Here is a 62,534-nt window from a genome sequence, read left to right on the forward strand (position 1 = left end):
TCATTCTTTCCCCATCCTGTTTAATCTTTGCTGTCAAGTCTTCGAGCATCCTAATCACCAAAGCCTTCAACTGTGTATCTGTTAGATTTGCTATCTCCCTGTCTGTTAGGTGTGCTATCTGCTCATTGCTTAGTTGTGTCACTGGAACCTTGACTTGTTCCCACTTCTGGGTCATACTTCTCTGTCTCCTCATTTTTCTGTGTTTGCCTCTATGATTTGGGCAAAGGCTGTTGCACCTCTTACATTATAGAGGGCAGAGCCTTAGGTATTCATTAGTGCTGGCGACCGGTTTGCCGCGTTTTGGCACTGTATGTGGGGGAGAGGTCTGAGAGGGAAAAGTGCCAGTTAACACCACTTTTCCAGGTACTTCTTCCCCTTTCCATACTAAGCAAGCTGTCTCCTTTTCAAGACTGGCAGCTTCTTCCTCTGCCCCAGCCCCCACTTGTTTTCACAGTCAGAAGTAATGCAAGTCTATTTTCCCAGGCTCTGGAACTGCGAGCTGTGTGGTCTAGTTTGGGGCTGGGATCATTTCTCGGGTTTAAATGGTATGATTGTTTTTCATCAGGGCTGCTACTAGCCATGCCCGTCCACCACTCTCCTGCGAGCCACACTGCCTCTAGCCATGCTGCTGCCAAGCACAGCTCCTCAGCTGCTCCTCCACTCCTCTTTCTCTCCGTCATGGTTCCACCCCAGCTCCACCCCTCCTACCTGTCTGGTTGATTATTTCTTCTTTATTTCTTGCTGAACTTCCCTGTAGTTTTAATTTTTTGGATTTTCTGGGGTTTTTTTAGTTTTGAAGTGGTTGTAAATTTCTTCTTAGTTGTGAGGAGCAGTGCATGTATTTATGCCTCCATCTTGGCTGGAAGTGAATCATCATTTTTCAGAGTAAGAAGTAAATAACGTGGTGTTTTTCTTGTTATCTTTGGTTTTCTCTTTTCTGGGTATTATTTTATAGATTTACAGTTTTTCTGTATTCAGAGTGTTTCATTCCACTGCAGTCATCCTTTTTGAAGCTCAAATTCTCCCATCTTTGGCCAATACGAGTCCCTTCAAACCGGCTGTTTTTCAAGCATAGCAAGAAGTCTCAGGCTCACCTTGTACCCTCACTCACCTAGACCCTGAATCAACAATTCTCTAAAGTGCCCTGGCTCCTTCAGTGGAAATAGTACTTAGAGACCAAAATCTGGTGCTAGGGATACTAATTGCTACTGTTCTTCCAATGGACAGAGTTGGTAAGAAATATACATGTATATATTTTTAAATCAGATACTGATGTTGAAATTTCCAATTCAAATCTAACAATACAAAGCTTTTACTTTAACATTTTTGATTTTTATACTTCTGTTGCTTTTCTCTTACACTAAAAACTTAGTTGCTAAGAACACTAACATATCATTTGTTTTATCTTGCAATGTACAAGGGTGGGCATAGTGGGTTTGCATTTGTTTGTTATGGGAAAAAAACATGCAGTTTACAACTGTAAACCTAATTTTGCCCCATCCCTGTATACCAGTTTCAAAATAAAAATATCCATATTATAACTTGCTTTAAACTCCTAAATTAAATTTGAAATTTCTTTTATCTTGAGAACATATTCCATTAAGCATGTTAAAATATCTTCTAAAGCCTTTGAAGCAATTACTTTTTTGGTATATTTGTTACCAATTTGGTATATAATTACATTTATTTGTTTTCAATTTTAAGAACTCTCTTTCTAAATACTAAAATATTTACTTGTCAAAAAAATTAAGATTATATAAAAGAGTTCAGGAGTTAAAAATGTTTGTGTTTCTACTTTTTTCACCTTCTTCCTTCCTCCCTTGCCTTTTTGAACTGTTCAGTCATAAAGCTCTTAAGTAGGTTAGAGTAAAAACAAGTGACTACGGCAGAAGGTAGGGGTTGCTGCGGTGGTCCAAAGTAGGGAGTCAGAGCCCAAGCCTGGTCAGAAGGGCACCCACAAGTGGCAGCAGCCTGGCATGGGTAGTCAGAGCCTGAGAAGGGTGAGGAGGGAGTTCACCTGGGAGTGCTACCAGCGGCCCCAGCAGGATTAGGACTGACGCAAGCATCAGATGAAGAGAGGAGAGCATCTGCTGGAGGAGCACAGCACTGGCCGTCATGCGAGGTTTGAAAGATACAGGAGGATTGAACAAATTAGTGACTGTGTTAAGAAAAATAGGAGCCAGGTTTCTCAGTGTCAGAGAAAGGGATTACAAAAGATGGAAAGGAGAAAAATTAGAATCAATCTTGTGATGCTAGATAGAAATTGGAGATATCAAGGTGAACTCAGTTTTTGAAATGTATACTAGACACAGAAGTAAACAGAGATGTAAACTTATACACGCACAAACATACATATATTCATCTATCCACTGAGACCTCCTGAGAGCAGCGACACTCCAATAGTAGTGCGCACAGCAAGCACATAACTCTCAGTGTCTAAGCACCATTCTCCACTCAAATGCATCCTTGGAGAATGGTTGATCCCAGGGCCGAAGCAGGGAAAGTCCAGCATTAGAACATCTTGTGCCAGGAGGCAAGGAAGTACTCAAGGAATAATGAAGCCATTTCAAAAGGGTACAGAAACCAACCTGAAAACACTCCTACCAATTCAATCTGGGACAATTTGGGTCTCCAAATAATGATAGTAACAAATTATAATCCAGAATAAAATAGGAAATCATGTTATTAATTAATAAAAAATTTGTTGAGAACCAATATATTTACATAGTTTCAACATCCCTTTCCACAAATACTTATTAATTACAAAGGAAAAAAGAGTAGCTACAGTTGACCACCTTACTCAAATCAACATCATCAGTAATGAAACCATTCAGAATTATGCGTCACCTGATAAGATGTAATGAGAACACTCATCATTTTTATATTTCTGCCCAAACTGCACAGTCTTGAATGTAATCATGAGGTAACAAACCCAAATCAAGGGACATTCTTCAACATAACAAGCCTGCAATATTTAAAATCTTCAAAAGGTCATGAAATGAGAAGGGGAAAAAGAAAAAAAATCAGAATATATTCAAGGGGCATCTTACATATCAGTTCAGACTATGTAGCTTAATGGATATAATTCTGTTTATCACCCTTCAAGTGCTATAAACAGATACATATTCACTTCTTCGCTTTACTCCACACCCCAGCACATTACTTCAGGGAAAAAATAATTATTGGAGCAATTAAACCAACCAAATGTTAAAAATGACACAAAGCATCAACAAGGAGATTGTATTATAAAAACTTTGGAATAGACAGACTTGGTAAAGGAAACACCAGAGAGAAGTACTGAAAGAGAGAAAAAAAGGGAGCAGCTTAGATTAACCTGCAGCCCAAGCTAGGGAGGGCTCAGGGGCCGTGGGGAGGGGGCTGGGAGGAAGGCAGGGCTGCTGCCTGCACAGTCCGATGGCTCACTCCCTTGCTTATCACTCACTTTTCCATTCGTCTCTGAAGTCCCTGAAAAAGTCAACACTGGCAGTATATAAGATACAGTTAAATAAATATTCGTGTTTTGGGAACAAGCTCAAAAAAATTTTTTTAATTGATGCTGCTGCCACTAACATCCAGCTTCTATTTCTACCTTTCTGTACGGTTACATCTTAATGTTTTTCTGTATTAAAAGGAATCACAGCCTCCCCTGAAACTCCCCTGATGGGGCTCTGCTAGATTAGTTCTTTTTTTTCCTCCCTTTGTGCTCAGGGAGCTAAAGAAATCCAGAGAGGCCAGCTCACTATTCACTAATCCTGTGACCCAGATCAGGTCTGTTTTATTTAATAAGCAGGAAGAGTTTCGGCCTCAGGCCAGCGATACATCTAAGGCTGCAGTGAACCACCCGCCCGTTTGTTTTTGAGGGATGTTTTTGCCTGGGGTAAAATGTAGGCATCAGCTATCAAGTTCTTCTGAATTTGTAGAATGCACAGAGATTCAGGAAAAATTTTTAGCATTTTTGAAAATGCTCATAAAGGTGTTATCTCTCTGAACATACTCAAGAAAATTTGTAGTCCTTCTCCAGATAAACTTGGCAATTTCTGTCCTCTACTGATAATCAATGGAGAAGATATGGCCCATCTGCCCTGAGTATAGAGATAGCACTCAGTGACCTATCCTTGGTTCGATGACTCATTTCCAAGTCTCCTCAATCCACTTTAGTAATGTTAGGTCATATCTGCATAACTGCAGTAGTGTATTTACTGAGCACTTTTAATGTACCATACAGGGCTAAGCTCTTTACATTCATTAATTCATTTAAGCCTCATGAGTATGCTACAAGGTAGATACCATTATTATGGATATTCAAGAACACACATCGATTAAGCAGAAGAGTGAAACCTGAGTTTGCCTTTCTTAACTATTATGGAACTATTCTAGGAGTGCATAGGACCAATGATTCTAAATCATTTCAACCACTGTAATGATGGGGCTCAGGACATACTATCCCAATATATGGTACCTTGGCATATTGAGTATTTTAAGCTCAAGGAGTTTGAGAAAACCAAAGATGCAACAAGGTCACTTTAACCTTCTTCCTTGAAATAAGTCATAAAACCCTCATGTGAAAGGTGCCCTCTCTATAACCTAGGAGAAAGGAGCATCTATCTCAAAGACAAAGGGACACAGAGAAGAGTCCTGACAAGCAGGCCTTGTTCAGTTTCCCCCAGTGCATACACTTAACCTCAGACTCCTTACCTATCGCATTCCTTCACGACAGTCCACTCTTCAACAAACCCAGCATAAAAATACTCAGATCTGCCCTGGCTGGTGTGGCTCAGTGAATTGAGCACCAGCCTGTGAACTGAAAGGTCGCTAGTTCAATTCCCAGTCAGGGCACCTGCCTGGGTTGTGGGCCGGGTGCCCAGTTGGGGGCATGCAAGAGCCAACCTATCGATGTTTCTCATATTGATGTTTCTCTCCTTCCATTCCCCTCTCACTAAAAATAAGTAAATAAAATCTTTTTTAAAAAAAGCCTCAGATTAGTTTCCTCGGGTCTTCATTTCCTTCTGAAGGCTCCCATGTCATGTAAAATTTATACTGCATAAATGTGTCTGTCTTTCCAATGAGGAAATTGAAGTTCCAAGAGTTTAAATAACTTACTCAAAGTGGAGTTGCCAGACTTAGAGAAGGCTACAGGAATCCTAGTTAAATTCAAATTTCAGATAAGTAACAAATAATGTTTTAGAGTAAGGATGTCCCAAATAGTATTTAACTGAAGTTCGAATTTACCTGGGTGTCCTGGGTTTATATGGCAACCTTGGCTCAGTCACTACGCTGGTGTGAGGCAGTGCGGGACTGTAAGTTAGGGCTTCCCCAAGCCCAGGCCTCTTTCCATCGCCCGGGGTAAGGGACCTAAATTCCCAAGCCAGATTTGCAAAAGGACAGTTACATAAAACTGTTTCTATCTGATACTCAAAGAGCCGTGTACACTAAAATTTTTCACTATTGCTAAATTAACCTTGTAGCAGGTATAAATCTCAATCCATATGCCCTGGTATCAAAAATTATACCTTTATATTTTATAACTCAGCCTATTTCTATTTTAATTCCTCCTTCTGCTAGGAGAGTGTAAACACTACTTCTCAGTCCTCTTCCTGGGATGAGCCACTGTGAGATAATAGAAAATACATATGTTGGTCTCTGCCCCTGGTTCCTAGCACAGAGTTCCTAAAACCTTTGGAATTTCCTGAACGACAGAGGTGTCTTTTGTACTAATGAATGACTCTGGGTTGCTCCTAATGAAGGCTGGTCATCATGACTAGAACTTTGGAATTTTCAGCCCCATTCCTCCATTCTCCAGAAAGGGGAGAGGGGCCAGAAATGGAGGTGATGCTTGATCATGCCTATGTGAGGAAGCCTCCACAGAAATCACAATTGTAGAGGGCTCAGGGAACTTCTAGGTAAGTGAACATATCCACACTGGGTAAGTGATGTGCCCACACTTCATAGGGGCAGAATCTCCTGCACTCGGGACCCTCCCAGACCCTTATGTATGTCTTCATCTGACTATTCATCTGTACCCTGTATTATATCCTGTATTATAATTAACCAGATAAACATGTTTCCCTGAGTTCTGTGGGCTGCTCTAGCACATAATTGAATTCAATGAGGAGGAGGTCATGGGAGCTTCTGATTTGTAGCTACGTGAAACAGAAGTATCAACAATCTGAGGACTTACTAATTGTGATTGGCGTCTGCAGAGGGGACAGTCTCTTGGGACTAAACCCTTAATCTGTGGAATCTGACACTATCTCCAGGTAGATAGTGTCATTCCTCTAATGGAAAATTCCACTTTTCTTTTCAAACCATCACATAATCTGTGGAGTAGTTCTTCAGCAGCAACAGAGAATCCAATTCTTCATTATCTAACAGCTTTATCATCTTCTAACTATTCTTGCCTCAATCAATTATTTCATTAGGGGTTTAAAAATGATGACTTTTCTATTTCTATTATTCATTCTATAGTTAGTAACTGACAGTCTCTATAAGAGAGAGAGCAAGATTATAATTAAATTGCCAAAGGTTAAGGATAAAGAGACAATCTTAAAAGAAGCAAAAGAAAAGCAGAGCATTACCTACAAAGGAGCTCCCATAAGACTATCAGAAGATTTCTCAAAAGAAAACTGCAGGCAAGAAGGGACAGGCAAGAAGTATTCAAAGTGATGAAAAGCAAGGACCTACAACTTAGATTACTCTATCCAGCAAAGCTATCATCTAGAATGGAAAGGCAGATCAAGTGCTTCCCAGACAAGGTAAAGCTAAAAGAGTTCATCATCACCAACCCGTTATTATATGAAATGTTAAAGAGACCTAAGTAAGAAAAAGAAGTACAAAACTATGAACATTAAAATGACAACAAACTCACAGCTAACAACTGAATCTAAAACACAAAAACAAACTAAGCAAAAAAATAAAACAGGAACGGAATTATAGATATGGAGGGTTATCATCTGGGAGGGGGAAGGGTGAGAATGGGGAAAGGTGCAGGGATTAAGAAGCATAATTGGTAGGTATGAAATAGACAGGGGGGTGTTAAGAATTGTATAGGAAAGGGAGAAACCAAAGAACTTATAGGGATGACCCATGGACATGAACTAAGGTGAGGGAATGCTGGAGGGAAGGGAGGTACCAGGTGGAGGGGAGCAAAGGGAAAAAATATTGGGACAATTGTAATAGCATAATCAATAAAATATATTTTAAAAAATTAATTTGCCCCATTGGAGCACCATTTATTAGGAAACTCCTCTACAAAGCTTTGTGGGAAGTTCTCAAATGAATGTTCATTATTGTTTTACCCTTGGATACATTATAGGACAAAACCGCTTTCTCTAAGCAGAGAAAGGATTTCACCTGAAATGCACCATCTTTTTGGGTGCCTGGCAAAAGGTTTACTTTTAAATCAGCATCTAAAACTGAGTGGGAAATCCCTAAGTGAGAGGCAGAATTAGCATTTGGTCTTAGCCTTGGCTTGACCTTGAAGAACTGAAAGCATTAGGGAAACCAAGTGCTTACATCTGGGAAACCAGATTCTGACATCAGGGAAGAGAGAAGGTGTCCTCCACCTGGAGCTGAGATAGGGGACACAAGACACAGCAGAGTGGCGGAGACCACCCAGGGTGACATAAGGGACCTGGACTGTGTGAGTTAAATTTATTATGCCTCTAGGTTTGTCTTCATTTATAGCCTATGTTTTTGTTTGGAGTTTAATAAAATCCTCTTGAAAATGCCAGTTTGTCCAAGTTCTGCTGAGAGGAACCGAAGAAATGGGTTTGTATCTGTTTGTGGGCCTCAGTTTTCAAGTTTAATCCTCCCACCCTGGGAGCCAGGCCCAGAGGGAGTAGTGGCCATTCTAGGGTAAGTGCTTCAAGGGAAACAAACGCAAGCATAGCCCCTTGGTCCACCACACTTCCCCATCTGCCAGGTCCCTCAGCCCTGTAAGAGAGACCTCCACACAGCTGGCTCACAGGAGCACCCTCAGTTACCCATATGCCCACCCCCGAGCTCTACCCACAGGTGTCACTGAAAATAGCAACAGGGCCCAGGACTGTTAACAGCCGGCTTTTGGCAACATTCTCAATCCAGTATAGAAATCTGAGCTTCCAGGTTCACTTCTTTCCACTGCAGATCTCTAGCTTGCTGTTACATGCCATTTCTTCTTGGGAGTCTATCTACTCATCCACAAGAGAGCTGGACGAGCATGAGAGGCAGAACCTCAATACTGTCCTAGGGACTCTCACTTCAGAGTCTGCAAGAGACATCCTGGAATTAGTGGTAGGCAAAGGCTTCACTTCAAGATACCACTGGTGTCACTGGCTGAACAGGTTCCCATGGCAGGAAAAAAAAAGAAACACTAATCTCTAGAGCCACTGAGGTCTGTCTGAGTATACAGAGCAGTCAGTGGGAGCCCAGGCCAGAGCAGGAGCCCTGGGGCTTCCCGTTTTTGGAGATCCAAGTCTTAACTACTTTTCCAAAAATATGAGCCAATAACCAAAGGGCTCCCCAGGGAAACAGAGATTTAATTCAGATAGAACATGCAGAAGGAAGCATGAAATCAGAACAGACAACAGATACAGGGCTAGTATGTTTCTTCCAATACGTGATCCAGAATCTACTGCAAACGAGAGAAAGTGATCTCAAACACACCCAACTAATAGTCACTCATCGGCATCCCTGACCACAGAGGGCTCACGCTGGATGGCTGCTGCCTTCGCTGGGATGAAGAGCCTGATTCTGGGCTGCAGCTGAGTGGACAAGAGCAACCAAGGGCCAAGGAAAAGCTGGGTGTGATGCTCCCAGTACTAGGATGCCCGTGAGAACCCTCATCAAATGGTTTATTGATTTGGGTCATGGGCATAATGGCTGAATATGGCTCCTCAATGAAAGCTTCATCTGAGGCTGACTGCCCTCCACCTACTCTCTCATTCCATTTATGACACTTTATGACAGGCTTTTACATTTTATTTTGGTCTGGTTAGATTCGCTCCCAGTACATAAAACACAACATTTATTGTCACTATGTTGCAAATCCAATGCCATGCACTTTAGATGAATTTCCTCATTTAGTCCTCACACCAACTCTGTGAAGTTAGGTGTTTTATTACTATAGCCTTTTTGAAGATAGAGAAGCAGAAGTTCAGGGATTTGGGATCACTGGCCCCAGAGCTGGGATTCAAACCCCTGGCCACCTGACTCCTGAATTTAAGTTCTGATGCAATACCACCTCTCTAAGATTGCAAGTACAAAGGCAAGAACAGTGCCATTCATTCATCCATTCATGCAACAAAATGTATTGAACAACTACTACAGACTCTCCTGAGCTATCCAAGTGCCAGGAGTATAGTGAACAGGAAAGCTTCCTGTTTGCAAGAAGCTAACATTCTAGAACAAACAAGAAACAAGTAACCAATAAATTTAAGAAGATAAATCAGGTAGTGATAAAAGGTAAGATTGCAATAAAAGAAGCAGACATGCTGGCTAGAGAAGGACCAGTGTGTGGTCCACAGAGAGAGTGTAGCTTCAGTCTGGGAGGCTGGGGAGGACCTCACTTAAGAGGTAACTTTCGAGCTGAGATCTGCAAGATGCGGAGGGAAGACAGTCCCAGGAAATGGCCCCAGGCACGTTCAAGAAATAGAAAGGAATGGAGCTGGAGTGAAATAATGAGGAGAGTCTCCCTGATGCTGGAGGTGAGTTTTATTTTCATTGTAATAAATAGGCAACATTATCTCATTTACCACTGAATCCACAGAACTTAGTGATTGTTCAAGGTACATGTAATAGTCACTGAATTAAATGCTTGTCACCTAAAGGAGTGAACAATATTCAGCTTCCAGCTCTAAGAAAGAAGGTACACGGTGTATCCTGCAGGGGACTGAGACCCTGACATTGACCCAATGTGTATACAGAGAGCCTGGCTTGGTGGCTAGAAATTGCAGAGTGGAGAACTGCAAATTGAAGGCCTTTTGTATTTCATTGCATGTCTATAATACAGAGTAGGAGATGGGCGGCCTATTGCTCTGTGTGTGCGGGGGAGTGGCAGGGGGTGCCCCTACTCACAACTTACACAATAACTTTCTTGTTTGGCTGTGTGTACAATCATCTTTAATCTCTGGAGGACAAAGTTCACAAGGCATACAGAGGTCATTTCCCTGGGGACTGTAGTCTTCATTTCTGGGTGACAGATTCTTAAGAGTCATGTTTGCTGCTTCCAAGGCACCTGAATATAAGCAGGAAGGGAACTTGGCAAAGAGTCACACCAGCCTTCCCAAGGATGGGAGGACGATGGGCTTAAGCCAGTCTGTACCTGACATGGTTTGCTGACTTGTCTCAGACATGCCATCTGATGAAAGAGTTTTCTGATTATCTCCAAGCCACAGACTCACCATAGGAAGTAAGCACACAGGCCAACTTAAAATACTTGCTGGGCACTTCTTTTTTTGCCAAGAAATTTACCAGCCACTCCATATAAATGCTTCTATCCCTCCAAATGCTCAAAAGGTAACACACTGATAATGTCAGAGACGAAAACTGGACTAGAGACAGTACTCTAGGGTCAACCCAAAGTGTGACATAAACTGAGTGAACTTTGACCTCCATGCTCTACATCCTTACCATTTTTCCCTGCCATGCTCACTGCCGCCGCCACCCCACGTGACCCATGTTACTGCAAGACACAGTGTCATTTGGAAGCAGACCTGATTTTGAATTTCAATTTTACTACTGTTAGCAGAGTGACCTCAGTCCAGCTACTCAGCCTCTATGTGCCTCAGTGAGCCAGTCTGTACATTTAAGAGAATAGCCTTGAGTATATTAAAATGCAAGAAGCACCAGAGCTCCTAGCTCCGTATCTGGCATACATGTGATACTCATCCTTGTTCCTCTTGTCACTCCCCCACAACCAAAAGCCCATTCTCTTGCCCCTAAGGACACTGGCTAGCGCAGAGGGAGGATGCTCACCAATTCGTTCTGCTGAAGATTTTAACATCCAATAACATTTTTATGTGTTTCTCTTCCCAATGCTATTTGTGTTCCAGTCAGCAAAGCTCCTAGCTCAGGGATTTCATGCCATGTGGCCACACTGGCAGGGACTAAGGGAGCCTCCCCTAATCCAGCTCATCAGCCTGTGCATGAACGAGCAAACCGGGCTGCCTGTGAGCTTACCACGCTCTTATCCCCACTTCTACATGGTGCAACCAGAGTTCATGCAAATAGAAGAGGCTAATTGAGGAAAAACCACATAAAACTTTGAAAAAAATTACACAAAGAAAACTTTTATTGACTCTAGGAAACAGATCAAAAAGTCATTAACTCGGAAAAGAATGAGCCTATTCATAGAGTTTTTCGGCCTTTCATGTTAATGCGGACTTGAATACGTGTGAAAAGTCCAGCTTGCTTTCAAATAGCTAACAAGCTGGGACGTGCGCTCTTGAAGCCTCTCTGCTTTCACATCTCTTCTTCCCTCCACCTGGAAAGCTCTTATCACCCCTTCTGCACCTGGCAAAGCCCTACTCATCTCTGAAGGCTGAGCTCAAATGCCATCTTCTCTAAAGCTTTTCAAAATCTGCATCCAACCATCCCACAAAATTAATCACACAATCCTATATCTCTTAGTGTTTTGTTCCTAGCTTTGGAATAAGGTTTACCACCGCTAATGCACACGACACATTGTAGTACTATGAGAGGTCTGTGCTCTGTCTCCCACCCCCGCCTGAGCAAGTAGAGGGCAAGAGCCCTGCTTTATACCCCTTTGTATTCCTGGAATCATGCACCATGCCTGGTATGTAGTGTGGGCCCTCAGTAAATGTTGGTGGAACTGAATTCATTAACACTGGGTAAGTACTGAATCTCCTCAAGCCTCAGTTTTCTCCTTTATAAACGGTGACAAAGATATCTGTAACAAAAGGTCAGTGTTCAGATACAGTGATATGTCAGATATAAAATACTGTCTTGCACCCAACATAGACCCGTATACATAATTAGCTCAATAGGAGTTGATTCAATTCATTTTTCAGTAAAAATTGTTTAGATCCTGTGTCCCCCGTGCATCTCAGTACAGGCTAGGCAATGACCCTGATCTCAAGAAGTTTATATCTCAGAGGGAAAAGATGGCTAATGGCTATTAAGCAAATAAATAGACCAGGAATATTAGTGATAAACACTGTAGACAATTAAGCAGGTGTTGATACGGAAAGTGATTTGGGTGCGTCGTGTTTAAGCTGGAATTCGCGGGAGCAAAAGGAACTCTGTGAAGATCTGGGAGAAGAGCACTCTGGGCTCCGCGGTAGCAAGTGCAAAGGCCCTGAGGCAGGTATAAGATAGAGGAACTTAGGGGAGAAAAATGAGGTAAGTACAATGGCAGCATTTTGATTTAAGGGAGAAAGGGAAGCGATACGGTTGGAGATATAGGCAAAGGGTAAATATTTGGGGACTTAATAGACTAAGTGTAATGAAAAACCTTTTAGAGGTTCTTAATCTGTGTTGTGACATAAAGTAGTTTGTTTTTAAAAGTTTACTCTTAACAATTGTGTAGAGAATGAGTTGTAGGAGCAAGAGTGGAAGTAGGGAAACCAGTTACTCCTAACTATAGCAGTCTAGAAAGGAGATGCTGACTTGACCTTGGCTGATGGAAGACAGAGAGGAGAGGATCTGAATATGTTTCAGAGATAGAGCCAAGAGGACTTACTGAAGGAAAATGAGGACAAGTGAGGGACCAAGCATGATGCGCACATTTTGATTTAATTTTCTGGGTGAGATTAAGTTTGGAAGTACATAAATATTTTAAAACCATTAGCGTACTTTTCCATATTTTTTCTGCTAAGTAAAATTAAAAACTCTGGACATTATTTATAAACCAAATATAAAAAGACTGAAAAGCAGAGAGAAAGAGGAAGATTGACTAGGGACTTTGGGACCCAGAGAATACAGGGGTGAATACTCTGGGTCTTTTTGCCTCATATATTCCAAATGTGTTGCTGCAGAGGCAAATACCAGTGGGCACATACCAAAAAAGCCCGCAAGTCTGTTTGCTCTAGCCAAAGGATCAACAATGGAGCAAGACGTAAACTTTTAGATAGTGGCTGTTCTACTCCAGACAAACATCACAGAGGACTCTGTAGCTCCACTCTTACTCACACTAGCAAAGGCCAGTTAGGAAGCCTAGGCTGCCACACGCATGCGGCTCTAATGAGGAGCTCCAACACCCAAAAAGGCGGATGTAAGTGAAGCTTAGTAGGGAGCCAGGAATTTTATCCCCACTGGCCAGTAACTAGCATGCCAACCACTCATGGTATCAATGGAGACCACATGGGGCTGCCTGACTTCTACCCCCACCCAGCAGTAATGAGATGCCCATCCCCCTCCCCAATGCGGTGGTGTCAAAGGAGGCCTAATGGAGTCAGGACTTTATAACATTTTCTGATATGGGTCTAAATTTATGTAGAGAAAATGTTTAAGACTTATAAATAGGGGAGGGTAAAGGGACATAAAGATAGTTTCTATACTTCACTCAAACTGGTAAAATGACACCACCAATAGACTGTGATAAGTTATGTATACATATGTAATGTAAAACTAAGAGCAACCAATAAAAAATCTATATTGAAAGATACTTTTTTAAAAAAAGATAGATGAATCAAAATGGAATTTTACAATATGTTCCAGTTAACACAAAAAAGGCAAGAAAAAGAAAACAGAAGTGAAAAACAATAAGAACAAACAGAAAACAAAAAACAAAATGGCAGACATATCCTATCAATAATTAAATATAAATAGTCTAAATAAACAAATTACATATACAGGGATTAGCAGGTTGGATTACAAAACGTGACCTAACTATATGCTGTCTACAAGAAATTCAGTTTGAATATAGTGATACAAGAAAGTTGAAAGTAAAATGATGGAGAAAGGCACATCATGCAAAAATTAATCAAAGGAAATGAGGAGTTGCTATATTAGTATTAAGTAAAGTAGACTTCAGAACAAAGAAAATTACTAGAAACAAGAAGGGACATTACATAATGACAAAGGGATCAAGGCACCAAGAAGACATAGCAATCCTAAATGTGTATGTATCAAAGAGCAGAGCTGCAAAGTATGTGAAGCAAAAACTGATAGAACTGAAATAAGAAATAGACAATTATAGTTAGAGACATCAACACTTCTCTCTTAACAACTGATAGAACAACTAGACAAAAAAAGTCAGCAAACATACAGAAAAACTCAACACCATCAACCAATGGGTTGGCATTTATAAAACATTGCTACTCTGCCCACATCAGCAGAATGCATAGTTTTTCAAGTGCACACAAAATCATATACCTTATCCTGGACCATGAAACTAATCTCAACAAATTTAAAACAATTGCAATTATGATTTCAATGATAAGAAAATATCACAAACAAATCTGTACATACACATCTGACAACTTAGAAGAAATGGATCAATACCTCAAAAAACACAAGCTACCATTATCATTCAATATGAAATAATTTTATAATATTTAAATGTTTTAATTTGTAATTTAAAACTGTACCCCCACTCCCATAAAAAATCTCCAGGCTCAGATTGTTTCACTGAAGAACTTGCTAATGTTTGAAGAAGAAGTAGTACCAACTGTATACAATCTCTTCTAGAAAATAAAAGATAATATTTCCCAATTCATTTTATGAAGCCAATATTGGCATCAAAACCAGACAAAGACAATACAAAAAAAAACAAACCCATAAACCAGTATCTCTCATAAATATAGATGTAAAAAATCCTTAACAAAATATTAGCAAACATAATTCAGTATTATATTAAAAACTCTATACCCTAACCCAACAAGGTTTATTCCAGAGATCCAAGCCTAATATTTGAATATCAATCAATGTAACCCACCAGATTAAAAAGCTAATGGGAAAAAAATCACACGATCGTATTATGTGCAGAAAAAGCTTTTGAAGAAATTTAACATTCATCCTTAACTTTTTAAAAAATTCTCAGAAAAATAAAAATAGAAGGAACTTTCCTCAATTTGATAAAGAGCATTTACAAAACAAAACCTACAACGAGCATTAAACTTCATGGCTGAAAGGCTCTTCCCCCCTAAAATCAGGGACAAGGCAAGGATGTTCCCTCTCGCCACTCTCATTCTGCATGATACTGAGGATCTGGCCAGTGCAATTTTCACAAAAATTAACTCAAAATGAATCATAGGTCTAAATGAAGAACATAAAACTTCCCAAACTGAAATGCAAAGAGAAAAAAGAAAAAGACAGAATAGAATATTGAAGAACTATGTGACAATTTCAGAAAGTGTAGCATACATGTGGTAGGAATACCAGAAGAAAGAAAAGAATGGAAGAAATATTTAAAGCAATAATACTGAGAACTTCAAAAAATTAATGACAGACACCTACCTATTGTACCTGGTTTCCCTTAGTCCAGAGCCCCTCAAGGGTCCTGGTACGTAAATTACCTCTGTATTAGCTTGCTAGGGCTGCCATAGCCAAGTACCACAAACTATGTGGCTTAAACAAGAAAAATTTATTTTCTCACAATTCTAGAGGCTAGAAGTTTGAGATAAGGGTTCAGCAGCGTTGGTTTCTTCTGGACTCCTTAGCTTAGAGAGGGCTCTTCTCCTTGTACTCCTGTGGTCTTACCTCTGTTTGTGTCCTAACCTTCCTTTCCTTTCTTCTTCTTTCTCGTCTTCATCTTCTTCCTCTTCTCATCATTCTCCTTCTAGATCCAGCACTTTCCTAACTTTTTTTACAAGGACAACAATCATATTGGATTAGGGTCCACTTAATTACCTCCTTAAGGACCCTATCTCCAAATATAGTCACATGCTGAGATACTGGGGGTTAGAAATTCATGTGAATTTTGGGGTGGAGCACAACTCATGATGTAATACCTTCTTTATGCTTCTTCGTGCAGATTCTTTCTATAACTCCCTCCACCTTCATCTTTCCAAAATTTGTTGATATCTCGTTTCCTAATGCCCCATTGTCTTTTTGCTGTTTATGATTTATTCATTTTTAATCCTTTACCATTACTTTAGTAAGATCTGAGGGGGGGGAATGAATGTGTTTAATCACCCATCTTTATCCAGAAGTCCCTCCTCATCCTTTAAATTACCACCTCCCTCTGAAAAGTCCTCTTGCCAATGACAGACCATAGTATTCTCCTTTCTCTTAACTCCTGATCCATTCAATATATAGCTGTCTTCTGTTTTATTTTTATTAGCCATGTGAGTTCACATTTCTATTTCACCAACTGAATATCCAGTATAGTATTAAGTGATCACAGAGAAGGAAAACTCTGACTCCAAAAAAAAAACCTCCGCTGCCTTGCGGCATACCTCTTCAGGGGAAAGGCTAAGGGAGTAAACCCCGACAGAAAATCCGGAGCCGGAGTCCCTAAGGCGGTTTGACGTTGTAGTCAACACCGGCAACTCCTGCGGCGCACCTGAAGCCAAGCTGTATTGACTCCGTCTTTCCCTTGGACCCTTCAGCTGCGAAGAGAGGGGGGGTCTGCTGCATGGGCAACAGCGGACCCTCCATATCACCCTGCCCAGGCTCTGTAGCTTCAGCTTCACTGGAGAGGACACTCCAGCGACATCGCAAGATGTCGATTCAACACGGGAGGAGACAGATACTGTGTCACTCCCGAGTCGGACTGCACAGCCATTCTCGGCGGTGCAGATAGACTCCTAAGAAGCTACACCATCGTCTCTCGAGACGGACGGCTGCCGACGACGATTAAGTGATCACTATTTGATAAAAATAATTTTATGAATTTATAACATGTGCCCACTTCTATACTTCAAATAAAATTTTTTATTAATGTTTTAGTGTATATAGTAAACCGATGAACACATTACACCATTTCACAATGTACCACCCTATTATACATGACAGCTTATAAGATTTCACATCCAAATCCTGAAATGCAAGGCACACCGCCATCTCCTGGATCACAGCTAATATTGCAGCCCTTAACAGGGTTAATGCAGGTCTAAGCCAAAAGCCAGTCTAAGAAAATCACACAAGTGAGGCTCCTTCCTCTCCTTCTCACAAACGTTAGGGGCAATGTAATTAAAACAAATATTGATCACTATAGTAATAAAAATCCTAGAGCTGAATTTAGGGGATTTACAGAAAGTTAAGTTGGGCTGGTAGCAGGATCTTCCAAGTTCATTTAAGGAGCCTCACGTCCTTCTATGATTTTCTGAATTTCTATCAGGCCTGGATTCAAAATCCTCTGGTGGTTAATGTTTTTGCTTGATTGGTTAGTGAAACCTTTGTTCCGCTTTGCTCTATCAAATGCCATGACAATTCAAGTGTGATGAAAAACAAGACAACAAACATACAAAGCAGCCTGTTTTTGTCCCATTTCAGACTCCAGGGCTGGAGTTTACTCAGCAGACTACACACCCAGTTTGAAGACTTTTGACTGACTTACTGATTACCCAAATCAGATTTTCTTGGATGGAAAAGAAGGGGAGAGAGAGGGTGAGTAAAAAGGGCAAAGTCAAATCCCAGGTGTGGAAAGTAAGACATGAAACAAACAAAAAAATTAAAGCCAATGCTTGAAGAATCAGCATTTTCTGCATTCCTGTGTTTCTTGGACTTTTTCCTTTGGGAAGATTCTCCCATTGTCCTGGAAACATAATTTATATTTTGGTCGAAGTCCTGAAAGCAGGAGTGATCCAAGTGCAAGAGCTTCTAGCAAAGCCCATCTTCAGAGCACAGTGAACCTCTGTGGAAACTGAGGACAGTAGCTGGCTTTTGTTTCCTCTGGCTTCAGCCAGCTTATAGAGCAGAATTCTGGACTTGAGCTTAAGGACTGGAGTGTCTGTGCAAAGAAGCAGTGGCCACAAGGAGCGCAGGCGGTTTTCCTCTTCTCTGTCCTATAGTGCTCTGGTGGCATAGTTACATTGCATCAGACTGTGCCTTCTTGTATAACCTGTGACTGGGAGGCTCACAGCAGGGCATGCTTGGGCCTAAGCAGGCCCACAGAGGAACAGAAGCAAGAAGAGGCTACGAGGAGGCCATGGCAGGGAAGCCTGCAGCAGCAGCTCAAAGAGCTGACAAGGGGCAGTCAGGCTGGATTTGTGCATGTGTAAATTCCCCCTGGGCTCAGTGTTTCTGGGACCCAGGAAAAGACTTGTCCTCTAAGGGACACAGGAAGGAGGTTCAGGCTGTTTTGAACCATCAAAGGGATGAATGACCCCCTAGAGCTGGGGCCCTTGAGGAAACCTGGTGACAGTTACAAGTCCATCTGAATCTGGTGCTCTCTCTGGAGCCTGCATAATGGGGGCTTGAGATGACCTTGCTATTTGGTTTACAGAAGTGGGGCTGCCTCACAGCACCCTACCTCACTCTCCACTAGCCTCAGTCTAGTTACTGAAGTAACAGTAACCAGAGCTGTAAGTCAGGAGTGCTTGGCACTGAATCAACCCAGAACGCTCACCCTAGAGACTCACGATACTTATGTCAAGTTGTGAGCCTGGGATCTCAGCACCTGCAGGCCCCACTCAGGCAAAACTGAGCTCGTGGAAGGTGAATAGGCTTAGTTTGCCTTCCTCTTCTTTGGCTCCTCAGATCACTTCCTTTTCACCTCTGGATTACCTTGAACTCCACCTTGGCTTTGAACTCCTTCAGAATCCTCCTCTCCAAGGCATGAGGGCGGTATGAGCAGAATCAGATAAAATTGTCTTTGTTAATGGACCAATTAGCTTACATGCTACTTCTTTTGAATTATAAACATTATATTATTTAATAATACTAATTCGCCTAGGCCAAGGTAAACTGTCTGTGTCTCCAAGAGGTCTAGAATAGGTTTGCAGGCACTGCAGCATGCTGGAAAGGAGGTGTATTTGGCGCTTCTCAAAGGCTGTCAATCCAGGGCTGGAGAAGAGGACACAGTCAAGTGTATAACCAAGCAGAGCTCCCACCACAGCCAGATTCCCAGCACAATGCTGCCCTGGGCTTTGAACTGAAGGCTCTTAATGCTATAATCAGGTCAGTAGCTAGAGAACCAGACTGGCATGTCTGTTTTCTCTATTTATTGCTGAATAATAAACAGATGAATCTTTTGGTTCTCTAGCCACCCTAACAAGCTACCACTTGCCTAATGAGCAGTAACTAATCACAAAGAATTCAAAGATGTTCAGCACTCACAAAAGACTTCATACAAAGAGTAGAAAAGAGAGGGCTGAACATGGCATAATCATTGGGATATCAAACAAATGACCACAGAACTATGACAACTTCTTGGTCTCAGCATGGCCTTGTGTCATTGCAAATGAACTATTTCACCCTAATTCAGGATCTGCCCTGACTTCGTAGTTTTTGCTCTGATGTTAAATGCATATTCAATTATCCCAGAGAGAACAAATACAAAATCACCATTACTTAAATGGACTCTATATATAAAGTAAACATCAAAACAATTTATTGATGACAGAAACAGGGAGGCAGAGAAAGTAGACGGGAAACAGGTATCTCTGTATGCCAGTAGTTAAAACAGACCCAAGTTCTCTAAAACCAATAAGTAAAAAAATTAAAAGGCATTTAAAAAAAAAGGCCTAGGGGACTTCCAGCCAAGATGGAGGCGTAGACAGACACTCTGAGTCTCCCTCCACAACTAAGAAGGACTACAACTACCGCAAAACTAGAAACAACCAGAAGTTCCAGAAAATCAAAGTGCATAGAAGTCCAACAAACAAAGATATAAAGAACAAATACTCATCCAGACAGGTAGGAAGGGCGGAGCCAGGGTGGAAAGGATGCGGTGTGGTGGTGGTAGCAGCAGCAGCAGCAGCAGGTCGCTGGAAAGCACAGTTACCTGTTTTAAAAAGTCAGGAGGGACCCTTGGGGAGCATTCCCAGCTCTTCATCAGACAGCACAGCTCATGGTCCCGGCACTGAGGAAAATCAAGCTTCATTGCTTCTGACTGTGTAAACCAGTGGAGGTTGGGACACAGGCAGAAACTGCTGGTCTCTCAGCAGAGTCCGCTTGTTTAAAGGGCCCCCACGGTCCTATAACATCCTCAGACCCATCCACTCTGGGAACGATGGCCAGGGCAACAACTAGAGAGGCACCAGTCCCATACGGAAGTGGGAGAAGTGCCTGGAAAAGGGGCGAGTGCTGAGCAAGCCGAATTGTTCCCTCTCAGACTCCTCCCCCACACACAGCATCACAACGTGATGAAACAGGCTGCCCTATACTGACGAATACCTAAGGTTCCACCCCTTACAACGTAACAGTTGCGACAGCTATCCCTAAGACAAAGACGAACTAAGACCTTTAGCCACTTCCCACCCACACACATGCACACATAATTATACACCACCTTCCATGTGCCAACTCCCAATCCAACCACTACAGAGAGGGGCAGAGGAGGCCACCAGGACCTGTCTGTGGTTGACTTAACTCATGCAGAACTGCCGGCCACACTCCCTCCTCTCACCATCTTCTCTTCCTAGATTTCAATACTGGACATGATCAAAGACTACACACACCTTCATGTTTGCTAGACCTGCTGGATGATTTCTATGGATACTGAATAGCCCTGCTAAGAAATGAAAATTCACTTTCCCTTTGATTCTCATCAGCGTGCTTTCAGCCATGTATGTGCTATTTTCTAAAGATCCAGAGGGTGGCAGTAATACCAAAGCAATGCCAACTGCTGGCTTGTTTCTCCAGCTGTTCTGCTTTTGTTATCATGACTAGCTCAACACTGACTGGGGTGTAGAAGAGCTCGAGAGTCTGTCAGACAAACCTTTGCCTGACTCCTGGCTTCACAGGGCAACTTACCTCTCAGAGCCTGTTTCTAGGATTAAGTGAGATGATACATGCAAAGCCCCTGATACGGTGCCTACCACACAATAAAGTTCATACAAATGGCAGCCCTATCAATCACTAAGCCTGCCTGAACTGTTATGACCAACAAAGAGTTCCTCATGAGAAATAGAAAATGCCTATTCCCCGTAAAAGCTGTTTGGTGGAGAAAGTGGGGGAGGAACTATCAGAACACAATCCTGTAAAAGAGTTAAATTAATCCCCACTAATGATGAAAAGCTCTTCTATGTTCAGTCAAGGTGTTTGAGCCAAATTTAAAAGGCTCTTCATTTGGATAGTTCATCTCTTTCCATAAAGCTTGAATTTACTAATTCATGTACTCAGTAAATATTTATTAACTTCCTATTATGTGCCAAGTAACATGCTTTGGAAAGTCACCTCTTGAAAACCCAATGCATGTTTGTAATCCCATGATATGAAGACTAATTTTAGTTCCCATCGAATCCACTCTTCATGTCATCCATGAACACAACCTGCAGGACAGCTCACTTCTTGTAGGGCAGTGATGGTCTTTCAAACTTCCTATTAGAGCGCATGGTTTGACAAAGGTCTTTTTGACCTTTTAATTTAATTTTAAATTCAGCAGCACATATTATATGCCATGCACTGTGTGAGTTGTTACAAATACAAAAATTAAAGCTACAGCCTCTGCCTTCAAGGATCTCAGTCCAGAAGGGGATTCATACAAGAATTAGCAACTTTAGTAAAGGGTGACCAATGCAATGACAGAAGCCCACCTAATGGGATGGAGGAAGGCATCCCTAAAGAGGCATCTAGGCTCAGACATGAAGGATTAGAAAGAATAATCCAACAGCTTGGACTGGAGGGATGTGAGAACAGCACACACCAGGGACTTGCAGGCAGCAGGATGCTTGTGGGGGCCTGGCTGTTGGGAGATGAGGGCAGGAGTGGGACCCAGATCATGAAGGGACTTCTCTGCATCGACAAAGAAGCCAGTTTTCTGAAAGTGATGGGCAGCCACTCGAGGGTTTTAAGGAAAGAAGTGACCTGTGATTTGAGTTTTAAGCTCATTCTGGTAGCAATGATAAGATGATTAGTGACGGCATAGTGGGAACACAGACGGACTAGGAGACCATGGCAGGAATGTAGGAGCTAAATAATGAGCCCTTGAGCTAATAATGTGAAACAGGCTAACACTTAAAATTTTTAAATTTTTAATGTAAATTATAAAGCAAATCTTGGGATTTATAGGCTTTTCAGGCCAGTAGCTACATAAATAACACAACATGAATACTGCAACTGGAGTGGTTCAAATAGCTGTAGATTAAGTTAGAAGACAGCATATTCTGAGCCTGCTCTGCTATTTTTTAGCTCTGTAATCATGGAAACATTTATTCTGAATCTCCTTTTTTCGTGTTAAAAATGGCAATAACCCTACCTGCTCTGGCTACCTTGTAAGTTTCTTCTAAGGATCACATAAGAAAATACGAGAAGGAACTTTTTTGCTTTGGAATACTTTTCTATTCAGCTAAATCAGTGATTTCAACTCCTGTGCCACAAGAATTTTTTAAAACATGCAATACCTTACTCTTTAGTCAGGAGTACTGACCTCTTTTCTCTTACATTGTCAAATAAAAAAATGACAACAGCCAACACAATAGCCATCCAGTGTAAATGAATCAAAATTATACCATTTTTTTTGTCAGGTAAGCAAAAATGTATTTTCTTTTTGGTATGCCGCAGAATTTTTACTAATTCGTTTACATGTGCCATGAGATGAAAAAATCAGTAATTCTGATCAAAGTCAACTTACTACTAATGACTTGAGAAAATACAGATCATTCAAAATTCAATACACAAGTATAAGCTACACATAAAAGGCTAAATTTTGTTGCCTGTCATGTACCATAAAAAGACAATAGTTAGCAATGCATAACATTAATAAAGTCTATCCTAAGTGTACTGCAAAAACACTGAGACTATACAAATTACAATCATCTCAATAGTTTATATCTGGAGAAATTACCTTTACAAATAGATTATGATTATTCAAGCAACTGTAAGCATAATAATGTATGATGCAACAAAAATTATCAACAGTATAAAATAAACTTTTAAATTTGTATTGTTGATGCTGATAATGGCTATAGGATGGTGATCTAGTATTTTTTTAACAACTTGACAGCTTCTAAAATTAAGTTGATTTTGACAACATTGAAATTTGCTAGGCTGCTACTTAAAACATTTACTAAAATTGATTCTTGCTGTCAAATTAAATTCAATTGTATAAATATCAATTGAGCACCAAACCAGCTACAAAGGACTGCCAGGTACTGTAACGAACAAGGATGAGTAGAATACTAGCCCTGTTTTCAAAAGCTTATCACCACCACACTCACAGATAACATATGTATGCTATATGCTAATTACTATTTAAACATTCCTAGTTTTTAATTTTTTTATACCTTGCTTTTCTTTAGATTATGTGCCTTTAGTTAACATGATGTGGATATCATGAGGAAAAATACTGAAGCATTAAATCTAAGGATGCTGTAACTCTTTAAGGAACCGATATAAAAAGTCTAGTTAAAAGTCTCCTTTCAACATAAATACTAAAAATACATATCCTAGAACATGTAATTTTGTTAGTGAACTTGCACAATGATATTAAAGTCTTACAAAGAACCAATCTAGTTCTACATACTTAACTCCCTCTATACAAATACAACTTTACTCGTGTTACTGAAGCAACCTTATCATTGTGGCTGCAAAACTCATGAAAATATAAAATGTATCTACTGATACTGAAAAATGTATCTATATTTAACATTGAAAATGACTTATAAAACACTGATCTTTACAAGTATACTTTATATTTTTATTTTCAGAAAAAGATTTATAAATAGTTTACTTGAAAATACTTCTAATTAAATCTCAATTCACTTTATAGTAAATTAACTTATATCCAAAGAGTACTTTCCAGTATGATTTCATTTTCTTAAAAAGAAAACAACACTTTTATTTCAATAGAAAAAAATTTACATGTGAAAGTCAAAGAAAATAACTTCAGTAAAAATGAAAATCAACCCCCATATCTTTTCTTGAGTTCTTCAACAGAATTACCCTTCAATCCTGATTTCTGAATGTGATTGAATAATACATGTACAACTGAAAAAGAAGAAAGAAGTGTCCATTTTAATCTCCATTTTTAAAAACTTACTGAAACAAAAATTAAAGGGAGTAATCTGATCTGTCAAATAAAACTTTACACTTGAAAGCAATAATCATTAAGATTATTTATAAATTCTAATTCAGATACTTTAAAAAGCCAACTGAGAATAGAAAATTATACAGCAATCCAATAATGTTTCTTTATAGAATATTTTGCGTTAGCAGTAAAAAATTTCCCACAGACCTCAATGACATTAATCTTACAGATGAAACTTAACTCATTCTGAGCTTCCTAAAATTTTTACTGCATTTAACAAGTAAACTTACACTTGGTATTGTAATTAACTGTTTTTCAAACAAATCATTTTAAAAGAAAATTTTGTATCACTATTCTAAATTGAAAATTAGCAATAATATCTACAAAATCATGTTTGATGGACTATAGATTTGCATAATTATAATAAAATAAAATATATAGCTCTAAAGAGTTAAAAGATCTTCCTATAAACCATGTAAAATATTTACCTTTCTCACCACTGAATGGTCCACATGTAACACTTGGAAAATTGTTGTTATAGTTCACCTATTTCTCAACATTAAAACTAGCAAATAGTTGTTAATGATAATGGCAATAATGGAAGATAATAGCAGCTAATATTTATTGAATGTTTAGTTACATGCCAGAAGCTGTAAGTGCTTCCCCAAGTTTAACTTAGTAGACAGTGGTGACCCAACCAAGATGGAAGGCCAGTCTGAAGAGACAACTCACATTCTTTGAGTACAACTGAACTTAGCACATTATAGTGGTAAGAAATTCATTCACTCAACATACTTACACTAAAAAGTTACTATGCACTTAGCACTGTTCCATGCCTAAGGCCTAGAAAACAGGGTAGACAAAGTTCCTGCTCTCATGGACCTTTCATGAAATAATAAACACTTACATGAAATCCCATCAGCTAGTTATGTATTATGAAGAAAAATAAAGCAGGGTAAGAATATACAGGCTGGCGAGGGAGGGTAGGCGGGCAGTTATTTTAACTAGGGCTGGTGAGAAAAGGGGTCTCTGAGGTGGAAACCTAAATGAAGTGAGGAAGCAAGCAAGGTGAAGATACATGGGAAGATACTCCAGGCTGAGGAAACAGCCAAATGCAAAGCCCCTGAGGCTAAATTAAGTCTGGAATTTAGTACATTAAAAAAACACAAAGCCCTGTGGTGGGACTCAGTGACCGAAAAAAAGTGGTAAAAGATAAGGTCCAGGTAGTAATAAGTAAATACTTCTCAGGGAATTTCAAGGATTATTTTGATTAACTGAAGATAAAGCAGAAACTGCTTTTGATTTAAACTCTAAAAATCTCTTTAAATTACTTATCCAGTTCCGTAAGTACAACATAAAGTATATTTCTCTTACTAAGACTCATTCAATGTCACTGCTAGAAACATAGAGAAGAAATAAGGAGCCCAGAGTACGTTGAGCCTAGGAGATCTGAAAGTGGTACAAGTTTTTGGTATCTTTTTAAAACTTGGTATTCTAATGATTTTTCCCTTTTTCCTAAAACTACAGTATAGCCCAAAATTCTAAGTAACTGAAGTTTCTGCAGAGTTTGATGTTCCTTAAATTAGGGTTTCCCAGAATGGACACTTCCTGTCAGAGACGGAGATATAAAAATAAGTAAAGGATCTAACCCTTCAGGCTCATCACCTGCTACTCTTTACCCCCTGTGACCCTACAATCCAGCCACACTACACTTCTTTTAATTTTCTAACTCAATTGGCTCTTTCCTGCCTCAGAGCCTCAGAACACATCATTCCTCAGTCTAAAACTCTTCCTAACCACTTCACCTAATTGAATCCTACACTTCTTTCAGAATTCAGCTCAAATCAAACAAATTCAAGAAGATGAGCTCTCACAGAAGGGTTAGATTTTCGATGCACTCAGGCCCAGTTACACACCCCGTGTGACAGGGAACCTTTACATGTTCCACGATGGCAGGAGCTCAACCATTCTGTTATTACTGCACTTTCAAGTAGAACAGGCCAGGTTCTAGAGCAGGATTGCCTAAGTTTAAAGCCTCGGTCTAACTTCCTAGCTATATGACCTTGATCACATTCCTTACCTCCCTATGCCTCACATTCCTTTGTAAAAGTGAAACGATAATCATACCAACACCTCATAATGTCACTGTCAGGATTAAAATTTTACTTAATTTCATTATGATTAATTAAAATTCAATAGTAAGTACCTTGGACATAGTAAACATTCAATAAATGCTTATTATCATTTGTTTAAAAATTAAGGAATATTTGTTGAAAAGGCTATTTTTACCCCACTTTATGCTTCTGCCCCCTTTGTCAAATACTAACTGAGCACAGAGACATGGGTTTATTTCTGGGCTCTCTATTCTGTTCCATCGATCTATGTGTCTGTTCTTATGCCAGTACCAGACTGTTTTCATTACAGAGGCCTTGCAATATAGTGTGGTATCAGGTACTGTGATCTCTCCCTACTTTGTTTTTCTTTCTCAAGATTGCTGAGTTTATTCAGGGTCTTTTTGGGTTCCAAATAAATTTTTGAAATATTTGTTCTAAATCTGTGAAATATGCCACTGGTATTTTAATAGGTATTGCATTGACTTTAGTTTGCTTTAGGTGTTATGGACATTTTAATGATGTCAATTCTCCCAATCCATAAGCAGGGGGGTGGGGGTGGGGCAGGGGAGAGCAATAGGGGGGAAAATTGGGACAACTGTGAAAAAACAATTTAAAAAAAGGCAAAAATAAAAACGAATAAAAATTAAGGAACAATATGAGACTAAAGAGATATGGAAAAGCTTTCTTTACAGAACTTACTTTTCTTCTCAGGTTCTGACATAAACATCACTGCCATGTCAAACCTTTTTAGTTCAGAAAGCCTTTGTAAGATTTCCAAGATGAGTGATGGCTTTTCTTTCCTGAAATAAACCAAATATCAAACAAATGATGCATTAAAAGTAGCTCATTTAGTTCTTTACTAACACAGCATTTCTAATTATATATAAATAAGGTCTTCATTTATCTTTTTCCATGAATACTGTCTTTAAGAGCCCAAATAAAGAAATTTATCAAGCTGAAGAAATTATATTCTCAAATGTGAGGCCTATTAGCACAGATATTACTAATCAGCTATAACACTTGTCACTTCCACATTCTATTTTTCTCTTTAAAAAAAGTCATTTTTCCTCCTATTTAATCATTTCTCTTATTACCACTTGTACTTATCTCTTTACAAGTTTTGCAATAATAAAATTAACTAGAGAGCTAATTTTGCTATATAGAAGGTAGTAATATCAAAACAAATAAATTTCCCAAACCACTAGAAATACCATAGCATTACAACATGAAAGTATTAACAAAAAAATTTCAACTTACTCAATGTAAAAGTCATGCAGGATTTTAATGATTTGGTTGAATACATCTGGGTCTAGATTTTTCTGGAACAACTTGGGATACAAGGATGGTTCGATTTTCTTGGGAAAAAATTGTGTTAGAAAATTAAATTATGGCAACATTCACATATAAATTACTTACATAATACTACTACACATTAGAGCTACGGGCTGGGGAAGTCACACCAAAATGTAATTAATGACAGAAGAAAGAAGATTAGAAGAACTGTAAGATAATGACTCTGTACGAATCAGAGAAAAACCTCATGAAGAGAGAGTTGTACACCACCCTAAGAGAGATAGGAAACTTGAGAGCTCTAAAGGAGAAATAAAAATAAGAGTTTAAAAAATATAATTATATGATAATATATTTGGAAGTAACTGTATATTGCATAATTATAAGGGAGTATTACTATAATTACACTGGAAAAAACTATGTTAATCCATTATTTGGTAAATTTCATATGATTTGATTCTTTTTCTTAGAGCAAATAAAAACTCATTTTGAGGAGAATGACTGCCTAAATATTACAAGCATTACTTGCACAAGAAGGCATTCAATGTATTTTAGCTTTTATCCCATCCTAAAGGATGAAAAATTAAGTTGAAGTTCTGACATATGAAATCAGATTAAGTAAAGAAGAGAATTCAAAAGAGAATTTACTTCCAAAGGTTTCCTGGTTGTAAATATTTAAAATGGTCTGGTCAGGGTGATATATGTGTCAGGCAAGGGATAATGAGAGCATTTTCTACAATCACAGTATACAAAAAACAAACGTAACACTATTATTATACAAGGGGGGACCCCAAAAAATGGAATTTATAAAAAATTGTGTATTTATTCTTACATGTTTAAACTTCAGTCACCTTCAAAGTACTCTCCATTTGATGCAATACATCTATCAAGACATCTTATTCCACTGCTCAAAACAGTTTTTGAACTCCTCAATTTTGATGCCTTTTCATGCTTCAGACATTTTTTTATTTCACCTCTTCCACATCAGCAAAAAATTTCCCTTTAAGAACTTTTTTATCCCGGGAAACACAAAAATGTTGCTTGGGGCAAGATCAGGTGCATCGAGGGTGGGGCATGCAAGTGAGGCGATTTTTGGTCAAAAACTCAGCGCAGTGTGGGCAGATGTGCTCGTAAATCACCCATCATGAAATGGGCAAATGCACTGAAAAGTCTTTAAAAAAAAAATTACTGAAGGTGGATACAGTCACTCATAACAACACCAGCTGGGACACTGATACAGATGGGTTCCTAGAACACTCACCTAGTGGGGGAAGCCTGTACTACATGGTGCCTGCTCTCCAGAAGATAATTCTGGGTTTTTTGGGTCCCCGCCTCATATAATGACAAAGACGTCCTTTGACCTTTTATTTACAATAAAACTACTAGCTTCCTCTTTCTTACCTTCAAATACTGATATAATATATCTGGAGAACTTTTCAGTTGTCTAAAATCAGATTCAAGCTGAAATGAGTTTGCAGGAATTGGAGGAAGAACAGTTGTAATCAACTGAGCAGGTATTTTCTCTACCTTTTTAGAAATCTTCTCACTGAAAGACCGACATACATCCTGTTTCAAATTAACTTGAGGTCTGAAATATTTCAGAGACATCAAGCAATTGAAAAGAACCAAAATTAGTCAAAGTTTATATAAAACATCAATAGCGACTTACAAATTTCTGAATTTACTAATATTGTATTATCTATTTACATTCTAAAAACAGTAAATTCTTTTAGCTGATAATATATATTTTGCAAGACAGATTATGCCTCTGCAATCAGTTGGGCTATCAGCCTGGCCACCTTTTGAGCACACCATTTCTAATATAGTACTGCATTACTACATCACATATTCTTACAACTCAGCCTTTCAGAAATCTGAATAATCAGTTTCAAGAAAGATATTCTGAGAAGGAAGAAATATTTCCTCCTTTAGAGAAAAATAAATCTCCCTATTTAGTATTTTCCCACAATCTATATTATCACTTTAAATAAAACTACTACTAAAATTCAAAGTTAAAAAGTAACTTCTAATGGGATTATTGAGTGCAATGCAGAATATATGAATAAAATTTCAATACCCCAAACAAACCTAGTCTACATTTTTATATTCTCATCACTATGGAAACATGATTTTTTTTTTAATTCTAAACAAAATTTAAACAGCCCACAAATAATCTTCAGTATGAATGGCTGGAGTTATGTTAACGTCTAAATTCTACATTTTTTAAAAGCTTCCTTTTAATAATTTTTTTTGCTGAATTAAGAACTAAAATAATAGACCAAATTTCTAGAAAAAAAATAAACAAAATCAATTTGTTAAAGACAATTTCTTATGATCTCTAACTTCCCCACAATGGTAAAGGAACAGTGATCATTCTTTATGCAAAATGTCTCTGAAGAGTAAGAACAAATAAAAAAGAAAAACTAGAACATGAAGTTGGGCAGTTCAAAAAATTACAAGGATGAGTACAAACCAAAACTCTCATCAATAATATCAATTTCCTAATGGAATTATTAAAGCTTGGGTCTGGCTGTACAATTCTAAAGATTATCAAATAAAAGTATTTCTACTTACTGCTGGGCTAAAGTATCATTGATTTCTTCGATTTTCAATACTTTTGCTTTTGGAATATCACTTGTGGGCAAAGGGTCATCTTGGCTTGAATTCTTCTTACTTGCAGTGCCTGCAGTTGCTGTTGCATTTGCTAGATTACTCTCTGGAGCAGCAGCAGTAGTGTTATCTGGCACATCAACGGTCTGTATCAAATAACCAGTTTCTTCAATAATAACCTTCGTGAGTGGTTTCTAAAACAATTAAAATCAATTCCTTAAATCAGCACATACAAGTTTTCTATTTTAGTTTCATATTAAAAGGTTGCAGCATTCTTACAGACAATATCCCAATTATAAGTAATTCAATTTGATGGCTAGACACACTTAGGAGTCATAATACAAATAAAAAGATGCATAGCATCTACCATCGTCGTCGGCAGCCGTCCGTCTCGAGAGACGATGGTGTAGCTTCTTAAGAGTCTATCTGCACCGCCGAGAATGGCTGTGCAGTCCAACTCGGGAGTGACACGGTATCTGTCTCCTCCCGTGTTGAATCGACATCTTGTGATGACGCTGGAGTGTCCTCTCCAGTGAAGCTGAAGCTACAGAGCCTGGGCAGGGTGATATGGAGGGTCTGCTGTTGCCCATGCAGCAGACCCCCCCTCTCTTCGCAGCTGAAGGGTCCAAGGGAAAGATGGAGTCAATACAGCTTGGCTTCAGGTGCGCCGCAGGAGTTGCCGGTGTTGACTACAACGTCGAACCGCCTTAGGGACTCCGGCTCCAGATTTTCTGTCGGGGTTTACTCCCTTAGCCTTTCCCCTGAAGAGGTATGCCGCAAGGCAGCGGAGGTTTTTTGGAATCAGAGTTTTCCTTCTCTGATGTGCCCTGACTGGAAGATCGAACCAGCGACACTTAGCTCGCAGGCCGATGCTCAATCCACTGAGCCAAACCAGCCAGATAGCATCTACCATATGTTGGTCTAAATGAGGGAAAGAAAATGTACATGTAAATAATTACAAGGCAATGGGATTCACACCATAAAAGGCGAAAGGACAAAACTCTTAATAAGAGAACATAGAGGAAGACAGATAAGCATTGGCTGCAGCGGAGACGTCACAGAAAAAGCACACAAGAATGGCAACATGGAAGATGATTACAGGAAAAGGTGCTCAGTCCAATGGGGCTGGTGCAAGGGGAAGAGTGATGGAGACAAAGCCTGCAAGGCTCCTTTAATCAGCTTACAAGGGGACTTGTGTGCCATGTTAAGGAGTTTAGACTTTATCCTAGAAGCAATAAAGGCAAGAAAAAAATATGACCAAACTGACAGCAATACTGTGAGCTAAGTGAAGGCAAGAAGAACAAGGCCAGGCAATAATCAGCATTCTGTATAAAACAGAACAAAATTAAAACCTAAGTATATTTTCTATATAAGTAGCACCTGGATAAAACTAGCCCAGGAATTAAAGGTTTGCCAAATAATATTCACAAACTAGGGAAGTATTTGACCATAATAATCATTTTTAATTTAATAAAATAAACTGCATTCACTATTTAAATAATTAGTTTCAAATATTTTCACTTTCTTCTGAAGTTTATATATTGTACTGTACTTATTTTAACGATAAACTTTCTTCAGTACGCTATAAGTGTTCAATCCAATTGTATACGTAGTTGAATTTCAAATTAAAAAGTTGTAAGTATAAAATCTTTGCCCTGGCCAGGTGGCTCAGTTGGTTGGAGTGTCATCCCATACACCAAAAGGCTATGGGTTCAATCCCCAGTCAGGGCATATACCTAAGTTGCAGGTTCAATCCCCAGTTGGGGCGTGTATGAGAGGCAGCTGATGGAAGTTTCTCTCTCACATCAATGTTTCTCTCTCCCTCCACCTCCTCTCTCTCTAAAATCAATAAACATATCCTCAGGTGAGGTATAAAAATAATAAATATTCATTCATTCATTCATTCATTCACTCATTTTAGCAGAGACCAAGATATCAGGGAAAACTTTCATTTACTACCACCCTATCAGGGAACCTCAGGTCCACAGCTGATCTACATTATTGGGTTCCCACACTCTCTGGAGATTTGCCCAAAATACTCCCAAGCTGCCAACCCTTGAAGCACAAAGCCTTGGCCCAGCCTCTCACTTGAGTAAAGTAACCAACCCTAGAACTCACTCTCCACTTTCTAGTCTTCCTTCCTTTCCTAACCAATTTCCTCAATGACCAGGGAGACACACAAATATGTGTCTGAAAAGGAAATTAACATTTGTTTCACCTGACACTGCCTTAGTATTAATGGACATTATTCCTTTGATCTCAACTAATCTGAGTTATTCTCAACTTGAGAAAAAGGATCACACAGGCACTGGATACTTGCCTAAGATTTGAAAGTTCATAAAGAAGGGGGCTCAAATCAACTCTTTAAAAGCATTATACCAAACTGCACCTTGTTTTTAAATCATGCCCACATGTTTATTATGGAGGCCTATATAAAAATAAACAGCCTTTTCCCCCTTTCCCACTAGGATAATAATTTTGTTTGTGATGGATCATTTATAGAATGGTTAACCCCAGATCTCTCATTTCATAGAGGTTTTTTGTTTTGAAATTGTGCCACAAGAGACTTAAATTCATGTTGCATCCTCACAACTATTAACATAAACTGATTTTTAAAGTGAGGGAGAACCCCACAGATTTATAAAAGCTGCTGAAATTCCCTGGCCACAGAACAATACATACACATAACATGGCAATGCCTTTATAATTATGGACAGGAAAAATCTAACAAAGGCTTTCTTAAAGCCTGTGAATTCATTTTTTATGAAAAAGTCACAACAATGTAGAAATTTAAATCACATTTAAACATTTAATCACCTTTACTGAAAGGAATAAGATAGCAAATGAATATAATAAATGAAAATGACTATAATGTATGAAAGCAACTAGATTTATGCCTGACACATGAAACAAGTATTGTCTCAAAAATGCAAGAATAAAGTACAATAAGGACACCGCAGGGGATAAAAGAACACTGGAAAAGTATTAAACTAAGGCTTCTTCTATCTGCTACTAATATGAACTTGGCAAACAATTAATTAACCACTCTTTGCCCCTCTTTGTAAAAAAAGAGGATTAAAAATATCTGCTCTGACTTCTTAAAAAGTTGTATTTCTCTCAAAGCAACATCCATGCATAACAGTTAATTCTAGGGGGCAGGGAGAGGATCATGACTAGTGAGGGGCATGCAGGGAAATTTGGGGGGGCTGATGCCTTTCAATTTTTTTACCTAGTTGGTGGTTTCACGGGTGCTCGCTTTATAATTATTCTTTAAATCTTAATTTATCTTGTGTACTTTTCTGTATGTATTTTATCTTTCAAATACATATATACAATATATAAAATATGTCAATGATGGGAACTACCTTAGAGTCACATTATATATTTGCGTTAAATGAGTTCAATTTTAAAAGTTTAGCACCAAACACTGCTGAATTCATGCCAGTTACTCTTTTTGTTCTAATATTGCAGGAAAAAACTTGGCTTTGTTAGACTTCATGAAAAACAGGATGGTATACCAAAAAGAATGTGCAGTACATATTTTAAAATACAATCTTCCTATACAAGATTTTGCCTAAGTGCTGATTTTAGCTCTAACCCCACACAAGATGCAAACTATATTAATACAATCCCAATCTCAAATAAGAATAAAAAAATTTTTTAAGTATAAGAAAATGTAAAATTGCTTCAAATTTCTTTAATATCAGAAAACATGTAGAAATATTTAAATTTATGGTATTGAACTAAAGGCACTTTAAAGTTACCCCAGAACTCTCAATAGCTCGTTTTTTCCTCAATATTATTACATAAATAATCCTAAAAAGTAATTTTTAAATATTCTAAAAATGGTCCTAGGAAGAGATTTTAACATTTCTTTTAAGAGATTATTAATTCAACAATTTCCATCTCCTATTCATATCACGCTGATACAAAAAGTGCTTTACTTACAGTTGATTCAAGATGAGGTGGATTGTCAATGGGTTTTACCACATTTTGCCTTTGAGTAGAATCAAGAAAGACATCATCCCAGTGTCCTTTTTCAATTAATTCCTTGAAAATAAATTTGCAATCATGACTATAAAAATATTCTCAAGTTAGTTATGCAACAAATGTGTATATGTTGCAGAAAATAAAAGCATATTTTGGTGAAAAGAATGCAACAGTTACCTTTTTAATTTTGGACAGTTCAGTTACTGCTTGCTTATTTCCAGGTTCCAGGAGTAAAACAGTTTCAAAATCTAAAGCGAATTTTTAAGAAATATAATAAATTAGTGAAAACACTTTATAAAGTTCAAGACATGATACATTTAGTGAGTTTAGTAATCCCATGTTTATCTCAAGAAGTTTTACTCAGGATGCCAGGAAACAGGTGAGCAAAAACAGGGACTAACATTTACTGAGTGCTATTGTTTGTATGAATTCTCATGTATCCCTCACTAAAACCCCACTTTACAGATGATATGACTGAGGCCTAGAGGTCATCCAAAGCTCACATTGTTAATAAGTGACAAGGTAAGATAGAATCTAAGATAATTCCATATAACAGAATATTATTCAACCTCACAAAGGAATTGAGTTGATACATGCTACAACATGGATGAGCCTTGAAGACATTATGCTAAGTGAAATAAGCCAGACACAAAAGGTCAAAATACTGTATGATTCTACTTATATGAAGTATCTAGAATAGTCATATTCGGGGATAGGAAGTAGAATAGTAGCAACCAGGGGCTGGAGAAAAAGAATGGAAAGTTACTGCCTAATGAGAAGTTTTCAGAATGAAGTGATGAAAAAGTTCTGGAGATGGATAATGGTGATGGTTGCACAAGGTGAATGTACTCAATATGATTAGAACAGTAAATTGTATGTTATGTGTATTTTACCATAACGAACAAGTGCATGGGCTACAACTGAAGCCAGGCTTAAAGAGCAACTGAGATTTAAATGCACGTATCAGGAAGGAAGAAAGACTGAAAAACAATGATCTAAGTATTGATGTGAAGAAGTTAAAAAACAGCAATTACTCATAAACCTAGACAGTTGAAGAAAATAAAGAGTAAAAATAAATGAAATATATAACATACACAACAGAAACAAGCAGGTTCTTCAAAAAGACTAATAAAATACTTAAGACAAATCATGGAAAAATAAAGAATATATAACTAGTATCAAGAAAAAGGCGGCGGGGGACTCACTACAGACCTCACATTATCCTCTACCCCAGCTTCTGATTCCCTTCCTTTTCGTTCTTGCCTTATTCTTGCTTTTTTTCCTTCTCACCTATAATTCAAATCTTTCACTAATTTTGATTGGCAACTAGCCAGATTATATTATATGCTATTAAAAAATAATCAGGTCTACTAGAGAAGCTACATTCCTTCAAATCTGAAAACCTATTTATGACCTAAACTGTGAAAGAAAGTGTACTTCTCTAAGTTCTGTATCCTTGAACCACGGAAAGGCTACGCAAGTCTCTGCTTCTATAACTTGGGAATTTCATCAGGATAAGTGAGTGCCAGTTGTTATAGTAAGTCATACCTTGTTTGGCCTCGTTTAACTTTCCCAAAAATGTTCTTGCAGTTCCTCTTCTGGCAAAAGCTTTAGAATACGAGCCATCTAATAAAATAGCTTGTGTGCAGTCTTTTTCAGCCTCTTCATATCTATTAAACATGATACAATTACCAACTGGAAAAATGCAGCCTATAGAAAAACTTCATATAAACTTGAGTTTCTAATATAAAAACCATGCACATAATTTCAATTACCAACCCCCAGATCTGTGTTTGAGGGGGAAAAAACGATTGTAAAATTTTATATTCTCACCAAATCTTGTAAGCATCTGGTAAGGAGGGAGAACGTACCAGATGAGAGGAAAATCAGAAAAGGGTGGAATTAGGATGGTAAATATGAGTAGAGCAGACAAAAGAGCGGCACACCCTCAGTACGCACACACTATGTTAACAATTATAACTGGCATTAACCTTCTAATAAAACTTCATTACTATTTACCTACAGTACACATCACCCAAGGAAAAGCAACCCACATAAAACATTACATATGTGAGTGTATCATCTGACTCTTCTCTCATAAATTCTACTCAGCCATGCACCAATCAGTTCAGTCTGACAGGGTACTGCTCTATGATAACAAGCAGCTAAGAAGAGCTAAAACACAAAAACTTGATACCCTCCTATATACTAAAATGACATTAATGAATTTTGTACATTTATTTGGCATGATAACAGTATTGTGGTCATGTATGAATTATCCTTTAGGGATAAAATGTCATAATGTCTGCAACTATTTATAATAATTCATGGGGGGAAAAAGCTGAAACAAATATGACAAAAAAAGTATGCCTTTATGAAACCAGATGATTTGGTATACAGTATTCCCTCACTTATTACACGTATTACGTTCTAGACCCCTCCGCAATAGGTGAAAATCTGTGAAGTAGGAACCTTACATTTATTTTAGTATTTATATATATTTTAAGGCTTTATAAAACCCTTCCCACACTTATAAACCATTCCCAGTCCCTTATTAACCTTTCCCACTCCCTTAACCTTTTCCACACTTTTATAAACACTACTTATGTTCTTAAACATATTCTACACTCTTAAACCTACATACTTTAACAAAATATGTATACAGTACCGCAAAATCCCACGATATAGTGAAAAATCTGTGATAAATAATTAAATATATTTTTTAAAATCCCACGATAAGTGAACCGCAATATAGAGAGACTACTGTATAGAATTTGTCATACTACTTTCACGAAAGTTTGAAAAGTTTCATAATAAAAATATTTTTTTCAAAAAAATCTCCTGTGATTACATTCTCCTCAAGGCCTAAGTGAATACTGTTCTACCCTAAAAACAAGACCTAATATGAATAAATTCAGATTTTCTAGTAAACTTAAACATCTCTGAATTCTTTAATTCATTTGTAAACGAGAGAAAGAGTAGTCTGTGTGTGTCCATGCCCGTATCAACATATTTTCTACCTGATTTACCATTCTCCCATTCACAATACTAGCATAGCCCCCCCAACACCCAAACTTTTCAGGGTAAAGTCAAGCTCCTTTGCAGAACTCAAAGTCAGGGGCCTGCCTCTCTCTCCAGCCTGATCCTTGCCATTATCCCCTGCATAATAGCCATAATATGGACCACTTGCCCTTTCCAGAAGTTACCACGAAATCTCCCACACCTAAGCCTTTGAACTTCCACTGGATCCTCGACCTGTTTTTCACCTCACTGATGCAGACAAACCCTTTAGATCTCAGTTCAGTTCAAATTCCTGTTGGAATGTTGTCCCTTTTTATATTCTTCATCTAGTCTCTAATGTCGGACAACAGTCACCATGTAGTACAGAATTAAATGTGAATCTAAAAGATACACTAGAAAAAAACCACAAATAAGTCATATTTAAATTAAAGCATACCATTAACTTGCTATAACATACTAATGTGATTACCAATTAAAACAGTAAAATAATACAATAAATCAGAGCTCTTATAAATGTAGATATATGTGGCGATTGTGGGGGGTGGGTAGAGGTTGAAGAGGGTATTGGGGAGATAAATGGTAATGGAAAAAATACAATAAAAAATGAACTATTAAAAATAAATAAATAAGTCTAGTATAATCTCTCACCTATTAGAAGGTATTATTCTTGGCATTAGTCAAATCTAAGAATCTAGGTCTTACAATTTTTAAATCATGCACAATTCTTAAACAACAGAAATACAAAATTTTCATAGCTAGCGAGACATGCAATGATATTTACTCTGACTAATCAAAACAATATATCTCTAGTTATGTCTGTCAGTTTTAATGAGGTTAAATATACAGCCAAAATTTACTTCTGTAACAGAGGTTCCTAACATGAGGCCCTTCGAGAGTCTGAAAACTTGGGTGGGAAGAATGTTACATCCTTATTTTCACTAACTTTAAAAAAAATTTTTGCTTTTCTTTTGATTATAACTGTAGATAACAAACCACAAGAGTAAAAGCAGATATCTCAAAATACTGCTTTTCAGAATTACAGTAGCAACTTAACCTGCCACTTGTTTGCATGTGATAGTAGCATGCCTGTTTCAGATGCTCCTCTGACATAGCTAGCCAACAGCTGGGCAACTCTACGCCTAGGAGTCAATCAAATGCCAAAGAATGAAGTAGTATGTTATCACACTTCTAACATAATGATCAACGTTGCTTTCTGAGTACTCTTTATCCATACTTATTAGTTAATCAACATGTGATGATGTGTCAAAGATCACCCCAAACTCTAGTGTCCTTATTCACACCTTCACATTACCATCTTTAAAATTTTTTTTTCAATGTAGTTTGTCATTATAGTGTTTTAAAAAGTATACATACCACTATATGGCAAATTTTAATATGTTTAAAACTACATTTCAATATAATTTGTTATGTTATAATCCTAAATGTATAATTACACATTTAAAAATTATTTTGAGAAAGGTTCACAATGTAGCCAAAGGGGTCCTTTGTACAAAGAAGTTTAAAATCCCTACTTATAATACAGGTTGGTGCAAAAGTAATGTCCAACATTTTTACAAGAAAGTTTTAGATAGTATTTATTAAATTTGTGCCTCTTCTTATAGTTTTTTGATGTCACAGTGACTAATGCATACCTTATTTTTTCAGATTATCGAAGTATTGTTCATAATCGTCTGCAATATTTGCACCCATGTTCATCCCATCTAAAGACCACATTAGAAATGTTTTACTCTATGAGTTTCATAAAGGTATCAATGCAAGTACAGCAGCAAAGTCTATTCAGAGTGCTTATGGAGACGATGCAGTGACTGAAAGAAGTTGCAGGAGTTGGTTTTCCCATTTCCAAAGTGGGCACTTCAGTTTGAAAAATGAGCCAAAAGAGGGTTGTCCGAAAAAACTTGATTCTGAAGTGTTGGAAGCTGTTGTCACAGAAAATCCCACCGTTACCTCTAGGGAACTTGCAGAACAATTTAATGTAGCCCATACAACTGTGCTACGCCAACTGAAAAGCATTGGAAAGGTTTCAGTAGTTCGAAAATGAGTCACACACGAACTGTCTCCAGAGAATCTGCAACAGTGTGTTGCTTGTTGTGAATCATTATTTCGCGACCCCTTCAGGCATCATTTTTAGGTAGGCTTGTTACAGGTGCTGAGAAGTGGATCCTTTACCCTAACATTAAACGTCGCTGATCATGGATCAGTTGAGGAGGAAAAAGAGTTCAACAACCAAGAGGAGGACTTCATCCAAAGAAGATCATGTTGAGTGTGTGGAGGGATATGGAAGGAACTGTCCATCACGAACTGTTAGACAACAATCAAACAATTACTGCTAATCTTTACTGTGTACAACTTCATCATTTGAAAGCAGCTTTGAACCAAAAGCGACCCTCCTTAGTCAACAGAAAGGGTGCCATCTTCCATCACAATAATGTTCGTCCTCACACAGCTCAACTCACCAAAAATTTCTTGAAAGAGCTTGGTTGGGAAATATTGCTTTTTCCTCCATATTCTCCTGACCTTGCTCCTGATTATCACTTGTTTTGAGGACTACAGAACCATTTTGATGGTCTTAGGTTGACTCAAGAGAAAAAATTGAATATAAGCTGGATTCATATTTTGCTTCAAAACCTAAAGAATTTTACAAGCGTGGCATTTATAAGCTAGTTGACAGATGGAATGAGGTTCTAAAAAGCAAAGGAGGTTATGTTAACAAATAAATATTTTCATAATCATGGGCTTTTTCATTTTTAAAACAATCTCAAAATCAGACATTATTTTTGCACCAGTCTTATATTTATAGCATTAAAAAAAAAACAACCTTCTATCACTAGTGTGTGAAGTATTATTACAAAAGATACAAAGACATTTAAGACAGTTTCTGCCATCAGATAATTTTGCTGATTGCCCAACCTTGAGCCCAAGTGTATCCAGAAACAGCTGGTAAATGTCAAAAGACCAAGTTTTAATTGCATATATAATCAATTAGTAGTTTCAATGACAGCAATTCCCTTTTGTGTTATATGTGTGTGTGTGTGTGTGTGTGTGTATAAATAAAATACTTCCAGATAAGACTTTGCCCAAAGGATTATAAGGTTAAAAATAATTTTCCAATCACTAATTCAGAATAACATGCATAAGAAATTTAAAAAGCATTAAACTGTGTAATGCAAAACTATTAAAGTGGAAAAACATTTTACAAGAGCTAAATTTACTTAATATATACTAGGACACACACACTCCCTTTCTCTCTATCTCTCCCTCTCTCATTTTAACTTTAATGCTTAAGAGTAAATACATTTTATTTATCCAATAAGCCAATTTATGGTAAATTTCATTTTCATTCTGAAAAGCATTACTTACTTCTGAATCTTCAGATAGGCCATTGCTCTGTTAGCTGGAAGAAGGGCATTAGTGCCGTCTGCTGTCATCCCTCGAGTATAGCATTCAATTGCTCTTTCATATTTTCCTTCTTTGAAAAATCCATTCCCCTATAATTTTGGAAAAGAATGAAAACATATGCAAAAAATTAGTTGAATTCAAATCTTAAGAAAGACTGCAAGGATACTCATCAATTCATTATTTAAATAAAGTATATTTTAATTGCTGAAAATCTAGACCACGATACATGTTATAGAATCTGTTATTTTTGGTTATTTTATAGAATGATGTTATTCTCTTCTATACTAAAAGAAAAAAATATATACTACTCTATTACTTTGCAGCATTAACCATTTTCCTACTAATTAAGTATTACTCAAAGCTTATATTTAAAAAAAACATTTTAATAAATATAGGACGAAGTATTATACTCTTTGGTTATATCAGAAACTGTACAAAAGAATTCCATAACTCAAGTAACTTTTGTGAAAGAACAGAATACCAGAACTGCACAACTCACTCTTCAGTAACATTCATATACTTAGACAAAGGATAAATTAAACTGTATTGAAATATGTATACTAGATTTCACTGTAACATTTATTTATAATAGAAGTTAGGTATATCACAATCAATAATCATTCCATAAGTATTTATTAGGAGTCCTCTGTGGGTCCTTAAAAGAGAGTTATATATATATATATAAAATTAAATCTCAACTCAGGATTTCTATTGGAATTTTTTATCAGAAATAGTCCAGTGTAAACTATAAGAAAAGAATTATAAGAATGAATTATAATTTATTTGTTATATTTATAACTACATGTAAATATATGTTAAAATGCTCAAAAGTAATTTGTCCCCTAAAATTAAATGTTTTTTTAAAATTATGGCTTCTGGCCAAGATGGAGGCATAGACCAACATGCTCTGTCTCCCTCCACATCTAAGAAGGACTACAACTACCGAAAAACCAAAAATAACAAGAAGTTCCAGAAAATAAAGCTACATGGAAGTCCAACGTATGAAGTCATAAACAAGTGGTGCTCATCCGGACAGGTAGGAGGGGCGAAACCGTGGCTGAGAAAGATGGAACCGTGCTGGAGGCGGCAGCCGCAGCAGTGAGCAGTGGGACCCGGTAAGCAGACACCCGTATTTGGGGGGAGGAGAGAAGCGCCTGGGAGCCGGCCCTGGCTGCAGACTAGACCTGTCGGCTTGCGATTCCAACGCCGGGGAAGGCAGACCCCATTGTCTCGGACTGTGAGGCCCGGAGGGCATGGGGACGGAGGAGGCTCCCGGTTCCTCAGTGGAGAGTAACAGCAGGAATCCATCTTGGACCCCCAGCCCCCACGCAAAGCACCAGTGTGGTGAGAAGGTTGCCAGGTTGTGACGAGCCCTTGGCATAGGAGGTGTGACAGCACCCCGCCCAAGAAGTAAAGATAAACAAAATGGTCAGAATGGCAGAATTAATGATTGAAATACCAATCACACAGCTAATGAAAAAACAAATAAAGGCTTTAACCGATGAACAAATAGCGAATCTTTCTGAGGCTCAGTTCAGAGCTGTAGTCATAAGGCAGCTTACAGACAGGGAAGGAATGAAGGCTAGTCCTGCTGAAATGAACGACTGGTGAGGAAGGGAAAGCCATGGATCAAAACAAATCAGAACATAGGGAGGGAACAAACAACCAGTGCAGAAAGAGGAAATAAAAAGTGAGGAATATGAGGAGACGGTCAGAAACCTCTGGGACAGCTATAAGTGAACGAACACTCAAATTATAGGATTGCCAGAGGGTGAAGAAGAACTAGAAATGGAAAAATTATGTGAAAAAATAATGAAGCAGAACTTCCCTAACTTGGGGAAGGAAATGAACTTAAGGTCCAGGAAGCACAGAGAGTTCCAGATAGGCTGGACCCAGGGAGGACAACACCAAGACACATTATCATCAAAATGTCAAAAATTAAAGATAAAGAGAGAATCTTAAAAGCAGCAAGAGAGAAGAGAAGAATTATGTACAAAGGGGTCCCAATTAGACTATCAGCTGATTTCTCAAAGGAGACTTTACAGGCAAGAAGGGACTGGCAAGAAATAGTCAAAGCAATGAAAATCAAAAACCTACAACCACGATTACTCTCTTCAGTGAAGCTGTCATTCAGAATAGAAGGGCAGAGAAAGTGCTTCCAGGACAAAGTAAAACTGAAGGAGTTTGTTAGATCCAAACCACTGTTATATGAGATATTAAAGGGACTTGTTTAGAAGAAGGAGGATCAAAACTATGAACATTAAAATGAAAACTGTATCACAACAACCAACAACAGAAGCCAGGGAATCGAAACAAAGGCAAACTAAGTAGGCAACAAGAGGGGAAAAAGAATTATAGGTATGGGGAACATATTGGGGGGAGGTCAGTGGGGAAGGGGAAGGGGGAAACGGGAGGGAGATGATGCAGGAATTAAGAAGCATAGTAGGAGGGCGTGGAGTAGACAGGAAGATGTTGAGAAGAACTGTATGCACAACCAATGGGCATGGACTAAGGGGGGGGACAACTGGAGGGAGGGGCGGTCACTGGGTAGAGGGGAGCAGGGGGAAAAGAAATTTGGACAACTTTAACAGCATAATCAATAAAATAAAAGAAAAAATGCATTAAAAAATTATGTATTAAGTCATCAATTACTCAAATTTTGAATTAATAGGCTCCAGAAGTTTTATTATATTTAATTTTCAGTTCATCCTGAAGAATTTAAATATGAGGAAAGACAGAAACTTAAGTGATATATAAGAAACAAAGAGTAAACTGAGCAAAACATATACATGTCGGAACTCCTCTGGATTACCAGATCTTTCTCCGAAATGGCCTGCTGCTTATTCTGTTGCTCTTCAACTTGTTTTTTCTCTACTTCGGTGGACTTAATCATTGTGTCAGCTTTCTTTGGGTGTGAGTTTCCTTTGGATGTTAAAGCCTAGGAGACACAGCAGCTTAACTAAAACAAGTAATGCAAGATGCATACATATTTGATTCTAAAATACTAACCTACCCAAATATATTAGAATTTCTGCCACATTTTGCCAAATAGTATTTTTAGTAATTCAAAGTCTTTCTACTTATTAAAAAACAAAAGACTATAACAAATTTAGCCCTGGCTGGTGTGGCTCAGTGGATTGAGTGCCAACCTGCAAACCAAAAGCTTGCCAGTTCGATTCCCAGTCAGGGCACATGCCTGGTTTGCAGGCCAGTTGTCAGTTAGAGGTGGAGGATATCTCTCGCTGTTGCTCTCCCTCCCTTTCTCCCTCCCTTCCCCCTCTCTAAAAATAAATAAAATATATATTTTAAAAGATTATAATAAATTTAATGTGTATCTTATTCCAATTAAAGTAAGTAGTATCCACTAAAGGTAGGTGTTCATTTATTTAGTCAACAAATATTTATTAAATTTCTACAGACAAGATACTGTTCTAAGAACTATTTTCAAAAATAAAATAGGTAATTAACACTACATCACCAAATTCCTCAAATTTAATTTTCATAGTCATTATTTAATACAGGGCAAAATATAAAAACATATAGTACAGTTCATAATTATAACCAAGTTGATACATTTACCAATAGAATTTGTGTGCAATAAGTTATGGCAATATTTAAAAGCATATTTTCCCCAATCATTGTCACTTTTTTCTCAAAGTTTCAACAGACGGCAAAATAATTATAACTAATTCAACAGCAAAGTGGAAGGAATATAACTATTCAATATCATGTGAACAAACTACATTTAGTAATAACAATTTTCTTACTGTTAAAAAAATTAGTATGATTTTTGCTAGGATATAAATTATAAAAATGCAGCAACTTAAAATTTACAAAATCAAAGAAATACGCAAAAATTTACTACAGAAATGAAAGCACAAGCCAAAACAAACAACAAAAATCAGTAAGATAATGAAAAATAATTCTGTCACCTGGGATAAAGTAAAGCAACACTAGTCCTAAGGATCTCAGACAGTTTTCTAAGATGATGATTAATTAAGGTTCTTCAAATACAATTATACTACCTCCTGTTTGCAAATCTGTTTGGTAAAACTCTACATTACAAAGAATTAAAATTACAATAATATCTATATCAAATAATCTGTAGTACAAAATCTATGCTAAAATCCTTACTTCATCAAATAAAGGTGGTAAGTAATGCAGTTAATTTAAATAACTGGTTTACCTGATTAATTTTCCTGAGTTCATTTGTTGCTTCAAAGTTGTTTGGTTCCAGTTCTAACACTTTTTCATAATCTGAGTAAAACAGAAGATAAAGGATATTTGAAAGATATATAAAAACAATAATCATTTGCTGCTACATGTGACAAACAGGCAACTGGCCCACAGCAAAATTAAGAGGAACTAAGGAACACTAACATTAGGCTACTGGGCTCTCCCCGTTTTCCCCCAAGACAGATGAACCTCTTCCACCAGCCCCAGGAAGGATACTTCCTATCATAAGTTGTGCATCATAAAACCAAAAGCAGCAGAATCTTTCAGGTATCAGCTTTATTCAGACTGTAATTTATATTACACAAACCAATTTTATGGAGTAATAAAATGCAAATGTGTTAAGCGCTTTACATGCATCACCTCTTGCCTCACAAGAGCCAACAAGATACTTTCATCCCTGTTTTACAGATGACAATCTGAAAGTCAGAGGAGATATATAACCTTCAACTGGTCACACAGCTAATACTTGCTGCAATGAGAATTTGAACCAAAGTCTACTTGGTGGCCAATAGAGCATTATTTCCCAAAATATCAAACTAACTTTTAAATTACAAAAATGGTCTTTATTCAAATATAGAACGCTCTCTGAAAGTATTAACTGATTATCCGAGATTGTTTGTATAACACCTTTTAAATTAAACTATGAAAGACTTTGTTTAGACAATGAAGGCCTGGAAAATATTAATACCTTTTTTGGCATCCTCTAATTTTTGCAAAGCAAATCGAGCAGCACCTCGTCTTGCATAAGCCTTTGCATAATTTCTATTCAAGGCAATTGCTAAACTACAATCAGACTCAGCAACAGCAAACCTGCAATTAAAAACATTAAGGTGAAGTTAATAAAAATAATTTGTTAAACTGAAACTTCAAAATTTGTTTCTGAAATCTCCAAAAAAGGGACTTAATTTTCCAACTGAAGGGATGCTTCCCACCTCCTTTTATTTAGTAAGCCTGTTAAAAGCAATACGTAATTTTTTATGATAAAATGTTAAGTACCAGTACCTTTAAAGCAAAGAACAAGAATGCCCAATATCACTGTTTTTTCTCAGTATTGTACTACAGGTCCTAGTAATATAGTTTCATAAGAAAGATAGCTAAAAAGACTGGAAAGGAAGTAACAAAACTGACACTCTCAGATGATATGACAGTCTACCTAGAAAACTCAAAACAATCTAGAGATGTTGTTACAAATAACGAAGTTTAGCAAGGTGGCTACTTTACTAGAGATCAGTAACAAAAAACAAATCTAACAAAAGATGTACAAGTCCCACATGCAAAAAACTGCAAGACTGTCTTCAAAATATTAAAGAAGACTTAAGTGGAGATATTTCATATTAATCTATAAGGTACCAAAGCATAACAATATAATTCTCTCCAGACTAATCTATAAATCCAAAGCAATTGTAATCAAAATCCCAACAAAATTTTTCAAGGAATTTGACAAGATGGTTCCAACATCTGCACTGATAAGCAAAAGTTCAAGAACACCAAGATATTCCTGAAGAATAAGGTAGGAAAACACATCCTACACCAAATACCAAGACTTATAATTATAATGCTATAGTAATTAAAGATAGTATGAAATGGGTATAAATAGGTAACAGATCAATGTGAAGAGAAGAGAGAGAAATGAATTAAGATCCATGCAAACGTGACGTATGACATGGTGGCACTGCAGATCCATAAGGAAAGCATGGACAGTCAATAAATAGGGCTGGAACAATTGGGATATTCAAATAAAAAGATATGAAATTGGAATTCTACCTTTAGAATATATAAAAAGACTTAAATATGAATACAGGAGACTATTATGAGCCAAGGGAAGGAAACTATTTTAACAAATTATATTTTAGAAAGTGCTAACATTATTTTTTAAATAAATTAAAATCATGAATTTCTGGTTATCAAGACTCCATAAAGAAAAGAAAGAAGGTAAGCTACAAATTGGTAAAGATAATTTACAATAAACACTCAAGGATTAGTATCCAGAATAAAGAACTCTTTAAAATTAGTAGTAAAACAGCCAAACAGAAAAATGGCCAAAAGACAAAACAAGCATTTCACAGAAAATATAAGTGATGAATAAATAGTTTCATTAGAAACTGGGGAAATGCAAATTAAGATAAGACCACAATGAATTATCATTTTATAATCCCCTGACTGGAAAAAATTAAGAAGCCCTATTATACCAGCATTGGTAAAGATATAAACACACAATACAATACACAGATGTATTATGGAATTGCACACCTGAAGCCTATATAATTGTATTAACCAATGTCATCCCAATAAATTCAATTAAAAAGTTTTTTAAAAAAGATACAGAACAGGTATTCTTACATACCACTAATAGAAAATGAAAATTTGTACAACTACCTTTGTAGCAACTGATCATCAACATTTAAAGTTGAACATATAAACACCCTACACCCAGCACCAACAAACACGTACAAAAGTGTTCGTGTGTGCATAGTATCGCTGTTTATAAATAAGGAAGAAAAAGAGAGCAGGAGGAGGAGAGAGTAGGGAGAAGGGGAGAAGGAATGGAAGGAGAGGAAGAAAGAAATCAACAATCCAGCAACATGAGAATGGGTAGATAATGGTATATTCCTAAAAACATTGTATCTAACAGTGAAAAAGAGATCTACAGCTATATGCAAAACATAACAATTCTGAGAAATTTGATATTAGATTCAGTGTAATATACTTTTATAGTTCAAAAATAAGCAGTTATACAATATATTATGTAGGGATATATAAATAATAAATTTCTTATAAAAATAATAAATATACGATTCGAATTAGGGGTTAACTGAGAGGGAAAAGGGTCAGGATATGGAAAGGCATATCAAAGTGGCCTCAAAAATAATAGCATCCTGGTTCTTAAATTGTGTGATGGGGTCATATGGAATTATTTAAAATTATTCTTCATTTACATATATTATAGATATCAAATATTATAAAATGTAAATATTCACCTGATTTGTCAGGATATTAATAGCATAAATTTCAAAGATCTAAAAATATGCTATTTAAAATAATAAAAACTCCGACACCAATATAACTCATACTTCCAAATGATAATTAATACAGTAAGAATGTCTTCCTTGATGGTATTTGTCTTTTTTAAAATTCTTATGATAGGTCAGTTCCCTGCTTATAATAAGACTATAACACAGTTATGTTTTTCAACAGTAAGAATGTATTTAAAGAGTCAGTATGACTTAAAAGATAAACGTTAGAACATATTTTAAATTTACCACAATGAAAGTTCTCAAGGTTAAATAGTGCATAAATACTTTTTCAAAATAATGGAGGAAATTAATTTCTAAAAATGTTTACCCAGCTAACTTCTTTTTTGTATGTGTGTGAGAATTAGGTAAAGAAGGTCAATATTTGATTTTTGGAAGAGGAACACATCAGTAATGTGAGGTATGGGGGCCCTGATTGAGCACCTATTTTAAAATGGCTTAAATAACTCAATAAGAGGAAGTGAGCTATAAGAATTTACAGCTGAAGGCAAACTAAATAGGCAACGAGAGTGGAAAAAAGAACTATAGGTATGGGGAACATATTGGGGGGATGTCAGCGGGGAGGGGGAAGGGGAAAAGGGAGGGAGATGATGCAGGAATTAAGAAGCATAGTAGGAGGGAATGGAGTAGACAGGAAGAGGTTGAGAAGAACTATATGCACAACCAATGGACATGGACTAAAAGGGGGGGACAACTGGAGGGAGGGAGGCCACTGAGTGGAGGGGAGCAGAGGGAAGGAAATTGGGACAACTGTAACAGTATAATCAATAAAACATATTTTTAAAAAATTTAAAAAAATAAAAATAAAAACTAGACAAGAAGGTGCAAAAAAAAAAAAAAAAAAAGAATTTACAGCTGAAAAGAAATGCTGTACTTTTTCAATTTTCCCACATATTTTATCATGAAAAATTATTTAAAATATCAGTCTCCATATACACATAAAATATGTGCACATTATGGAAAGTCCTTACTTTTTCATTCTAAAGTATGCTGATGCTCTGTTTGTTGGCAACACAGGATTATATGGATCGGCATCCATGCCTTTGGTGTAGCATTCAATTGCTTCATCGTATTTTCCTTGTTTGAAGTATTTATTGCCCTGAAAAAGCATACAAGTTAGATATATACAATTATAGAGCCAATTTTTTTCAATATTATCCATCTCTTTATAACTCATTATCTGTGTGATCAAGGCTAACAAAAAGAAAAGAGAATGAGATAAAATAGTCTTTTACAAGTGTTGAAATTCACTATATAGTCATAGCATGGGCACAGTCCAAGAGTCCTGGCAGAAAAATAAGTAAAATATTTAGCATTACATACTTTTCATTGACAATAATAACCCACAGAAATGTAAACAATAAAAGGTATCAAGATAAAGTTTATTCTGAAAAGAGTGCCACCTTCTTGAAAAGCAATATATTTCATTTTATAATAATGAGGCACTCCTCAGGGAGATGAACATTCCAAAAAGTAACCACAGATGGACTCAGATATGGAAAAGTGGAATATAATATTCATGTTAAGAGCGACACGCTGATTTTAGGTTACTTCAGTCTACTACTAAAACCCTGGAATAACCCTCTGAAGTTTATTAATAATATTAATCCTATTTTACAGATGAGAAAACTTAATACATGCAACTTAAAGAGCTTGTTACAGGATCTGAACCCAGGTAACCTAGTTTCAAAACATATACCCCTAGCCACTAAGCTATCCTGCCTTCTGAGAAGAATATAGCCAATAAACAACTTAAAGTGTGAACACCCCTAAATTATGTTGAAGAAATCTTGGGATCCACATGATTTTCTATATATCCTGCCTAACTGAAGGAACCTAAAGCTAACTTAAAAGTACCTTTTCTTTTAGAGCAAGGGCCTTTTGTGAATCTATATGAATTCCATCTTCTTCTGACTCTGATTCTTGAGACAGGGAATCATGGGTACTCTCTTCTTTGTCAAGTTCATCAAGAATACTTTCCTGAAATCATAAGTAGAAGAACATGCTCATAAGTACATGAACATTAAAAAATAAAAATACAGAGAAACAAGATGGCGGAGGAGTAAGTGGAAGCTACACTAACTTCCTCCTAGAACTAGTCTGGATTTACAATGTAATTTTGGAGAAATCATCTGGAATAACGAACCGAACACCAGCTGGAGAGAAGTCTTATAACCACGGAGAGACAGAAAAGGCCGCTACATCACAACGTGACCGGTAGGGAGTGCGGAGACGTGGAAGGGCTGGCTGGGCTCCCACGGGTGGCAGCTGAAGGGGCTGAGAAACAGCTCAGCAGCCGGGGATTCCCCCTGAGAAGGGCAGGGTCTAAACCCCCAGCTGGGCTTCCCAGCCTACAGCGACAGAGTGGAAAGTAAAATAGTATCAGCTGTGAAAAGCGAAAAGCCACAGGCTTTCTTGCTAGCCGGAGAGAAACAGCAGGAGAAAAAGAGCTCTTAAGTGGATCACATACGAAAATATTTTGGCCACCACTTACCCTGGGCTCAAGCAGAGGGAAGGCAGAGAGGACTGGAGACACTTGGGGAGAATTTGGCACGGTGGCTTTGAGGGGAGAACTGGAGGAGCAGCTGACTGGGTCCCAGTGCTGACTCATCCCCAGTACTGCGGGTAGACCATTCCCCTCCAAGTGGCGTCAGCCTGAGGGGAAGCAAAAGCCCTGCCTACAGGAATTAAGCTGCCACACCCACAGTCCTTAAGCCTGACAGCTAATCACAGATTGAATAGATTAACAATCAAAGAAGACAGACAACAGCAGTAGATCCCTGGAAGTCTCCAACAGGCTGCCTAGGGCCAGACTGGTACATGATCTGACGCCACCAGAGGCAGATCCAGGAAGTGCAGATCATTCCAAGAAGCACCAACAAACAATAGGAGTCAAAAAAATGGGGAGACAGAGAAACAACCTCCCATCAAAAGGAAAGGTAGAATCCCCAGAAAGAGTGCTAAATGAAATAGAGGGGAGCGAACTATCAGATATGGAATTCAAAACATGGATTATGGAGAAGCTGAATGAGCTCAGCGGAAACTTCAAAGAACTCCAGAAAAACTACAAGGAACTCACAGAAAATTACGTGAGCATGAAAAAGGACATAGAAGCTATCAATAAGAGCCAGGAGGAAATGAAAAATACGATCTCTGAATTGAAGAACACAGTAGAAGGAATTAAAAGCAGGCTAGAGGAAGCAGAAGATCGGATCAGCGAGCTGGAGGACAACCTACACAAAAACTCCCAGACAATGCAACAAAATGAAAAAAGACTGAACAAGACTGAAGAGGTTCTAAGACAGCTGCAGGACAACATGAAACGTAATAATATCCGTATCATAGGAATTCCAGAAGGAGAAGAAGAAGAGCAAGGGATAGAAAACCTCTTTGAAAAACTAATGACAGAAAACTTTCCTAACATGACGAGAGAAAGAGTCACGCAAGTCCAGGAAGCACAGAGGGTCCCAATGAAGATGAACCCCAACAGGCCCACTTCAAGACACATCATAATTAAAATGCCAACATTCAAAGACAAAGAGAGAATCCTAAAAGCAGCAAGAGAGAAACAACTAATAACATACAAGGGAGCTCCAATAAGGCTATCATCAGATTTCTCAGCAGAAACACTACAAGCCAGAAGGGAATGGCAAAAAATATTCCAAGCAATGAAAAACAAAGGCCTACAACCAAGAATACTCTACCCAACAAGGCTCTCATTCAAAATGGAAGGTGAAATAAGGAGTTTCCAAGACAAAAGAAGGCTAAAAGAATACATCTCCACCAAACCAGCATTGCAAGAGATGCTAAAGGGTCTGCTTTAAGAAGATGAAGAAACAGAGAGACAGAGAGGAACATGAGTACAAAGGGGGAAAATGACAATGAATAAGTACTGAAAGAAAGAAGGAACCTCTACCATTTGCAACAACATGATTGGAACTAGAGAGAATTATGCTTAGCGAAATAAGCCAGGCAACAAAAGAAAATTACCTTATGCTGTCACCTGTTACAGGAAACTAATGAACAACACAAACAAATGAGCAAAATTGAACCAGAGGTATGTAAACAAGGAATAAACTAACAGTAACAAAGGGGGAGATGGGAGGGAGAGAAGGGGTAAGAAGGGGAAGGGTCTAGTCAAAGAACATGTATGAATGACCCATGGACATGGACAACTGGGTGGGGACTGACTGTGGGGGGGGGCAGGGTGCAGGGAAGCAAGAGGGGGAAAAAAAGTGAGACAACTGTAGTGGAAAAACAAACAAACAGAAAATTTTTTAGTGGGGGGGGAATAAAAATATAAAGAATAGAAATGCAAGTTCAGTGCATATTAGAAGGACAAGGATTTTCCTTCCGATAAGACAGTCCTACAGATTTAGAGACTTGTATGTGGGTTATGTTACATAAATTAACATGTGTTTTCTGTTTTCAAAGGGCATAAGCCTACAATCTCATTACCTGAGTGATTATCTGTATGCATAGGCCTCACTTAATCCTGTCTGCATTGCTGCCTCCTGAGACTCAATGGTTTGGCTGAACTAAGTGGCTGGGTTGGTGAAGAATGGGGTGGTCTGTGGGCTTCACTTTAAAACTGGTTTCTCTTTTCTATCCTAATGGCTTGGACAGAAAAAGCCCAGAGGCCTGAGATGGGGGAAACCTAAAATATTTCCCTCAGTCCAAAATAAGTATAATGGGCAAAAGGGTTTTGGACAGGTGAGATGTACCTGGCACACCTTCCTCCAAAGAAGCCCTTCTTTTCCCTAATGTGGGACATTGAAAAATTAATACCTGTCTTTTGTCATCTAGTGGTTACGGATTAAATGATGTCCTTTAACCCTGTTGCCCCCAGAATACAACAAGGATGCCAGCCTGTCAAACCAAGCATGCCGTTGTCCAGAGACAGCCAACCAACCTGGAGTCTGCACGATCCTTCCCCTTGTGGGAAGGCCACCCTCCCCTCCACATCCCCACTCTTATTAGGGATTTCTTGACCCACGGGTAGGTAGGACGACGACCATGTCCAGCTTGAAGCAGCTAGAGGAGCTCGAGACCTTCATCCATTGTCCTTTATAAGATTGTAAAGGGTCTTAAGTCTGAGAGGGAGGAATTGTTATTTTTTATTGTTAAAATATTTAACTAATTAATTAATTAATTTTAAAAAAAGAAGAAGAAGAATATATGAAAGGGTGAGGCGGGAGAGCTTGTATGTACGACCCATGGGCATGGACTTGGAGAGGGGATTGTTGGGGAAGGGGGGTGCTGGGCGGAGGGGAGCAAAGGGGAAAAAAAAAATTGGAACTATTGTAACAATATAATCAATAAAATATACTTAAAAAAAAAAAAAAAAAAAAAAAGACACTCAACAGAACTTAAATTGTTATGCTCTCAAGACCTAAAGGCCTACAAAAGCAACCGAAATAATTTCTCACTGCTAGGTTACATATAGAGAAAAAGGTACCCTTGTTTAGAAAACCAAGATCCAAACCACTTAAAGAATCTGACTTTGAACTCATAATCTAAATTAATCTACACTCTACCCCTAAATCACAAACTGTTAGCGATGAGGTATTATAGTTTAATGTAAGTAAAGTTTGCAAGCAACCCCAAAGTAACATAACAGCAACCAATAAGAAATTGTTTTTTACTAAAAACTTTCTTTTCTTATTTTTAAAACAACAATAATTATTTATAAAGTACTACTAACTCCTAATTCTCACAACAACCATTAAAGTAGGTATAATTACCCATGATTTTCAGTTGAAGGAACTGAAATATACTGTCTGGTAGTATATTTCAAATTATAGCTGACTCTACCAAAGAAAATATATAATAGGCTAGTCCAGCAATTCCCATCTCTCTGCACTCACACATTTTCTTTCATGGTAATAAATCATTTCATGAACCCCATATTTTTAAAATCATATCTTTATCATATATGATATATTTTCAGTAAGATTTTTAAACCAGTAAGCATTAAAAAGTTCATTAAAGCTCATTTAAACAAAAACTAATCATTATATAAATGAAATGCTTTTTGCATTTAACAAATAACACACTATTTAAAATAACTTATGTTAGAAAAAAGTGATCAACTAAGAACAAAGTATGATCTATGCTTAGTTTCACTCAATGAACATTTAAAAATGGACTGAAATTCAGCTATGTGTTTTAGCATGAAAATTCTAAAAATGCCACCAGCCTACCAACATTAAAGCCAAGGCTGTCAACTCTGCTACGCTGACATGTGTAGAAAATCAATGGCAGCAGAGCACTAAAGCAGCTGCTGAGACCTGAACCAGAATGGAATGGTAAGCAAATACCTCTATCTTGTATATACGTACACACGAGAGTGACAAGGTTAAGCAATGCAGTACAACCATGATGCACTGACCACACAAAGCTGGAGTTCGATACCTGTTGAAGGAGTAAATGACTGTATAGAAAACACCTCTCTAAAATATCATCTGAGATGGTGTCTTTCAGGAAAAAGCATTATTAAGATACCAACTTACACAAACAAAAAGGCTATATAAGAACAGGTAAAGTTACAAAAAATGTAAGCAGACTATATAATACTGAGCAGAGAATAAATCACATGTTCAGAAAGTATCATTTCCAACAGCAATAAATTCAAGACCCAAAATCGTATTTCTCTTACATCAGGATAATACTGAAACAGATGGCAAACTACTTAAATAATAGTGCCAGCTCTCTTGAATCAAATAGCCTTGCTTGACTTCATTAAGAAAAATTCAACTGATTTGGAAAACCATTTGTCAGTATGTTCTAAAGCTAAATGTATGTATAAACTATAACCCAGCAAATTCCACCACAGATGCTTATATCTATCAAAAGACATGTACAAAATTGTTCTTAGCAGGTTTACCATAAAAGCTCAAAACTGGAAGTCCAAAGGTATGCCAACAGAATGGATATACAAATTGTGATATATTCACACAGTGAAATTCTGATCAGCAATAAAAAAGAACTATTGCTACTGACAATACAAATCAATCTCAGACAATGCTAGCAAAAGAAGCCAAACACAAAAGAGTGCATACTGTACATTTACATGAAGTTCCAAAACTGGCAAAACTGAGCTATAATATCAGAGATCACAATAGTGGCTACCCTGGGAGGTAATCAACTGAAAAGGGAGCCTGGTGGGATACTGGAAATGTTCTGTTTCTTGATCTGGATTGTGATTTCTCAGGTGAATACATGAGTAAAAACTGAGGCAGCTGTACACTTAGATTTTTCGGACTTTATGTATATCTCAATAAAAACGTTAAACAGAAAAGTGCAAAGAATAATAAAGACAAAAATTAGAACAGTGGTTACATTTGGGGTAGAAGAGAGAAAAGAAGATGGGATAGGAAAGACGCAAACTGGCAGCTTCATTAAGACTAGAAAAATTCTCTTTAAATTGGATGATGGGTTCACTCACACACAAGGGTGAGCAAAAATAGGTTTACAGTTGTAATACAAATAAATAATATAATAATTAGTAAATAATAATACAAGGTCCTGGCTGGTGTGGCTCAGTGGACTGAGTACTGGCCTGTGAACGAAAGGGTCGTCAATTCAATTCCCAGTCAGGCACATGCCTGGGTTACGGGCCAGGTCCCCAGTTGGAGGTGTATGAGAGGCAAGCACACATTGATGTTTCTCTCCCTCTCTAAAAATAAATGTATCTTTTAAAAAAGATAATAATAATAATACGAGAATAGGCCGTTTTGGCTACTCACAACTGTAAACCCACTTTGGCACATCCCAGTACACTGGACTTTTTGCTGAGTTGAGCTATTCTCAGTCTGGTAACTAAGATGGCACTTGTTTTTATTAAGTGTAATGCAGGTGCTTATGTTATTGCTACAGTGTATACATTCACCAAAAGAACTTTTGATTTTATATATGTAGGTAGGCAGAAAATTAATGTGCAATAATTCTTTAAGCCACCATCAGCTGACTCTTTACCAACAGAGGTCTGACTGGTTTCTCTGATGCCCTTCAACTTCTTGCCCAGCATTGTTTCTTTCTTTACAGGGTCGGACAAAAGTAGGTTTACAGTTGTGAGCACACAAAACAAAGTTTATTCTTATATTATTATTAATTATTGTATTATTTTCCATATGAACTGTAAACCTACTTTTATGATGATTCAGAACATGTATCTCCACATGCTATTTTGTATGAATCAAGTTTTACATAATAAACATGTTTTAAAAGACTAAAAGGGGATGTATATTCCAAATGAACCCAACTAAATAAACCCTTAAGTTGGGTCAGACTCTAGAATAAGGCTGGGCTACAGGTTCCCTTTCACAGGTTCCCTGACTTGACTTAGAGCACTGGGTAGAGGGCTCTGGGCAGAATACTGGTTCTCCAGTTACACTGCGTGTCATGGCAGGAGACAGAAAGCATGCATTACACTTTGCTCTCCCTGGTCTAGAAGGATGAAGCCCACCATCCCGGGATTAAGACAGACCTGCATTTATTGTCATAAGTCCCAGCCCTAAGACTAGATACAAAGGCATTCTTTTTTAGCTAGTATAAGGAGGAAAATAGGAGAAAAGAAAAGAATCCTGGCTCTTTTAGCCACTATTCACTGAAAGAGGACTATAGGAGAAAAACTAATCTGGTTAATTGAAGAGCTATGTAATTAAATTTTTATTACATATAAAATGTTTAGAAGAGAAAAAAACTAGTTATTATTTTTCACTTAATCTATGACTCAACTAATGCCAAGAAAATTTTACTCAAATACTAAAAAGCACATAACTAAATTAACTTACCACATCAAGTTTTGCCCATGCTTCATAATCATAAGACTTTATCCTGTTTTTTGTGTTTTCATCTTTGGTTTTTTTAGACAACTCTTTCGCTTTACCTTTCTTCTTTTTCCTAAAATTCTTATTTCGAATAGGAGGTAAATTCTAGAGAGAGTAAAAAAAAAAAAAACATTTTGAGCACGACTCTATTAATTTTTTGTGTAACTAGCGATGCTTAAAATTTTCACTAAATTATATTTCATGTAAGAAGTATTTTTAAATTTAATTTTCAAATTAAAATACCAATTAAATTTAATTGGTATTTAAAAATACCAATTTACCACCCTCATGTATAATAATTTATGCTTGAAAAGTTTAATTCATCCTTTGACAAATGCTGAACATTATTCAGTAACAAGAAAAGTCATTAGCCAGAAATTTTAATTATACACTTAATTTGCAATCCTAAATTCAAACTTCAAAAACAACCTGATCTTCGGCCTTAGTACAATCAGCAGTAGTACAATGGCAAACTAAACTGCCTCCACATCATTACATGTAATATGAAAAACACAGTCTTTAGAAAAATGTTTGATTGAACCTAGGTACTATGTTTTAATGGCACCAGTGTGTTAATGTCATTGAGTATATATTTATATATGAGATATAAAGACACACCTACATATTTTATGATGCTGTTCATTTAAGACTTATCATATGGTCTTCCTTTCACTAACTATTCACTAAGCTTTACAACTCTTACTATAGTTAATACAATTATTATACTTTCAAAAGAATTTTCCAAAATGTTGGCAGAAAACAAATTACTTCAATTTCAGTATTTTCACAAACCATTTTAAAAGGTGCTTTATTTTTAAATAAATAGTTTTGCTGGATTCTGAAGTACGAATTTAATTAAGAAATTTACCTCCTCAGGGACACCATTCTGTCTTCTTAGTTCCATATCTTTTTTTTTAATATCTTCTTCCCAGTTTTCTAAATCCCTCATAAAGTCTTGCAATTCTTCAGCATTTTGTTTCACTTGTAGTTGTAATTCAATTGCTTTATTAGTTGAAGTCATTATGGCCTGCAGAGTTTTAACCAACCAACCTCTAGTAAGAGATCGGTCATAAATGGCCAAGATACATAGATAGAAGAGAGTCTAAAATGATACTGAAGAAAGAAAACACCGGTATATTATTTTTAAAAACAGTTAATGTGTGCTGAATGAACAAATTAAAAATAAAAACAAGTTTAGGCATCTCCACAATGCAATATGAATGAAAGGCAATGGGGAAGAAATCAATAAAATTAACCAAGTAGCCCACGGTAGCAGGCTGGCTGCTCATCTCTGGAGTTAATAAATTTATCCTAATTAACTCCTTTTTCTTTCAACAGTTATTGAACTTCTGTTATGTGCTAGGTCCTGTATCAAGATTTAGGAATGCAAAAACAAGTAAGACAAAAGTCCCTTGTCTAGTGAAGAAAATAAAACAATCAAGTACCGAGTAACAAAACATGCCAGGTAAGTTTCTCAGCCCTGCGACTGTTGACATTGTGGGCAGAATCATTCTTCATTGGAGGGGACTGTCCTGTGTATTGTAGGATGGGTGGCAACATCCCCGGCCTCTACCGACTAGGTGCCGGTATTACCACCTCCTCTCCAGACTGTGACCACCAAAAATGTCTCCAGACATTGTCAAATATCCCCTGGAAGGCATAATAACCCCTGGTTGAGAACCATTGTGCTTAGATATATACAAATGCTATGAGACTGACCACAAAGGACAGGCATAAATCAGGTGGCAGAGTGATAGGTTCAAGAAAAGTCCCCAGAGGTGGAGTTTCAAAAAGGGCCAGTAAGTGATCTACATGAAGGAGTGGGCTGGCAGAGCAAGGGGCTATGAGGGACTCTTCCATGGAAGAGAAGGCTAACGAGGTGGAAATAAAACAGATCTTGAAATGCCAGAAAGCTCTGTGCAAGTAATAAGCTGGTAAATTAAAAGGGACATGATGACTGACTAGACTGAGGAACTAACTGCGGAGCGCGGAAGACTTAGTGTCTCATATTTTCTTGTTTGGGAACCTGGTTAAATTACTAGTGACTTTTTGAGTCAGGAATCACAATTTTAAAAGATAAGAGGTTTCAGGATTGTCAGACAAATGAAAAGACAGATATTTTAGTTTGGGATATGTTTTATTTCAGTGTTTATGGGACTTCAGGAGGACATCTTAGTAGGTAGTTAAAGAAGGCTAGTTATAAATTTGGGCGTCACTGGCATAAAGGTGGAAGCCACAATCACGGGATCCGGACATGTTGAATTACTATGACTACTGTGGCGGGGGGGTGGGGGGGGCTGGAGAACACTAACATTTAGGAAACAAGCCAAGGAAGACATGCAGATATAGGAAAAACCGGCAGTAGCATCTCAGGAGCTGGGAGAAAAACTCGGAAAGCACCATTACAGAAAAGTATTTTTAAGAAGGTGGGACAGGTTAGCAGTACCAAATGCCACAGAGGTTGTAGGGGCGGAAGAAAATTTTAAAGATTGAAATATAGTCTTTATATTTACTCATATGAAGATTATTGAGTTTCAATAGGATTTTTTTTTAAATGGAAATAAAACGAGCTGAGTAAATGAGATTACTATACAAAAATGAACGTAATTTTGTCTTTGATAATGTAAGATTGCTCAAGTGCCACATAACCACATCTGAGTTGACAACAGACCACACATACAACTATGGTCCCATAAGATAATAACGGAGCTGAACATTTCCTACCTCCTCACTAGGTGGTAGTGACATCGCAGCCACTGTAACACGCTGCTGTAAACAAATCTACTGCATTGACAGTCATATAAAAGTAGAGCACATAAATTATACAGTACATACTACTTGATAATAATAATAATAAGCTATGCTACTGGTTTCTGTATGTAGTACACCATACTTTTTACCATTAGTTTAGCATGTATTCTTTCTACTTATTAAAAAAAAGTTTGCTGTAAAACAGTATACCGTGTTACACCAGCAGCCTCATACATCTCGTGTTTATCAAGACTCTTCCGTCATTTTCTCCTGTGCTTGATTTAATCAAAGTTGTTTTGGACAGTAATATGCTGTACAGACTCGTAGCTTTGGACTAAGAACACTATGTAGCCTAGGTGTGCAGCAGGCTGTACCAAATTGGTGTCTAAATGCACTCCGACTCCCATACAACTGCAAATCGCCTATCCACGCATTTCTCAGAACTATTCCCAGAACTATCTTCATCTTCATCGTTAACAGTTCATGCTAGAGGGGTCTGGGGACAAACACGGTAAAAGATATAAGAAAAAGGGTAAGTGACCGAACAAGATCACTGAAGGATGAGAGCGGATTCCAAGCTTAAAGGAGGAGGGAAAGGGGGAGTTGGATGGGAGAGAAGTGATTAGAAAAGGGATCCCTTTAGGGGAGGAAGAGATGACTGCAAACGCACGTAGGTCTTCTGCAGAGCCTAGACTCAGAAACTAAGTGTAAGCTCCTTTTGAGCAGTGCCCGTGTGTGATCACATCTGAATATCGCTTTAAAAAACAAAACTAGTACAATGCTTTGCTGGGGGACTCAAAAAATATGAGTAAAAGTGTAGCAAGCCACTGAGCTGCTGGGAGTGGGGGGGACGTCAAAAACCCTTTTCATTTCACCCATCACCTCTGCTACTTCTGCAGGCCCAACTACTGTCACGGAGCCTGCGAAGGGGCTGACCGACAAGCAACCAGAAACTTTCAGCGCTTGGGTATCACTCTCATCATACCCAACATCCAGGCACGCACAGCACAGCCACGCCCAAAGGGAGCGGGTCCCATCGCGATCTTCTCCCGAGCGGGAGATCTACCGTCCTGACCACCGCAAATCGCCCGACGTCCCGGACAGCTGGGGTGCGGGACCACCAGCAAAGGAGAACGTCCAGGCCCGGGCGCGCGGGGCGAGTCCCGACGAGAACGCGTTCCCGGGACGCCGCTACCCAAGACACTAACGCGGCAACCCATGCCGCACGCCGAGGCCCGCCCGCGCCGCTCCACCCAGGACCCACGGCCGCGCCCCCTTCGCCGGCCAGGAGACCCCAAAGGCATCCCAGGAGACCCCAAAAGCGTCCTCGGAGATAACGGCAAAGCCGACTCACCTCACCAGGCCGTTAGGTCCCACACCCCCGCGGCGTCCAGCCCGCAGCAACTCGCGCCGGACCCCGCCTCCCTGCGTTTTCCCACAAGTCCCCGCGTGCCTGACCCCGCCCCCGGGAGCGTGCGCAGAAGGTCAGGCACAGTGCGCCTGCTCCGGGTAGAGCCGGTTTGGGGCGCTGACAGGTGTGTTACAGCGAAGGCTGACTCAACGTTTTAGGAGGTAACCCAAAACCTACAAGGTCGTCCTGACTTGTTCCCAAAATAGTAACACTTAAATATTTCAGTGGACATCCCTCAATTTATTCCCTAATATTCGCCTTGCTGGTGTCTGACTATATATCATGATTTTTCTGAGTATGATAAATACGTGAGCAAGTTACTGTTTTTCTACCGTGAACAGACTATGTAAACTTGTAACTCTGCCAATGTTACTGAGTTTTTTTCCCCCTTCAAGTGTTTATATTTGGTAAACCAGTTCTTCAGTTTTACCCTTTGCCCCCTACAACTTTGCAAGTAAACTTTTTCTGTGTCTGTCTTTCGAGTCTTTCTAGAACGTGTGTGAGTATTAAGGTCTGTCTTTAGGTGTGCAGAAAGAATATGAAGCTTGTAACATTTCTTGCTTCTGCTTCCAATATGAGTGAGCTTTTTCATTTTCATGACAACTCTAACAAAATTGTAGAACAAAAATAATTCCACAAAAACAAACAGAAACGAGCAAAAACGTTCCATTTGAAACAGCTCTGTGATCTAAAACATCAGCCCCAAAATCCAGATCAGTGTCTCTGAAGCTTTACTGAACTTTGGAATTACCTAGGGAGCATGAAAAAAATTGATTTCTAGGTCCCATACCCAGAGATTCTGATTTAATTAATGCAACCCGGGCATCATGATTTTTTAAACATAGGATATAGCTGTGCACTTGAGACTAGGAACCACTAATCCAGGTAATGTTCAATGAAAAACCACCCTGGGGCACTACCTTACGAGGTCATACTATTAGCACATCTATCCCATTGTGTAATTTGATATCCTCGTATTTTAAAGTCATAGTGATCAAATCATTAAGTATTATTAAAATATTTACTAATAAAATGATTCCTTTAGTTTTTGTCTTAAGGGGATAGATAACTGACTTTAAGAGTATTTTGTGTTTTAAAATTAATAATAAAAATATTTAAAGCAGATATTTATTTATACATTTTCTTAACAAAATCACCTGTTTTTTGTTTTTGTTTTTTTAATTAATTCTGGCAGAGTCTATTGAAATGGAACTTTAGAGACCCTTGGATGAATTCTTTCCCCTCTCAAGTTACGATAATCAGACAATTACTTAGTGAGTACAGAATCGAAGTGAGAGGAGTTAGTGGAAAGGTCTTGATGGCCATCCTTACCTAATTCTGAGGCTCCCATTGTCCTACAAAAAGACTAGGCCTGTATTGGGAGCCCCTTTCTCTCTTCAAAGGAGTTTGAGAGTTTTTAACTCTTGCCAGTCATGTGCTCATCTGAAAACTAAGAATTCAATAAATAAGGAGAGCAGATATTGAGGGGTAACCAGTAACCTCTATCTCAGGCCTTAATAAATATCCTTTTAAAGACGAATTAATTAATTAATTAATTAATCAATACTGCTAGAAATCCACTCACTGTAACCTGAGGAAAAGGGTTAAATTTTGTAGTCCTGATTCTGCTACTTACTGAGAATGTAATCAGTAAAATGAGGCTTGATATAAACCTCAGTTGTTTAGGTATAATTAAAATGGTGAAGATAAAAAATACCTACTGGAGTGAGAAAAATGTCTCTAAAAGGCCTATTTAGCACAGCTTGGGACATGGTAAAAGCTTTAACAAATGTTATTTCCTACCCCTTCCTCAGATAA

At 37.8% G+C, this 62,534-nt stretch overlaps 1 protein-coding gene across 1 annotated transcript; it reads right to left on the minus strand.

The window, feature by feature from the left end:
- Window positions 1-23,661: 23,661 nt before the first annotated feature.
- Window positions 23,662-60,729, minus strand: RPAP3 (RNA polymerase II associated protein 3). Its single transcript, XM_090273056.1, has 17 exons — window positions 60,660-60,729; window positions 57,423-57,667; window positions 56,519-56,659; window positions 49,581-49,703; window positions 48,695-48,822; window positions 45,380-45,501; window positions 44,642-44,712; window positions 43,268-43,393; window positions 40,417-40,544; window positions 35,566-35,687; window positions 34,195-34,265; window positions 33,976-34,077; window positions 29,992-30,221; window positions 28,819-29,005; window positions 27,385-27,482; window positions 26,827-26,927; window positions 23,662-23,973 (listed from the first exon to the last, which is right to left on the minus strand). Exons 2-17 carry the CDS (start codon window positions 57,573-57,575, stop codon window positions 23,888-23,890), a joined length of 1,989 nt encoding a protein of 662 aa, XP_090129182.1. The 5' UTR covers window positions 57,576-57,667; window positions 60,660-60,729; the 3' UTR covers window positions 23,662-23,887.
- Between the last annotated feature and the right edge of the window lie 1,805 nt (window positions 60,730-62,534).

Source organism: Furipterus horrens, unplaced genomic scaffold (genome assembly GCF_987537825.1).
Source record: "Furipterus horrens unplaced genomic scaffold, mFurHor1.1.pri manual_scaffold_4, whole genome shotgun sequence".
Taxonomy (NCBI): Eukaryota; Metazoa; Chordata; class Mammalia; order Chiroptera; family Furipteridae; genus Furipterus; species Furipterus horrens.

Coding starts and splice junctions, on each gene's coding strand:
- RPAP3 (XM_090273056.1), bottom strand. CDS start 57,575: ATGACTTCAACTAATAAAGCAATTGAATTACAACTACAAGTGAAACAA. Junction 40,545..43,267: donor CCATTTCGGAGAAAGATCTG/GTAATCCAGAGG, acceptor CCAAAATTATAG/GGGAATGGATTTTTCAAAGA. Junction 26,928..27,384: donor CTGCATGACTTTTACATTGA/GTAAGTTGAAAT, acceptor GGTTTATTTCAG/GAAAGAAAAGCCATCACTCA.